The sequence below is a fragment of the Theropithecus gelada genome, chromosome 7a (genome assembly GCF_003255815.1).
Source record: "Theropithecus gelada isolate Dixy chromosome 7a, Tgel_1.0, whole genome shotgun sequence".
Lineage (NCBI taxonomy): Eukaryota > Metazoa > Chordata > Mammalia > Primates > Cercopithecidae > Theropithecus > Theropithecus gelada.
Window position 1 is genome coordinate 41,341,215 of NC_037674.1, and position 71,061 is coordinate 41,412,275.

The window sequence follows — 71,061 nt, forward strand, 5'->3', positions numbered from 1 at the left end:
AATTGTGTCATCTCGGCTCACCGCAACCTCTGCCTCCTGGGTTCAAACAATTCTGCCTCAGCCTCCTGAGTAGCTGGGATTACAGGCATGCGCCACCACGCTCAGCTAATTTTGTATTTTTAGAAAAGATGGGGTTTCTCCATGTTGGTCAGGCTGGTCTCGAACTCCCGCCTCAGGTGATCCATCTGCCTCGGCCTCCCAAAGTGCTGGGATTACAGGAGTGAGCTACCATGCCTGGCGGTAAAAGCCTCTTAAAGACATTATATTGAGTGAAATAAGTCAGACATCAAAGTATAAGTACTGTATGATTCCCCTTATGGTATTTTTTTTTTTTATTACCATAGGGTAATCAAACTCATAGAGACAGAAAGTAGAATAGTGGCTGCCAGGGCATTGTATAATGGGTACAGAGTTTCAGTTTTGCAAAATGAAGAGAGTTCTGGGGCCAAGCAAGGTGGCTTATGCCTGTAATCCCAGCACTTTGGGAGGCTGAGGCAGGAGGATCACTTGAGGTCAGTAGTTCGAGACCAGTCTAGGCAACATGGTAAAACCCCAACTCTACTAAAAATACAAAAATTAACTGGGGGTGGGGGCAGGTGCCCGTAGTCCCAGCTACTCGGGGTGCTGAGGCAGGAGAATCACTGGAACCAGGGAGGTGGAGGTTGCAGTGAGCTGAGATTGTGCCACTGCACTCCAGCCTGGGCAACAGAGCAAGACTGTCTCAAACAAAAAAAAAAGAAAAGAAATAAAAGAGTTCTGGGTATATTTATTGCACAACAATGTGAACGTAAACTGTACAGTGTAAAAATTGTTTAGATGGTACATTTTATGTGTATTTTATCATAATTTTTAAGAAAATAACATTGCATAAGAAGGTATAATAAAAGCCTCATCCTAAGGCTAGCTCCCCCTGGTGGTGGGAGAGTTGCAGCACATTGAGGCGAGGCTACAGGTGTCACTAAGGTGCTGGGTGTCTCCCTTCACCCATCATGCAGCTGAAACACGCTTCTCTCTGGTTGGACCATAACAGGATGTTTCTGGATCACGCACCCTGCTGGCATCACATTCTAGGGCTCTCTCTGGAAATTTGGGGAGAACCTTTTTTTTTTTTTTTTTTAGACAGTTTCACTCTTGTCACCCACGCTGGAGTGCAATGGAGTCATCTCGGCTTGATGCAACCTCCGCCTCAGCCTCCCAAGTAGCTGGGATGACAGGCATACCCTACCACACCTGGCTAATTTTTGCATTTTTAGCAGAGACGGGGTTTCACCATGTTGGCCAAGCTAGTCTCGAACTCCTGACCTCCAGCGATCCACCCGCCTCAGCCTCCCAAAGTGCTGGAATTATAGGCGTGAGCACCACGCCTGGCCTTGGGGAGAAATTTCGGCTGTCACAATAATTGGTCATTTAGAGGATGTGGGCCAGGGGTATTAAATTTCTAATAATGTATGGGTAAATACATTACAGAATTTTCCTACATTCTGCAGAACGTTTAATGCCCTGCTCAACATTAATGTAGATTTTTAAAAACTTGTGTGTAATAATTTTAACCTAGTCTCTCATTCCATTTTATATATAAACTATTTTTGCATGGTTTTAATATAAATGGAATATCCAGATATGAGGCTAATGGGTAAATTGACAGAAAATAGTACTTAGCTACATTTGGAACTTTACCAAAAGTTGTTCACTGTTTCAGAAAATCATGTTTTCAACAACCAACACTTGTGGTATTTGAGTCACTGATTTAGCCCTGCATATTGCAATTCACACTGCATAATACAATTCACACTGCATATTTTAACATCTCTGAAATCAGGATGTATCCTACAATCAATGACGTCTATGAAATACACTAGTGAATATTAGTCTGCATTTGAAGCTGTTGCATTGATTTCTTGCTTGGATTCTTATACCAACCTCCCAACTGGTCTCCCTGCTTCCACCCTTCTCCTCCTCCTACAATGTTTTCAACAGATTTTTCCTTTTAAAATGTAGGTCAGATCATGTCACTCCTCGGCTCAAAACCTTCTCATGTTTCACCAATTTACTCAGAATACAAGCCTTACAATGGCCCGTGAGGCCCTTCAAGATCTGGCTTCTTTACTTCTCTGACCCATCTCCTACTTCTGCTTTTATTTATAGTACCTGCTCTAATCCACCTCCCTGGTCCACTTACAGACCATGCACTTGCTAGACAAGCTTCTGCCTTAGGGTCTTTACATTAGCTATTCCACCTGCCTACATACTTTTCCCTTAGATAATCTGTGTGATTCATTCCCTCACCTCCTTTAAATTTTTGCTCAAATGTACCTTCTAGTGAGGCCTGCCTTGACTTCTCTATTTTGAACTGCAAGTCACTACCCACCTCCCTACTGCTCTGAACTCTTATTTCCTTTTACCCTGTTCTACTTTTAAAAATTCATAACAGGGCCAGGCACGGTGGCTCAGGTCTGTAATCCCAGCACTTTGGGAGGCTGAGGTGGGTGGATCACCTGAGGTCAGGAGTTCAAGACCAGCCTGGCCAACATGGTGAAACCCTGTCTCTACAAAAACACAAAAATTAGCCGGGCATGATGGCATGCACCTGTAATCCCAGCTACATGGGAGGCTGAGGTGGGAGAATCGCTTGAACCGGGGAGGCAGAGGTTCCATTGAGCCGAGATCACACCACTGCACATTGTACTCCAGCCTGGGTGACAGAGCAAGACTCCATTTCAAAAAAAAAAAAAAAAGATCATAACAGTTGTCATCTTCTAATGTAATATATAACTTACTTATGTACTATGTTGATTGTTTGTGGTCTATCCCACACCGCCCTGCTAGAATGTTTGCTCCATGAGGCAAGGATTTCTTTTTCCTTCCTTCCTTCCTTCTTTGATTTCTTTCCTTCCTTCCTTCTTTCCTTCCCTGATTTCTTTCCTTCCTTCCTTTTTTTTTCTCTTTCTTTCCTTCTGTCTCTCTCTCTCTACCCGCCCCCCCTGCTTTCTTTTTGTTTTTTTAATTTTTTTATTTTTTGACATGGTCTCACTCTGTGGCATAGCTGGAGTGCAGTGGTGTGATCTTACTCATTGCAACCTTTGCCCTCCAGGCTCAAGCGATCCTCCCACCTCAGCCACCTGAGTAGCTGGGGCCATGGAGATGCACCACCATGCCCGGCTTTTTTTTTGTATTTCTAGTAGGGACATAGTCTCGCCATGTTGCCCAGGCTGGTCTCGAACTCCTGAGCTCAAGCAATCTACCCACCTTGGCCTCCCAAAGTGCTGAGATTACAGGCATGAGCCACTGTGCCCAGCCTAAGGCAAGAATTTCTGTCTGTATCCCTAGTAAACAGTGCCCAGCACATAGCAGGCACTCAATAAACTCTGTTACATAAATGGTGATTCTGTTAGGTGCAAGTATCTAATTACTTCATTATGTCTTCTATTATACTTGTGCTCAAGTATTTACTTTTTTTTTTGTAGCGACAAGGTCTTACTACCATAGCCCAGGCTGGGCTCAAGTGATCCTCCTGCCTCAGCCTCCCAAAGTGCTAGGATTACAGGTGTGAGCCACCATGCCCGCCATCAAGCACTTACTTATTGAAACACATATCATTTTATAATGCATTATTTTATTTATCCTTTATACTAACAGCATTATATTGATTTTTAAAGTGTGTGCACTCACCTATGCAGCACTCAAAAGGTTCTCTAAAATGATGGTTGACATCTTTCTTCAGCTCTGGTGTTTTCCTATGTAACTTTTTCTAAGTGTAATACGTACTCAACAGCTAAAATAGGATGTATGATATGCACATGCCTGCATGGGCATACAAAGATACACATACACATATATAAAATAAAGAAAACACTAAAATATCAGCAAGCTTGACTCCCAACTTAAAATTATGTGTGCTGGAAGGTATAAGATCTATTGATAAGTCAGGATGGTAAAGACAGTGTTATGAAACATTTGTTACAATATCCGGGTTTGGATGTTAGGATTGAGACCCTCAGGGTTAGAAAATTCCAGAAGCCACTCCTGGAGCTGTGGGTAGGGATAATCCCACCCAAACTGCCTGGCTGTTTTCTGGATGGAAGGGGTGGGGTGGTGCTGGGGAGGAAACCACAATGTTGGCAGCCAGGAGGAAACAAACTTCACTTTCCAAGTTTACTGTATTTCCACATTGTTTGTGTTATTTGAATATTTTACAATGACTGTTCATTCCTTTTGTAACAAGCAAGACCAGTACAGCTTTTTAAAAATTTTAAAATCTCCTATAAAATATAGAAAACAGATAAACAAAATAATAAAAATCATCCGTAATCCTATTCTGCAGAAATAACCACTGCTAACATTTGATTTTTATAACCTTTTGTTTTCAGGCATGTGTGGACTAACATAGATATTTCAATGATGGCTCTGAATAACAGGAGTCATGCAGTTGGAAGGTGTCATTTGTTAAGATTATTCTGGCAGTCACCAGCATGTTGGATTGAAGTGGGAGAAAATTGAGGGTAGGGTTAGGTTGTAAACAAACAGCGGAGAAGAAAATCAGACCAGAGTGGTGGCTATGGGAATGGAAAAAAACATACCAAGAGATATTGTAAAGAAAGGAACCATGGGCCGGGCACGGTGGCTCACGTCTGTAATCCCAGCACTTTGGGAAGCCAAGGCAGGTGGATCACGAGGTCAGGAGATCGAGACCATCCTGGCTAACACAGTGAAACCCCATCTGTACTAAAAATACAAAAAATTAGCCGGGCGGTGTGGCACGTGCCTGTAATCCCAGCTACTTGGGAGGCTGAGGCAGGAGAATTGCTTGAACCTGGGAGGCGGAGGTTGCTGTGAACCGAGATCGTGCCATTGCACTCCAGCCTGGGTGACAGAACAAGACTCTGTCTCAAAAAAAAAAAAGGAAAGGAATCATGTAGGTGACTTAGTGGTTAGTGTGAGAGTAGTGATAATGATTTTTGGCATCTGAGTATTCCAACCTTGCATTCAAGAATATCAAAGATGAGGGAGGACTTTCTGTTTTTGTGCTCTCCTTTTTCTTTCTTGATCTTGCTCTCTTTCCAGAAAACAATACAGCGCACCTGTTTAAAATGTGAAATTTGACAAGTTTTGCGATATGTATACACCTGTGAAACCATTAGCACAATAAAGATAATGAACATATCCATTATCCCTAGAAGTGTCAGCTGGGCTCAGTGGCTCACACCTGTAATCCCAGCACAGGGAGGCTGAGGCGGGCAGATCGCTTGAGCCCAGGAGTTTGAGACAAGCGTCAGCAATATGAGGAGACCCCCGTCTCTACAAACATTACAAATAATTATCTGCGTGGGGTGGCATGCGCCTGTAGTCCCAGATACTTAGGAGGCTGGAGTAGGGGAGGATCACTTGAGACTGAGAGGTCAAGGCTGCAATGAACCGTGATCTTGCCGCTGACTCCAGCCTGGGCAACAAACCCAGACCCTGTCTCCAAAAAGTCTTCATACCTTGTAATCCTTCCTGTCTTTTTCTACTCTGTCCCCAGACAACTACCTATCTGCTTTCCGCTTTCTGTCACCGTAAGTCAGTTTGCATTCTGTAGACTTTATATAAATGAAATAATCCAATATGTACTCTTTTTTCCCCTCTGGCTTCTTTCATTCAGCATGATTATTTTCAGATTCATTCACATTGTTATGTTTAAGAGTAGTTGATTAGTTTTTGTTGATGAATAATAGTCCATTGTGTGGATTTACCAAAATTTGCTTCCCCATTCACCTGTTCATGGACATTTGGGCTACTTCCAGCTTTTTCTATTGCAAATAAGACTGCTATCCGAGAATCGCTTGAACACAGGAGGCAGAGGCTTCAGTGAGCTGAGATTGTACCACTGCACTCCAGCCTGGGTGACAGAATGATACTGTCTCAAAAAGAAACAAAATTTTTCTTAAAGGGTGCTATGAACATTTGTGTACAACTTTTTGCGTGGATATATACTTTCATTTCTTTTGGGTAAATACCTAGGGGTGGATCGATGAGGTTGCACAGTAATTATTCCTCTGTTCAAGCCTTGGCTCCACATCTAGAAGTGTCATCTTTTTTTTTTTTTTTTTTTTTTTTTTTTGAGGAGTCTCACTCTGTTGCCAAGGCTGGAGTAAGCACTGGCGCAATCTTGGCTCACTGCAACCTCCACTGCTCGGGTTCAAGCAATTCTTCTGCCTCAGCCTCCCGAGTAGCTAGGATTACAGGCGGCCACCACTATACCTGCTAATTGTTGTATTTTTAGTAGAGATGGGGTTTACCCATGTTGACCAGGCTGGTCTTGAACTCCTGACCTCAGGTGATCCTCCTGCCTTGGCCTCCCAAAGTGTTGGGATTACAGGTGTGAGCCACCACACCGGGCCTAAGAAGTATCATCTTTATCTTCTTTATACTCACCTGACAATTTAGTATTGTGGTATTTTTGTTTTTACATTACCAAAAGGTCTAGTATTTTCTAAATAAATGATTGAGAAACAAAAATGAGACTCTACTAGTTTTTTTCTCCTCCTTTGAGTGAGCATGGTTCTTATCCACATGGGAGAGTGCAGGAACCTGATGGAGTCCCACAGAGCCAAGGCCAGTTCACTCCTCTGGGAGGCAGTAGTAAACACACAGCCATATACAGAGGCACATGGTGGGGGTGTGGGGAAAGGGGAAGAGGTGGCAGTCAGTACACAGCTAAAGAAATGACTCTCTAGTGGTGGGATTTCAGAGGCCAATGGAGGTGTCTTTTCTGGGCTGGGTGTGGCCAAGGGTGAACAAGCTGATTTTGGTCTTGAAAGCCAGCCAGTCCACAGGAATTCTGGGAGACTGTTAGGAAAGAAGCAAATAGCCCCAGAGAGACAGGGATCTTGTGAAGACTAAGGACCTCAAAGGAGCCCGTCCCAGTCTTGCACCACTATCAGCCCCTTCATCCTAACCTTCTGTTTTTTGTCTTTATTATGACAAAATCTGAGATTTATGTTCCTTTTAGTTTTATTTTCTTTGTGGTAAAATATACATAATAAAATTTACCATTTTAGCCATTTAAGTGTATAACTCAGTGACATTAGGTAATTTGCAATGCTGTGCAACCATCACCACTACCTCTTTTCTTTTTTTGAGATGGTCTCGCTCTGTCACCCAGGCTGGAGTGCAGTGGCGTGATATTGTACTGCAACCTCTGCCTCCCGTGTTCAAGCACTTCTCCTGCCTCAGCCACCTGACTAGCTGGGATCACAGGCATGCGCCACCACACCAGCTAATTTTTGTATTTTTAGTAGGGATGGGGGTTTGCCATGTTGGCCAGGGGTCTCGAACCCCTGGCCTCAAGCGATCCTCTTGCTTTGGCCTCCTAATGTGCTGGGATTGCAGGCTTAAGCCACCACACTGGCCTAATACATATCTTTATTTGTAAACATATATATTTATCACTTTTTTCTTTAAGGCTAGCTGATACTTTAGTTACTATAAACAAATAATCAGGCCAGGAGCGGTGGCTCATGCCTGTAATCCCAGTACTTTGGGAGGCCGAGGTGGGTGGATCACCTGAGGTCAGGAGTTCGAGACCAGCCTGGTCAACACGGCGAAACCCCGTCTCTACTGCTGGGCGTGGTGACATGTGCCTGTAATTCCAGTTACACGGGAGGCTGAGGCAGGAGAATCACTTGAACATGGGAGGCGGAGGTTGCAGTGAGCCAAGATTGTGCCACTGCACTCCAGCCTGGGCGACAGAGCAGGACTGTCTTAAACAAACAAAAACCCAGCTAATCAAAGATGAGAATTTTCCTGATCATATGTACAATTTGTCACCTCATAATATACTATATACTGTATATAACACAATATATGTTCTAATATATAATATAGTATATACTCTAATATATAATACAGTATAATATAATATAGTATATATATTCTAATATATAATAGAGTATTACATAAATTCTAATATATGTATATAGTATACATGTATATCTTCCTTGATCTTGCTGTCTTTCCAGAAAACAATACAGCATACCTGTTTAAAATGTGAAATTTGACGAGTTTTGAGATATGTATACACCTGTGAAACCATTAGCACAATAAAGATAATGAACATATCCATTATCCCTGAAAGTGTCAGCTGGGCTCAGTTACTGGGCCCAGTTACTGGGCTCAGTTAGTGGGATTACTATATACATGTATAGTGTACATATATATAGTATACATCTTATATAGATATAGTATAATATATATTCGAATATATTCTATATAATAGAAAAGATAAACAATACAAAAGACAAATTTCACCTCTTTTTAAATTTTTTACTTATTTTTATTTTATTGGAGACAGGGTCTCGCTCTGTTGCCCAGGTTGGAGTGCAGTCATGCAATCACAGCTTACTGCAGCCTCGAATTCCCTGGGCTCAGGCTATTCTCCTATCTCAGCCTCCCAAGTAGCTGAGACTACAGGTGAATGCCACCATACCTGACTATTTTTTCTTATTTTTAGTAGAGGTGGGATTTTGCCATGTTGCCCAGGCTGGTCTCAAACTCCTGAGCTTAGGCAATCTGCCTGCCTTGGCCTCCCAAACTGTTAGGATTACAGATAGGAGCCACCATGCTGGGCCAAATTTCACTTCATAAAGTCCATCAACTTTTCTCTCTCAAAAACATTTTTGTTTTTTTTAGAGACAGGGTCTTGCTCTGTTGCCCAGGTTGGAGTGTAGTGGTATAATCATGGCTCACTGTAACCTTGAACTCCTCGGCTCAAGTGATTCTCCCACCTCAGCCTCCTGAGTAGCTGGGACTACAGGTACATAGGTGCCATCATTCTGGCTAATTTCTCCATTTTTTGTAGAGATGGGGGGGTGTCTCGCTAGGTTGCCCAGGCTGGTCTTGAACTCCTGGCCTCAAGCGATACTCCTACCTTGGCCTCCCAGGCACAAGCTACGATGCCCCATCTGAAAACTGTATTGTGAGGTAAACCTAATATTATTACAAAAGCGCATAAAACTGGTATATAGAGTTTAACACAGTTATAAAGGGAACAACCCTGTAAAAATCCTTTAAGAAATAGAACACTGAGGCTGGGCGTGGTGGCTCACGCCTGTAATCCCAGCACTTTGGGAGGCTGAGGCAGGTGGATCACTTGAGGTTAGGAGTTTGAGATCGGCCTGGCCAACATGGTGAAACCCTGTCTCTACAAAAATACAAAAATTATCCGGGTGTGGTGGTGCATGCCTGTAATGCCAGCAACTCAGGAGGCTGAGGCAGGAGAATCAGTTGAACTTGGGAGGCAGAGGTTGCAGTGAGCCGAGATCGCACCATTGCACTCCAGCCTGTTGATAAAGAGAGACTCCATCTCCAAAAAAAGAAAAAAAAAAGAAAGAAAGAAAGAAAGAAAGAAATATAACAATGACATGTTTATTTAACAAATGGAAACCACTACGGAAGCTTTTTGGGTCAGGCCAGTGGCCCCCAGGCTCTGCTTTATGGGATACGGAAGGGAGGAACGTCTGTCCCTGGGGATTCTTCCTGAGACCTAGGGAATGAGGTTCACTTTCTTCAAATGAGCTAGGACAGGGAGGTGAGGATCATGGCATCCTGCCCCTTTCCCATCATAGGCTCTGGCCTGGCATCTGGCTATTTCTTACAATAATAACTCATGGTTCTCAACTTTGGTAACTACTGACATTTTGGGCCAGATAATTCTTTTTGTTGGGAGTGCTATCCTGTGTGTGGTAGAACATTTAGCAGCATCCCTGGTCCCTACTAGATACCAGTAGCACCCCCAAGTAGTGACACTAAAAATGTCTCCAGATGTTATCAAATGTCTCTGGGCACAAGATTGACCCCTGTTGAAAATCACTGCATTTGGCCAGGCACAGTGGCTCTTTCCTGTAATCTCAGCACTTTTGGAGGCTGAGATGGGAGCGTCGCTTGGGCTCAAGAGTTCAAGACCAGCCTGGGCAAAGATGGCGAAACCCCCTCTCTACAAATAATACAAAAATTAGCCAGGTGCGATGGTGCACACCTGTAGTCCCAGCTGCTTGGGAGGTGGAGGTGGGAGAATTGCTTGAGCCCAGGATACGGAGGTTGCCGTGAGCCGACATCGCACTACTGCACTCCAACCTGGATGACGCGGCAAGACCCTGACTCAAAAAAAAAAAAAAAGGAAAAAGAAAAAAGTCAATGCATTCATAAATATTTATTATGTTCCATGCACGCTGTTAACAGCTATACATATGTTACTTAATTCCTTCTTCCTGTTTGTCCCCATTTTGCAGATAAGAAACTGGGATTCAGCAGGATTAGATAAATTATTGAAATTGACACAGCTTTAGTGAATGACTGAGCTGAAGTTTAAACACAGCCTTATCAGTCCTCACTTTGTTTTTGACAAACTTGTAAGGTTACCTCCCCAGATGTGGAGGGTGAGATATATTTCAGGTCTTGCTTCTCCCACATAGTCTAAGGCTAGGCATTTCTAAATTTATAATTCCAGGCTTTTTACTAGAGAGTTCCTTTTTATTTTCTTACCAACTGTATTAGTCCAGGTTCTCTAGAGGAACAGAATGAATAGGATAGACATATATATATATAAATGGGAGTTTATTAAGTAGTATTAACTCGCACGATCACAAGGTCCCACAATAGGCCTTCTGCAAGCTGAGAGGCAAGGAAGCCAGTTTGAGTCTCAAAGATGAAAAACTTGTAGTCCAACATTCGAGGGCAGGAAACGTCCAGCACGGGAGAAAGATGTAGGCTGGGAGGCTAAGCCAGTCTAGCCTTTTCATATTTTTCTGTCTGCTTTATATTCGCTGGCAGCTGATTAGATGGTGCCCACCCAGGTTAAGGGTGGGCCTGCCTTTCCCAGCCCATTGACTCAGCTGTTAATCAGCTCACTGCGACCTCTGCTTCCCGGGTTCAAACGATTCTCGTGCCTAAGCCTCCAGAGTAGCTGGGACTACAGGCGCCCACCACCACGCCCGGCTAACTTTTTGTATTTTTAGTAGCGACGGGGTTTCACCTTGTTGGCCAGGCTGGTCTTGAACTGTTGACCTCAGGTGATCCACCCACCTCGGCCTCCCAAAGTGCTGGGATTAAGGCGTGAGCCACCGTGCCCAGCCCTTTTTCCACTTTTAAGTACTCTTACGACAACACTGGGGTCACCCAAATAATCCAGGATAATATCCCTAATTTAATGTCAGCTGATTAGCAACCTTAATTTCATCTGTAACCTCAATTCCCCTTTGCCATGTAACCTAACCTATTCAGTCTCTGGGAATTGGGAAGTGGACATCATTGGCAGGTGGTATTCTTCTGCTTGTTCTAGGCACACTTGCCCACAAGTCTAAATCGAGAGTTTGCATATAGGAGGTAGGAGGTGTGACAATAATTGGATAAAGGCTTTTCTGGAATTACAAAATTCTCTTCAAATACAGGGAGGCCCTGCGGCATGATATCTGGCAAATCACTTGAGTCTTAGTATCCAAATTTCCGCTAAAATGGAAATTGCCATCCTTTGCTCAGCATATTAAATGAAATACTTATGTAAACGGACTTAGATTAGAGGCCTACAAATAGGACTCAAGTTCTTGATGAATCTTGATGAGGAGGGTGGGCGAAGTACTCTAAATGAAAACGAGATAGACTGAGAGATTTCCGGAGAGGAGTGAGTGACAAGCGCCTACCCGTGCATGAAGCTGGAGGTAGAAAATTCCAGCAAAAGGAATTTTCAAGTTTCACTGAAGCTTCTGAATTAAAGTTTGAGGGGCCAGGGTTAAAAAAAAAAAAGGTAGTGAAGAGGCTCATTAAGACAACCCCCGCCAGGTAGCAGATAGTACCTCAAATGCAGTGGGAAATTTGTGAGGTCTTCATAGGCAAGGATTAAATTTTACATCTCCATGTTAATATATGTCATAGTTGTTCAATTACTTAGTGAACAAAAAAGTTGTTAAGGAAAAAAAACCACCAATGCAGGTTCCACCGAGATTTGAACTCGGATCGCTGGATTCAGAGTCCAGAGTGCTAACCATTACACCATGGAACCGCCACGCGTATGTAGTTGCCTTCGGCTCTCTGATCCTTAGACAACCCCGCCCCCATCCACAAACCCACCACTCACAGGCGGTCCCGCCCGGTTCCAGCGAGTCGCTTCCGGGCACGGTAGCTCGAGAAATGAGCAAGGGGCCACAAAGACCATGGTAGCTAGGAATTCCAGGACTCAGTTTCCCCTTTGAGCCTCCTTTAGCGATGAAAGTTTGAAGCCCCACGCATCGCGACTCTCGTGCACACCGCCCTTCTTGGGTTCAGGGACGGGGAGCCGCCCCCGGAAGTACTTCCCCTTAAAGGCTGGGGCCTGCCGGAAGTGGCGCAGCGGCAAGGAGGGGCTCTTCACCCAGTCCGGCAGTTGAAGCTCGGCGTTCGGGTTACCCCTGCAGCGACGCCCCCTGGTCCCACAGATACCACTGCTGCTCCCGCCCTTTCGCTCCTCGGCCGCGCAATGGGCACCCGCGACGACGAGTACGACTACCTCTTTAAAGGTGAGGCCATGGGCTCTTGCACTCTACACAGTCCCCGTTCGGGGACCCGGGACACTCTCGGCGGACGTGCCGGCCACCCGTGCACGGATAGAGGCCTGCCTCAGCCCTTCCTTTTTGTGCGGTTCCGTCTCCTACCCAGCTCAGCTTCTCCCCTCCTCAGACAGGGGTCCCCATCACATGCCGGTCTCTGAGCGACCTCTCCGTGGGCCTTGGCTGGCCTCACAGCCCCTCCCTGCGTGTCCTTCCCCTGGCGGACTGCCTTCTCGCATATCGTCGAATTCCTTTCCCCGGGTTCTGCGGCCCCGCCGCCCCTCCCACCATCTCTCTTTTCGGGTGTAGCGCCCCCTCCCCCTCAGCGTACACCTTTCCCGGCTGGCGTCCTCTCCCGAAGCCCCTCTGACGGGTTCTTCGCTTCCCTCTTGGCCTTGCCTTCGGTGCAGACTCCCACTACAGGTCTTTTCTTATCTGCCCCCTTTCCCCCTCTAGCGAGCCTCTCTTCTGCATCTCTCCTCCCCTCGTTCGGCCCCCCTCTAAGCTTCTTGCATCCCGGGTCCAGGACCCGGTAAAATCTGAGCGGGCCAGGGGTCCCCACCCCCACCCTCCGCCCCGCGGTTCTCGCGGTCCTTAACCTTCTCTGACCGCTCCCTCCCCCACTCCCCATTTGGCAACTCTCTCTACCTTCCCTCCCCAGATCGTGTTTAGAGCTCCCTTGTCTCCGTTGCGACCCGGGTGGTGGGAGGGTAAGAGGGATCGACCATCACCCAGTCGCGCACTTGTCGCAGTGACCCGGCAGGCTGACATTACTTCCCACCTAGCCTTTTATTTTCTTGCTCTCCCTACTCAGTGGCACACAACCCGGGATAACTCTTTACTCGGTTCGCGAGAAGAGGTTGCGGATGGGTGGTGGCTGTTATCCTTGCCAGACCTGAAGGCCCGGTTCCTGAGCAGGAAAGGTTGTGCGCTGCACAAATACTAGCTTGCTTTATCTCTATGGACTGGTTGCTTCCTGCTGCAACACTGGGAGGATCCAACAGGAAGGGAAGAGCCCTAGTTGGCCACATACCTTTCCCAAAAGGTTGGGGGTAGGAAGGAAGTTGTGTGCTCTTTTGGTCACATTAAATATTTATTATAAGGTACGGAAACATGTAGTGCCCTTGAATAGAACATATCGGAGGGTCAGGGTTGGTTAGAAAGAATTGCTTATTGGTTGAGTCCGGAAGGAATCCAATTTTTTTTTTTAGTCAACGAAGATAAAGGGTACATTTTTCAATGAGAAGAGAGTACAGTAGATGCTTTTATTGTTCAGTGAATGTACTCTCACTCTGATGCTCTTTCTCTGCTCCTGAATTGGGAAGGTAGCCATCAGTAGTGTGCCGAACAAAGATCATTACCACTGAGGAAGAAGCCATTGCTATTAAAGCTTTACTGTGGAGGGTGGAGTTTAAAGAGTGTTAAGCATGGTGACTGTTTCTGTCTTTGCCATTGGGTGCTAAGAATGATTGACTAAACCAAGCAGGAAAGATTTGTTTGCTTTCCCAATACTTTGCAAATCTTGTTATACTAGCCTGCTGTTGTACTCTTGTCGTCTCTTACGCCTCTGACCCAGAATATTCTATTGTATAGGGTGAATACTTTTGGTATCCCCCCTCCACCCTATGCTGGAAAGTACTTTCAGGGTACTTAGTTCATTTTACAAATACAAAACTCAGACCTGGATTACAGAAAGTATACTATAGCATACGTTTTGCCGAAGGTATCTGAGATGATGTGAAATTATTTGAATCTCTTGAGACTTTGGGGTTAAAGGGAGGTTTGTGTTTTAAAATATGGTATAATGGTAGTGTGCCTTTATAAAGGCTGTCTTTGAAGTAATTAATTCAGAACAAGATAGACCGTCAGGGTATTTCTCCTATTTGGTTTGAACTGGAATGTTGGTTATACAAGGTCCTTTTATTTTTTAACAAAGAATATTAAATATTCTGAATTGGCCTAAAGTATTTCAGCTTTTTGATTAGACCATCCTTCTAGCAACGATTGAGAGCACCGAGCTTTGGAATTAACGTAGATTTCGGTTTAGATCCTGACTCAGGTCTTATATTTACTGTATGACCTTGGAAAAGTTAACTTTTCTGAGTCTCAGTTCTCTCATTTATGTAAAGGAAAATACCTGTCTCTTAAGATTGTTGTGAGAGTTAAATGAGACTATTTGTAAAATTTTAACCATGAGGACTCAATAAATGGTAATAATGTGAAAGAAGTTACTGTGGTTTTGTCAGTTTTTTTTTTTTTTTTGAGACAGGGTCTCGCTCTGTCCCCCAGGCTGGAGTGCAGTGGCACAATCAAGGCTCACTGCAGTCTCAGCCTCCTCAGGCTCAGGTGACCCTCCCACCTCAGCCTCCCTAGCTACTCTCTAGCTCCTAAGAGTAGCTGAGACTACAGGAGTGCAGCACCACGTCCAGCTAATTTTTTTTTTTTTTTTTTGTAAAGACAGGGTTTTGCCATGTTGCCCAGGCTGGTCTCGCACTCCTGGACTTAAGCAATCCACCTGCCTCAGCACCCCCCCAAGTGCTGGGATTATAGGCGTGAGCCAGTGTGCCTGGCCTTTGTCGGTTTTTTGAACCTTAAATGTAGGTTCAACTACTACAGCGTTTAAATATTATTAAAAAAACATAAAACTGGAAACTTCTAATGCATTTTATTTTTCCATGGGTTATGGTTTCATTTTGTTGTGCATTTTGCTGTTTAAGATAGGGTGTTAAAACTTCTGCTGAGGAGGATTTCTACTTTTTTGTTTTTGAGATGAAATTTTGCTTTTGTTGCCCAGGCTGGAGCGCAATGATGCGATCTTGGCTCACTGCAACCTCTGCCTCCTGGGTTCAAGCGATTCTCCTGCCTCAGTCTCCTGAGTAGCTGGGATTACAGGCATGCACCACCACGCCCAGCTAATTTTGTATTTTTAGTAGAGACGGGGTTTCTCCATGTTGGTCAGGCTGGTTTCGAACTCCTGATCTCAGGTGATCCACCTGCCTGGGCCTCCCAAAGTGCTGGGAGTACCGGCATGAGCCACCGTGCCTGGCCAGATTTCTAATTTTTTAAAGCTCTTACAGGATATGAGTCACTTTTTTCTTTTTTTTTTTTTTAACTTCAATACTGATTATTTAGCCAATTTCTTATTTATACAAGTATCCTGCTTTAAAGTGAAGAATGATTTTATTTTAAAATAACTTTATTGTACAGAGATTTATTCACTGAGATGGACTGCAGCTGTTTGTACTTAGATTTAACCTAGCAAATGCAATAGTTGAGGAAATTGGAGTTAGTTTGTAACTAACAAGTTGAAAATAAAGGGATATTTTAATTAATAGGGGATGGAGTGGTCTAAATAGGAATGTAATGTGGGACGAGCAGTACAATTATTCTAAATTATGACCTTTATTTAAGCCCAGTAGTGAGACTTTTGGTGGGAGGGAATTAGTTTTATTTTATTTAAACTTTTTATTTTTAAAACTTTAATTTTGTATTTACAAACAACGTGGTTAAGGCCCTGTGGGACGTAAGTAAGCATCAGTCATAATTTCTGTTTACAAATATTGTGTGGTAGGCACCAATCCAAAGTTACATTTTCTGAAAATACCTGGATACATAGTCTATTGCTTAAGACATTTTCTTTTCAATCACATTGGAAGTCAGTAGTAATTAACCGTCAGCTGATTGTCAGTAGAAATTATCATGGAAACTTTGCTGTCTTGCATCTTGTTAGTAGTTTTTCTTTCACAAGTTTTGGTTGAGCAGCTCAGATTCTGCTGAATCTGGAAAAACTTGTCTAGACTTGAGCTTTATTGTTTGCATTATATATATAATTCTTCCTCTCTCTCTCTCTCTCTCTCTCTATATATATATATATATATTTTTTTTTAGGCAGGGTCTCCCTCTGTTGCCCAGGCTGGAGTGCCATGGCACAGTCATAGCCCACTGCAGCCTCAAATTCCTGTGCTCAAGAAATCCTCCTGCCTCAGCCTCCCAAGTAGCTGGAACTACAAATGTACTCCACCATGCCTGGCTTCTTTTTTTTTTTTTTTTTTTTAAGACTATCCTACTTACAGAAATAAAAATTTCTTTTTTGTGGAGATAGGGTCTCCCTACATTGCCCAGGCTGGTCTCAAACTCCTGGGCTCAAGGGATCCTCCCACCTTGGCCTCCCAGAGTGCTGAGATTACAAGCATGAGCCACTGTGTCCCACCTTGAATGCATTGTATATTAAAAACTTTTGAGGAGGTTGGACTATATGAATATAGTTGAAAGAATAGAAATGTCTCGAAATTTATGAAAACCAGAATGAAAATTACCAGTTATTCTTTCAGGTGGTAACTTTTAGGGTTGAGGTACTGTCTTTGATGAATTATATTTTGGTCCAGTAAATTAGTTTGCAAGAGAAAGTATAAAACTAAATGTAGTTGAAGAAGCAGAAATTTTAAATTAAACAATGGATAATTAATACGTATGTTCTGCTTTTATGCATTTAGCAGCTTGATATTTAGTATTAGGTATTTGCGATGATACTCAAATACGGCAGATGTCTAGCTGATAACTTTTTTTTGTTTTTTGAGACGGAGTTTCACTCTTGTTGCCCAGGCTGGAGTGCCTGTGATTTCGGCTCACTGCAAAACCTCCGCCTCCAGGTTCAAGTGATTCTCCTGCCTCAGCATCCTGAGTAGCTGGGACTACAGGCATGCGCCACCACACCTGGCTAATTTTGTGTTTTTAGTAGAGATGAGGTTTCTCCATGTTGGTCAGGCTGGTCTCGAACTCCCAACCTCAGGTGATCCACCCTCCTTGGCCTCCCAAAGTGCTGGGATTACAGGCATGAGCCACTGTGCCTGGCCTAGTTGAGATAACTTTTTAAAACATTCATGAATTTTGAGTTATTTTCAGATTAGAGTGCTTTTTTAATAGTGTTAACGTTAATTGGTTACATTAAGAAAAAAGTTCCCTTACTATCTTTATGACGGCATAAGGAGTTGAGATTGGTGAGATAATGAACATAATCATTAAAAGTGGAGGTCAAAAGGGAGGAAACCTAAACTTGAAAGTGCTGGAGTTGGCCAGGCATGGTGGCTTATGCCTGTAATCCCAGTACTTTGGGAGGCCAAGGCAAGTGGATCTTTTGAGTCCAGGAGTTTGAGACCCAGCCTGGGCAACATGGCAAAACCCCGTCTCTACAGAAAATACAAAAAATTAGCTGAGTGTGTTGGCATGTGCCTGTAGTTCCAGCTACTAGGGAGGCTGAGGTGGGAGGATCCTCTGAGCCTGGGAAGTCTAGGCTGCAGTGGGCCCTGTTTGTGCCGCTGCACTCCAGTCTGGGCGACAGTGAGACCCTGTCTCAAAAAAAGAAAGAAAGTACTGGAAGATTTTTTTTTTTTTGAGACAAGTTCTGGCTCTATTGCCCTAGCTAGAGTATAGTGGCTCACAATCCAGGCTCACTGCAACGTCTGCTTCCCAGGCTCAAGCCATTCTCCCACCTCAGCCTCCTGAGTAGTTGGGACTACAGGCATACATCACCATGCCTAATTTTTTTTGTTTGTATTTAGTCATGTATTTTTTTGTATTTACTTTTTTTTCGTATGAGTGATTCAAAGGCCATTTCCTTAGCAAACATCCAGCCTTTTGTACTAAGAAGCAACAGTAAATGTATCCTATTGATAGTAGACTATTAACCGAAACTGAAATTTGACTTCATATCCAGAATGGTGGACCTTGGAAACTAATACATCAAATAACCATCCTATGAAATTGAAAGTGCATTGCTTTTGTACATCACTTTAATAACTTTGACATTTTCTTCTGATAGCAAATAAAAGCATGTATATGTTTGCCATAGCACCTTTGACACCCTGTAGTTGACTTTTTAGTTAGAAATAACCACTCTTTGTGCTGCGTTGGATTCACTGTCTTCTGAATGATTTCTTGCTGAATCAGCTGACTGAGGAAGCCAGAAAGATACACATTTGATAATGTACTCTGTCCAAGGCTGTCCAGAGGCCAGCTTATATCCGCTCCTGTGGCAAGGAGGGAGTGTGTAATGGACTGTCTTTGCCCTCCTACCAGAGTGCAGTGAGCTTTTAGTTTTTACCGTTCTTTCCACTCGTACCACCAAATCCCAGTCTCTTTAGTAAGGAATGGTCTTATTCCTTGGCCTTATTTTTGTATGTTTGATTTTCTAGTCCTGATGTCTAAATCAATTAACTAGTTTAGATAGATAAGAAGAAGTCTTAGTAGTCAAAAGTAGGAACGAATATAATGTTTCCTGAAATGCTGATACCAATTTTACAAAGGAAAAAATGTCTAGCTCAGATTCTATAAACCTGTGAACTCATTTTGAACTTTAAATTCAGATAGAAAATACCTTAAAACAACTTAACTGCCTGTTTCTCCATTGTTTTTGAAATTCTTAAGTGTAATACCACTTCGGGTGAAAAAGAATCTCCATGTATCTACTTAGTAAGTAAACTGCTGCCTATAGAAATCACAGGAAGCAAATTCATCTAATCAAGACCTATTTTCCAAAAAATCATGGAGTCATAAGTGAAAGTGTATGCCCTCCTTGCTTTGTTTTATTTTTATTTTATTTTATTTTTGAGACAGGGTCTCGATGTGTCGCCCAGGCTGGAGTGCAGTGGCACACTCTCAGCCCTCTGCAACCTCTGTTTCCTGGGTTCAAGCTATTCTCATGCCTCAGGCCCACAAGTAGTTGGGATTACAGGCACCCACCACCATGCCTGGCTAATTTTTGTATTTTTATAGAGATGGGGTTTTCACCATGTTAGCCAGACTGGTCTCGAACTCTTGGCCTCCCAAAATGCTGAGATTACAGGCGTGAGCTACCACGCCTGGCACTTGGTTTGGTTTTGACTCACAGTATGTCAGAATTATTAGTTTCCTAGTACCCCTGTTTATCTTTAGTGGGGTGGGTTTTTTGGTAGAGGGGTCTTTAACTTTGAACCAATCTGATGAATACAACTACTAAAGGTCATTTTAGTTTCTGTGTTCTGTATGGTAAAGTTTATAAACCCTGTGCCTCGTATGTTAAATGTTTTTCATATTGTCTAGGTCTGAGTCCTGAGGTCACACCCAGTCTTTGACGAAACGAAGTGTATTCATTTTGTCCTTCCCTACCCACTAACAGCCTTTGTTGTTTTCATGTCTGATATATTACATTTTAATATCATAAATTGTTCATTTAGTTTAGGATTTATCTTTGAAGTTATTTTCTAAAGTAGTAAGATTGGCATAGCATTGATGGTAATTAATGCCTGTCATCAGTGCCAAGTGCATCTGTGATTAAAACTGCATGTTTAAGACAGGATACTGTATCTGTGCTAAGCAGATGATGTGTGGAAGTCATACAGGTAGAAACACGCTGAAAAGAATAAATCGATTTTATTGATTGGTAACTGGTCGAGAACATGGGGTTCAACCCCCTGCCCCCATTCCTTTTAAAAAATCATATACCTTATTTTTCTTGCTTTATTTACTCTGAAGCCAAACTTCTTTGTGTTGAAAGCATAGTGGTATTCTGAATGTGTTTGCCTTGTTCATCTGACATTAAGTTCTTTGTCTTTCCAGTTGTCCTTATTGGAGATTCTGGCGTTGGAAAGAGTAATCTCCTGTCTCGATTTACTCGAAATGAGTTTAATCTGGAAAGCAAGAGCACCATTGGAGTAGAGTTTGCAACAAGAAGCATCCAGGTTGATGGAAAAACAATAAAGGCACAGATATGGGACACAGCAGGGCAAGAGCGATACCGAGCTATAACATCAGCGTAAGTCTCACAGTTTTTAAGTTCTGTGAAATGGGTTGCCAATGAGTGAATTAGCTGACTTTTTGTATTGGAAAAAGAACTCTTTTTTCCTTTTAAGAATTCTAGTATTAGGAATCCTTAGAAATTTCTTTATAAGTATGTTTTTAAAACTCATAATTCATATTTTGAGTTCTTCCTGGTGTTTGCTTCTATCTTGTGGTTGTTTTCTGATATTAAATATGTTTCTGTTTTCAGATATTATCGTGGAGCTGTAGGTGCCTTACTGGTTTATGACATTGCTAAACATCTCACATATGAAAATGTAGAGCGATGGCTGAAAGAACTGAGAGATCATGCTGATAGTAACATTGTTATCATGCTCGTGGGCAATAAGAGTGATCTGCGTCATCTCAGGGCAGTTCCTACAGATGAAGCAAGAGCTTTTGCAGGTTAGTGATAGGAATTCCATGATATTTCTTACCATTGTGTCTTGTGGTTTTGATACCTTTCCCGTGAGAGTAATAGGTTATAATAGTTTCCAAAAGGTAAACATGAATGCTTAGCAAGAATTGTTTTGAAAGTTTGTGATGACTGTATAGCTTTTTTGCTTTGAGTCATTAAAACAGGAATATTTTTCCACCAAAAAATGAATATAAACATTGTGTATCCTGTCTCTTTTTCTGTTATGTTTCTGTGTTTACAAAGGCTGCTGTACATGAGCTCTATGTGAGTGAAAGGTAGAGGCTCAGAGTGTCAGGGACCAATAGGGATGCAGCTGCTTAGAAGCTGTAACTTTTTGGCTTCATAAAGAATTCACATGTCTCTTGCCCCTGTTCTGGTAGGGACAGCAAGCCAGAATACAACATTGTGCATTTGTGGCTAGTGAAAGTCTTGCCTTTGCTCTAATGCTGATGCTGTGGATAACTTTCTGTAACAGTTTTTTTTGATTTCCCATGCAAGAATAGCTTTATTGTAAATAATATAGCTACAACATTCTGACTGGATATTATAGCCAATGTGGTTGATGGAGAGGATAGCAAGAGATGGAAATAGCTGGCCACTGGATACATTTTTACCACATTTTAAGTGGTGTCATTCATTACTAGTGAGTAGTATTTAGATGTAATAAGTATTTATTTTAATTAAGGAGCCAATTGACATTTTCTCACTTTTTTTTTTTTGTTTTTTGTTTTTGTTTTTGTTTTTTTTTGAGAGCCAGGATCTCACTCTGTCACCCATTCTGGAGTGGAGTGGCACAATCAAGGCTCACTGCAGCCTTGACCTCCTGGGCTCAAGCGATCTTCCACCTCAGCCTCCTAAGTAGCTGGGACTACGGGTGTGTGCCACCACACTCAGCTAATTTTTTGTATTTTTTGTAGAGACAGGGTTTTGCCATTTTGCCCAGGCTGGTCTTGAACTCCTACGCTCAAGCAATCCGCCTGCCTTGGCCTGCCAGAGTCCTGGGATTACAGGAGTGAGCCACCATGCCCAGCCCTCTCACTATTATTTTTAATCTATTATTGTGTAAATATTAATGTGTAAGTAGGGTTGGGCATGGTGGCTCATGCCTGTAATCTCAGCATTTTGGGAGACTGAGGCAGGAGAAGTGCTTGAGGCCAGAAGTTCGAGACCAGGCTGGGCAACGTAGTGAGATCTGCATCTCTACTTAAAGAAATAATAAAGTAAGTAAGTAAATAAAGTGTAAATAGAGTGGTTCCCTTAATGTCTCATAAGTTGAGGAGGTCTTAAGTTTTAAAAAGTTCTGTTATTTTTCCTTTCGAGGGCTTGAATATACCCTATTCCTTGTTTTAAAACTTGACAATACTGACATTTTTGTGTCTCCTCACAGAAAAGAATGGTTTGTCGTTCATTGAGACTTCTGCTCTAGACTCTACAAATGTAGAAGCTGCTTTTCAGACCATTTTAACAGGTAAGACTTGCATTTTCAGATTATACCAGTAGGAACTAGAAGTTTTAGGAAGGTAATTTATTTATTTATTTATTTTTTTGAGATGGAGTCTCGCTGTGTGGCCCGGGCTGGAGTGCAGTGGCGTGATCTCAGCTCACTGCAAGTTCCGCCTCCCGGGTTCACGCCATTCTCCTGCCTCAGCCTCCCGAGTAGCTGGGACTACAGGCGCCGCCACCTCGCCCGGCTAGTTTTTTGTTTTTAGTAGAGACGGGGTTTCACCGTGTTAGCCAGGATGGTCTCGATCTCCTGACCTCGTGATCCGCCCGTCTCGGCCTCCCAAAGTGCTGGGATTACAGGCTTGAGCCACCGCGCCCGGCCTTAGGAAGGTAATTTAAACAAACTAATCAGCAACTAAACTATGTATCAGCCAAGAATGACTATCATTTGAGAGCTACTCTAGCAAAAGCTGTTTAGAGTCCAAAATTGACTACAACCCTTGCTCACTGAGCTTCAGTTGTCCTAATTCATCTGATTTATAGTGGGAAAAATACTTGGAAAATAATTCATTCACTTCCATGATTACTTCAGTTCAGGTATTACATTCTTCATGGTCACAAACACAAAGTAATGTTTAAATGTACTTTTATAAGGTAAATATTGAGATCCCAGCTATAGAAAGATATAAATGCCCTTTTGAAATTTAGTAAAGAAAAAGCTAGGGAAAAAACACATTTTTAAAAATTATAGTGACAAAATAAAATTCTTCTATGATACAGAAGAAAGGTATCACTTGCGTATTCTGTATTGTGCCATGGGAGATAATTGGTGGATAAAATCAGCCAATGATTGCATATAGAAAAGTTTTAAAAAGTAGTGGGAAAGAGATGGAGTTCATGCTGATTTGGAATGTGAATGACCAGGTCAGCCTCTGAGGTAAGAAGTGTTCACTCATATTTATCGTGAAGCTATTAAAATAACCAGATTATTAGTGAGATAGTCTTAATCTTCTAATGAGTACTTTGATGGGTTGTTTTTAAATACTTTTAAATTGTATATTACTTTTAAGAACTCATGATTTAAAATATCTTAATATATAGTACAGTTTTACGTGGCGTTGTTCTAAAAACTCTATACAGGGGTGTGATTAAATGGGTTTCCAATTACAATATAACAAGTTTTGATTTATTGTTCGTATGCAGCCCCTGTATTAGAGATTAACAGATTTTAACTTTAACATATTCTTTTACTGTAAAAATGTAAGTGTAAAGTCAAAGAGGTAAGATTTGGAAGCCTGACTTGGGTTCTAGTCCTGGCTCCTCCACTTACTATTAGTTCTACAATCTTAGGCAAGTTACCTCACCCTTCTAGGCCTTAATTTCTCCATCTATAAAATTCATACATATTTTGAGGAGTTTTGTTATTTCCTTTTTGAGAGAAGTCTTATATTTATAAAATCTTCTGATAGGATTTGACTTGACTTTTGTGACCTAAAGGTTTTTTTCTCGGTAACCCTTAGCAAAGAATGGTTTGTCACTGCCCTAGACTTAAAAAATGAGTACCTGTAAAGTACTTATCTATCCCTGGTATATATAGAACAGTTGGTAAATTAGTAGCTAAATAGCAATTAAGGCATGAGAAAATTGGTGATTTATGTACCTATTTTATTATAATTGTTTTCTATCAGAATAGTGCTGGGGTTGGATAAACAGTCTTTGGAACACAGTAGCTTTCCTTTAGAACGTTCTCTGTCAAAGTTTCACTGATTGTTTTAAGCAAGTAAGAGTTGATTAAATATGCAGTATGTCTGCAAGTCTTTGTTTTCTTTATATCCATTTGTGTGGATTTTATTAAGTCAACATGTAGAGTGCTAGATTGAGACCCAGGAGTTCTAGGGCATTACATCTTTATCACTTTGCTTCTACTCCCTGTTTAAAGTCATTGAACCTCCCTGCTCCTCAGAGTCATAGTCTTAAAACATGTGAATTAAATTACCTTAAAGATGTGTGAGCATTTTAAGGCCTCAGAAAATCTCATCTGAAAAAACTTTTTAGACAGTCCTCATTGTTGGAATATTTTTTATGTTATATCAAATCTCCTCTGCTATAATTCTGGCCCATTTATTCTGATATTAAGTGAAGATGAGCTCAAGTCTTCCATCTGCAGTTAAGTATTTTATGCATCATTTTGTAACATTGAACTTCTGATCTGCTCAAACGTGAACTAGTCAGTACTTAAAATTGAGCCCTTTTGTCTTTAAAGATGAGAGCCAGGCATGTTGATGCACGCCTGTAATCCCAGCATTTTGGGAGGCTGAGGCAGGCGGATCGCTTGAGCTCAAACATCCTAACACCTGTAGAACAACACAGATGTCTGTTGCCACATGCAGTGATCTCAAAAGTTCAAAACCAGCCTGGGCAACATGGTGAAACCCTATCTCTAAAAAAAAAAAGAAATATTATCTGGGCATGGTGGTGTGCGCACCTGTAGTCCCAGCTGAGGTGGGAGGATTGCTTCCACCTGGGAGGTTTAGGCTGCAGTGAGCTGAGATCATGCCACTACACTCCAGCCTTCGGGGCAGAGTGAGATCCTGTCTCAAAAAGAAAAAAAGATGAATGTATGGTTACTTTTCTTAAAATTCACTCTAGATTGAACTTTTGTTACAGCTTAATTGTTGCTTGAAAGCAAAGAAGACTTTAGTTTCACTTGCTACCACTTTTCCTTTCTATATTCACTATTTCCTCAGCTTCCTGCATAAATCTCACTGTTGGTTTGTAGGATCAGAGATGTGCAGCAGACATCTGTGTTGTTCTGCAGGTGTTAGGATGTTTGTTCTAAACATTCTTCCTCCTGTATGCCAGTGGAAGTGTGAATGCATAGAGAAAACAGTAAAGAGAATAGTAACTATTGCACTTGATTCTGCCTTAAATGTTAACAGTCTTAAGGGAGTATTTACGTTGTATTTTGATATTGCTGAAAGAAAAAAAAGCTTTAAAATTTTTAAAAATTGAGATGGGGCCCAGTCTGATCTTGAATTCCTGAGCTCAAGCCATCTGCTTGCCTTGGCCTCCCAAAGTGCTGGGATTATAGGCATGAGCCACCATGCCCAGCCAAAAATTTAAGTTGTGAAATTATATATCAGAAAATTTACATGTTACTTCAGAGTTAATTGTGTTGTTGGTTTCAGAATAGACCCATGGCATTCTTGACACCCATGAATTTGAAAGTGACTCCATGAGATGATTTTGCTTGATGGTATTTTTTAGAGGTAGTTTACTAGTATGAGAGTGAGACTGGTAGATTGCTCTGCCTTTGAATTTCAGTGCAGCTTTGTCTTTTCTCAGGTTCACTAAAGGATGTTTTTAATGCATACCTTTTACTTTTTGCTTTTAACTTTGCATTTTCACAATTTCAAATTTAAAGAGATTAAAATAATAGTAAAAAGAATTTGCAAATATCCTTCACCCATATTCTACAGATGTTAATATTTTACCACATCTGCTTTATCCTTTCTCTTCTCTCTAAATATATACATATTTTTTTCGGCACCATGTGAGATTAAGTGGCAGACATGATGACCCTCATCCTTGAGTGTTTTTCAGTGTATATTTTGTAAAAACAAGGATATTCTCTTTTATAGCTACAGTATAATTATCAAAATCAGAGAGATAATAGTGCCACATCAATGTTTAATTACAGACCTTATTCAGATTTTCCCACTTGTTCCAATAATACCCTTATTAGTCAAAGTCCAAGATAAGGTCATGCATTTCATTTAGCAGTCATATCTCTTTAGTCTCCTCTAATCTCGAACAGTTCCTCAATCTTTTGTTTATTGACCTTGACATTTTTGAAGGGTACAATCCAGTTACTTTGTTGTGTACCTCATTTTGGGTTTTTCTGATTTTTTTCCTCACAATTAAACTCAGGTTATACACTTTTGGCAGGAACACCACAGAAGTGTTCTCAGTGCACCATGTCAGCAGGTTTGTGATAATTGGATGTCTTATTAATTACCAGTGATGTTAACTTTTACCACTTGGTTAAGGTGATGTCTGCTAGATTTCTCCATGTAATTAATATGTTCAGGATGTCTTTTTAGTATAAAGGCTATATTCTTTTTTTTTTTCCCCTGAGTCTTGCTGTGTCAGGCAAGAAGACTACTTCCTAGGTTCAAGCAATTCTCGTGTCTCAGCCTCCTGGGTAGCTGGGATCATAGGCCTGAGCCACCATGTGCTTCTAGTTTTGTATTTTAAGTACAGATGAGTTTTTACCATGTTGCAGGCTGGTCTCTAACTCCTGGCCTCATGTGATCCGCCTGCCTTGGCCTCCTAAAGTGCTGAGATTACAGGTGTGAGCCACTGCCCTGCCTTACTCTACTTTTGGTATATCAGAAAATTTCCATTAAAAAATGTTAAAGAAAGAGAGATGCATTAACTGAATTACTACATTTTTCAAAATTAAGAACTAATTTCTCAGAAGTTGAAAAACAGTAAGATGTAGTCAACTGAATATGTAAAGTAACAAAAACAGACAGCAAGAGTATCTTTTCTTAGATTCTTTTGTGGGGAAAGGGGAGTGGCTAAAATTTATGTCTGAGAAGGTTGACGGTTCAAATGTGAACAGGCATTAAGGAAAGACAACTAGGATACAATAAAGACAGGCTACTAAAATTAAAATTTAAAAAAAGGATATGTAATCTTTATAGATTTTGTTTCAATGAAAAAGGATGGGATGGGAGTGTGCCAAGGCTAAAGAGAAGGATTTACCTTCGGTCATTCAGTCAGATGAGTGGCTAAGGAATAAAGAATTAACTTCATCTTTAAGCTTTCCCTCTGATCTCAAACTGGGAGGCTCTTCTTTTTTCAAGTGTAAATTGTGTGTGTAAATTAAGATGAAATATGTGACCCACTGTAAGTTTTAACTTCTTTATAAATTGTTTTAAAGATTAAATTAGGCTGGGCGCAGTGGCTCAAACCTGTAATCCCAGCACTTTGGGAGGCCGAGACGGGCGGATCACGAGGTCAGGAGATGGAGACCATCCTGGCTAACATGGTGAAACCCCGTCTCTACTAAAAAAAAATACAAAAAACTAGCTGGGCGAGGTGGCGGGCACCTGTAGTCCGATTCACTCGGGAGGCTGAGGCAGGAGAATGGCGTGAACCCGGGAGGCGGAGCTTGCAGTGAGCTGAGATCCGGCCACTGCACTCCAGCCTGGGCGACAGAGCGAGACTCCGTCTCAAAAAGAAAAAAAAAAAAAAAGATTAAATTAGGGGAACCAAAACAAAAAAAAGTTCTTACATAAAAAAACAAATATATGTAAAACTGGAAGAGAGGGAAAGGCAGACTTCTCAAAGAACATAGAGAAGTAAATAATTAAAGAGATCTCATTACAAAGCAAGAAATTTGAGCAGTGTTGGTGTCTGCAAGCATACTGTTTTTTAGAAATGGATTACTGCTGCATTTACTCCAGTTACCAAAAAGGATGTCTGCTAATAAAAATGCCACCAAAGCAATAAAGAGTGATTGGCTTTAAGAGGTTCCACAAGTAATTCACATACTTAAGTCTCTTGTGGCTGGGTGTGTCATTAAAAAAAAAAACAACAACAAAAACCTGATAAGAAAGTAGGAAGCAGGTAACTTCTAGCTTTCTGATTAGAGGAGGTTATTTCATTGTGAGTTTTGTGGGGGTGGGGGGTAGGAACTTGCTACACTAGATCTATTTCCCTCTTTCAAAGGCATGTTCTCCTTTAAAACCAAATGAATATACCAATTCCTATGCAGTACCCCCCCCACCGTTTTTTTGTTTTTGTTTCCTCTTTGGAGACGGGGTCTCACTCTGTCCCCAGGCTGGAGTGCTGTGGTGCAGTCTCAACCTCACTGCTTACTGAGACTCTGTCTCAAAAAAAAAAAAAGGCATTCTCCTACATAATCACAATACCATATGTTGTATCCAAGAAATTTAACATTTATACAGTTTTTTTTGCTTTGTTTTGTTTTTTTTGTTTTTTTTGTTTTTTTTTTTTTTGAGACGGAGTCTCGCTCTGTCGCCCGGGCTGGAGTGCAGTGGCCGGATCTCAGCTCACTGCAAGCTCCGCCTCCCGGGTTCACACCATTCTCCTGCCTCAGCCTCCTGAGTAGCTGGGACTACAGGCGCCCGCCACCTCGCCCGGCTAGTTTTTTGTATTTTTTAGTAGAGATGGGGTTTCACCGTGTTAGCCAGGATGGTCTCGATCTGCTGACCTGGTGATCCGCCCATCTCGGCCTCCCAAAGTGCTGGGATTACAGGCTTGAGCCACCACGCCTGGCCTGTTTTGTTTTTTTGAGACAGAGTCTGCTCAAAAAACTGGTGGTGCTATCTCACTGCAACCTCCCCTCCTGGGACAAGCGATTCTCCTGCCTCAGCCTCCCAAGTAGCTGAGACTATAGGTGGGTGCCACCACACCTGGCTAATTTTTTTTTTTTTTTTGTATTTTTAGTAGAGACGGGGTTTCACCATGTTTGCCAGGGTGGTCTTGATCTCCTGACCTCGTGATCCGCCCACCTCGGCCTCCTAAAGTGCTGGAATTACAGGCATGAGCCACCTTGCCTGGCCCATTTATACAGTTTTTAATGTGCAATCCATATTCATATTTATTCAATATACTAATAATGTCCTTTATAGATTTGTTTTTTAATTAAAAATTCAATATCCATTTAAAGATCACATGTATAGGAGCCAAGGGAAATGTCCCTATTGCCCTCCGAAGGTTTGCTGAAAGCTCTCTGATACAGCTTTGCACCTTCCTTTTTTTTTTTTTTTTTTTTGAGACGGAGTCTCTCTCTGTCGCCCAGGCTGGAGTGCAGTGGCTCACTGCAAGCTCCGCTGCCTCCCGGGTTCACGCCATTCTCCTGCCTCAGCCTCCTGAGAAGCTGGGACTACGGGCGCCCGCCACCACGCCCGGCTAATTTTTTTTTTTATTTTTGGTAGAGACGGGGTTTCACCGTGTTCACCAGGATGGTCTCGATTTCGTGACCTCGTGATCTGCCCGCCTTGGCCTCCCAAAGTGCTGGGATTACAGGCGTGAGCCACCACACCTGGCTGTGCTTTGGACCTTTCACAAGGTCCAAACGATAGGTAGAGGTTAGGAAGAAAAAGAATTCTGCTGTATCATTTTTATATCATTTACATTTCTTTTGTGGGAGAACTAAATAGAAACCTCTGAAAGTTTGCTGGAAAATCAACTCACAAAAGGCAGATTAATTGGAAAAAAGGCATACAAAATTTATTAACATGTACACGGGGAGAACCAGAGAGATGACCCACCTCCTGATGGCATTCAGAAGCTTATGCCATTCTGGCAAAACAGGTTATGAGAAGGAGGAGAAAAGGAATTCTGTTGAGGGGATTACTGGGGAGGATGAATGGATCAGTGGACAGAAATTAATTGGTACATTGTCTCGTGAAAGAGCCTGTTTAAGTGTGGTTACATTCTTGGTCTTACAGGGAGGGGAAGAAAAAATAATTGTTCCTTTTGGTGGGTCTGGATCTCAGGCAGGTGAAGGAACTTCAGCTTCATCCTGTGCTGGGGAGAGAGGATGAGGAGGGGCAGAAGGTCAGAGAGACCTTGAGACTTCTTTAGTTCAGCATATCAAAGTGCCATTTTGGAGTATGGGTTTCTGAGCCTCAACAGATGGATTTGTTTTGTATCTGGGATGTTGAATAGAGTAGCCACAGGTTACTATTGAGTGCTTGAAATATGGCTAGTTGGACGAAGAATTGGATTTTTTTTTTTTTTTGAGATGGAGTCTGGCTCTGTCGCCCAGGCTGGAGTGCAGTGGCCGGATCTCGGCTCACTGCAAGCTCTGCCTCCCGGGTTTGCGCCATTCTCCTGCCTCAGCCTCCCGAGTAGCTGGGACTACAGGCGCCCGCCACCTAGCCCGGCTAGTTTTTTGTATTTTTTTTTTAGTAGAGACGGGGTTTCACCGTGTTAGCCAGGATGGTCTCGATCTCCTGACCTCGTGATCCGCCCGTCTCGGCCTCCCAAAGTGCTAGGATTAACAGGCTTGAGCCACCGCGCCCGGCCAGAATTGGATTTTAAATTTTATTTAATTAAAATAGGTGGCTACTCCGTTGGATAGCACAAATTTAGAACATTTATCCCCATCTCAGTCTGGATTTATCTCATTATTTCCTCATGATTAAATTAGTTTTAAATATTTTTGGCAGGAATACATGGTGTCCTTCATAGGAATACATTGTGTCTTTCGTAGTACATCATATTAGGAGGCTAATTGTGTTAATTTGACACATTTTTAGAATTATCTTGCTTTTTGAGAGTAGTTTTTTTGGAGGGACAACTGGGAGAGTAAACAAAAATAAGGTACATTTTCTGTTCTTAAGGACTTTATAATCTAGTCAGAGGGAACAACTTTTAGGCAGTGTGGTATAAGACCAAATGTGTTACATACAGATACTTATTGTGGAGGAATTTAGTGACATTCATGTAGTTATTTATCACAACACATATTATATGTTGCAGTACAGCAGTAAGGCAGACACAGTTTTGATCCTTACAGAGTTTAACATTTAGTGAAAAAGGCAGACACTAAATTATTTTTGTTAAGTGTCATGAAAGAAAAATAGAGTTTACATATAACATCTTAAGTTGCCTGTTTTGTATCATTCTTTAATTACAATTTAAGTTTTGTTCAGGAGGTCACTGATAAACACATTATCTTCTTTTCCCTTCCAAGAATCCATTGGGATTTTAGCATGTTTATTAAGTTGTACTCTACCGAATGCATCTGATAGTGCAAATTTATTTATTTATTTATTTATTTATTTATTTATTTTTGTTTTTTGAGATGGAGTCTTGCTCTGTCGCCCAGGCTGGGGTGCAGTGGCCGGATCTCAGCTCACTGCAAGCTCTGCCTCCCGGGTTTACGCCATTCTCCTGCCTCAGCCTCCTGAGTAGCTGGGACTACAGGCGCCCGCCACCTCGCCCGGCTAGTTTTTTGTATTTTTTAGTAGAGACAGAGTTTCACTGTGTTAGCCAGGATGGTCTCGATCTCCTGACCTCGTGATCCGCCCGTCTCGGCCTCCCAAAGTGCTGGGTATTTATTTTTTTGTGTGGTACAATGTCATTGTGTGTAGGCAGTTTTTTTTTTGTTTTGTTTTTTGGGGTAAAGGTAGACTGAAAATACTCTTATGGTTTACTTCAAATCCGTAAGTCCATAAACTATGTAATGCTATTGGTTTACCTCTTTTATTTATTTATTTATTTTTTTGAGACAGAGTCTTGCTCTGTTTCCCAGGCTGGAGTGCAGTAGTGCGATCTCGGCTCACCACAACCTCTGCCTCCCGGGTTCAAGTGATTCTTCTGCCTCAGCCTCCTGAGTAGCTGGGATTACAGGCACCCGCCATCATGCCTGACTAATTTTTGTATTTTTAAAGAGACAAGGTTTCACCATGTTGGTCAGGCTGGTCTTGAAGTACTGACCTCAGGTGATGTGCCTGGCCTGGTTGACCTTTTTAAGGTCTCTTTAAACAGAGATTTATTTGACTGGTGAACCTTTCCCTCTGAAATGGAAAAACCTTTGTTTCTTTTCTTACCCCAAGGGCAATTGTTAAAGGGTTGAATCTAATCAGTGACTGTTTGAAAATAAAACTTTAAATTTATGTATTCTCTGTTCAGTTTCCTTATGGTCTTTGATGCAAATATATCTCCTACCTCTATGTATCTTTTATCCTAACTATGATAGGTTATTCACGCTAAGTATTGTGATTTCTTTTTTCCTTCAGAGATTTACCGCATTGTTTCTCAGAAGCAAATGTCAGACAGACGCGAAAATGACATGTCTCCAAGCAACAATGTGGTTCCTATTCATGTTCCACCAACCACTGAAAACAAGCCAAAGGTGCAGTGCTGTCAGAACATCTAAGGCATTTCTCTTCTCCCCTAGAAGGCTGTGTATAGTCCATTTCCCAGGTCTGAGATTTAAATATATTTGTAATTCTTGTGTCACTTTTGTGTTTTATTACTTCATACTTATGAATTTTTCCATGTCCTAAGTCTTTTGATTTTAGCTTTATAAAATCATCTACTTGTCCCGAATGACTGCAGCTTTTTTTCATGCTATGGCTTCACTAGCCTTAGTTTAATAAACTGAATGTTTGGATTCCTCAATTATTGTTTACTTTTTATCATGGAAGCCTGTCACTGTACGTAGGACATAATAGAACTTGATCACTTGAAGCTCAGGCCTATTGGTCTTGATCAAATCAAACTAAGAAGACCTTAGAAATAAGCTACCATTTTGCCACAGAGCAGCTTATCGGTAATACACTCTTCTCTCAATGCAGTGTATATTTCCACAAATATAAGAATTGCCCTATAAACATAGCAGGATTTTGAGAGCTTGAAAATTTTCCATTATCTGGACATGAATTTCTAAAATGCCTTAATAGGTTTATGTAGTTGAGTAAATTTTGTTTTTTAATTTTTGTAAGCATCAAAGTTGATTAGAGAGGGGGGCACTTTTTCTGGAGAATTCTCTTAGTAAACACAAGAGATTGTTACGGTTTCATTAGTAGTATGGTTATGGGGCCGTAAGTTAAACAGTGCTGCCTGGCAGGCTGGGAACTGGAGGGACTTGTGGAATTCCATCTCAGGTGCCTCTGTTGCAATGATCAGGCAGCCCAAAAGATTTAAATGATCTATAATAATTTCCAAGCAGTAGATGATGTGGCCTTTTATTGCTCAGGCAATAACTGGTTTAATGCTGGTAGTGTCAAATTTTGAAGTGTTAATTTTGTCTTAAAATCTTCAGTAAGTGAAATGCAACCTAGTTTTATCACCATATCCACCAGCAGGCATGGATAATTATTTTAACAATGCTAATATTTGAGTTTTGCAGTATATTATGGAATATAGTCCAGTTAAATCTTTGGTTTCAGTATGTCTGAAGAATACAGTGAGAGGTTAATTTTTGCTCAAGTGGTACCACTTAAAGGCATGTATTCTTTTAGTATGTAAAATGAAATAGTACCTTGAGTTTAAATAGAATGCATTTTAGGCATTGTAGAGACCTGAAATAGTTTTCTTTCACTACATTGTTGAAATCAATGAAGCAATTAGTTTCTCATTCAGAAATGTGCACACTAATATTTAGTTTTGCTTTCTCGTGGATAATATTAAGCACTTTGCAGTTTCCTGGAAGTGGTGTGTCAACTGCAGTGATACTATTCAGGATGGTGGGAAATCCCCCGAAATATGTATGTGTGGGCTTGCTTAGATTACTATATTTCATAGTTAATCTTTTGTCTCTTGCAGTGCTCATGATGTGTGGGGCACACGGAAGGCATTGCTGTAGTCAGTCATTTTGGTTTTCTTCTATAGCCATTTTATTATTTTAGTGTATTGGTTATGAAGATAATATTATCTATTTGTAAATTGCTACTTTGTATTTTATGCATGCTCTGTAATTTGATTTTTTTTTTTTTTTTTTTAGTTATTGATTTGGAATATATTCACATTCTAATAAACAGTTATAGGGGGATTATTTCTTATGTTGTCAGATTACATTTTTCCTTTGAGTGCTTTGGATGCAGCCGTGGAATCCTGATGTAAAAGCATAGGTTCTTGCATTACTGAGTAAACATTGAATTGGGAGCATCAGTATGTGAATTCAGCTTTGATTTTAGACCTGCAGTTCAATTATGTTTTTCTTGGAAAAAGTATGTCCAAAAACATTAGGAAAGTAGTGTGTACTTTCATATATAACAGAGTCACCAGACCCAGGAAAAGAATCCATCTCTATTTTATTGAAAGTTGGTGGTAAATTTTTTACAAAGTAAGGAGAAAGGAGAAAAACTAAATAGTGAATTGAAAATGAATAAAGTAACTTAGAATTTTTACCCAAGTGTAGACCTAAATGCTGCTTTGGGTATGGTTGGATCTTGGGAGAATTCCAGGAAATATTAGATATTAGAAAATGACTTCAATTGCATTTCAACAGGTGTCTTTGTTCTGAGTAGTATCTAAGGAGACAAACTGTCTCAAGCAAGAAACAATACATTTTTAAATATTTTGACAATTCAGGGCTTACGGCAGTTTAGAAGTATTTTGCTACTTGACCTTGATTTTCAGTTATTTTAACTTTGAATTTTTAAAAAATTTTTATTTATTTATTTTTTTTGAGATGGAGTCTTGCTCTGTCGCCCAGGCTGGAGTGCAGTGGCGCGATCTCCGCTCACTGCAAGCTTCACCTCCCCTCCTGGGTTCATCCCATTCTGCGTCAGCCTCCTGAGTAGCTGGGACTACAGGCGCCCGCCATCACGCCCGGCTAATTTTTTGTATTTTTAGTAGAGATGGGGTTTCACCATGTTAGCCAGGATGGTCTCAATCTCCTGACCTCGTGATCTGCCCGCCTCGGCCTCCCAAATTGCTGGGATTAAAGGCGTGAGCCACCGTGCCCAGCCTTGAATTATTTTTTTTTAACCTGTTATATAGTCTCCTGAATAGTTAGTTAGCCGTGGTGCCTTGATTTAATCTTACGTCATTGTTCTCAAATGCCATGATTTCTTTTTAATAGTAGTTGTCATTATGTAAGGGTAAGTTATTGCCCATTGCATTGACTATGTTAAATTGTAATTATAAGAAGAGGTGCCAGCTAGTGACCTTACATCAGTGATCTTTTAAGTTCTGAAGGGTTCTGCAGAAAAGTTAGACTTCTTGAGTTTGGGTTGCCCATCAGAGCTGGTCACATTTCTTTGATCGTTGAGAAAATGAATATCTTAATTTTTGTCTTTGCTGACTTGTATTTATAAAATACAAATGCTTTTAGTGGGCTTGAGCTATTGTTATAATCTCTTCCATCTACCTTAGAGAAGAAGCTGTACTACTTAGTTTTGGCCCACACTGGAAGCAAAATAATTCAAAGGCTGGGTGGATAATTAAGAACTTATTCTAACCTGTTAGGTTTCAGTTTAGGGGGCTTGCTTTGTTTGTTTTAACAGAGGAAAAAAATATAAATTGATTTTCTGATGTATCACAAATATCACAAACCTGGAAAACAAAACAAAAAATGAATTTTGTAAAAGGTTATGTATGACTTCCATTTGTTCTATAAAAAAAGTGAACAAACATTGTGAAAGGATCCTCTTCCACCACATCATTTAATAGGTTAGCAGAACAGATAGGGAGCTATGACACTAGCGCCAAAGAGAGATTTTTCTTCTGGTTGAGTGGTGCTGGTGCCACGCCCCTTTCTGGGATTTGACAGGTCTTTCCTACTCACCTATACAATGTGCCAAGTAAACTGGAGTTGTCATTCTAATGTTTTAAAGAATGATTGGTTCCTCCCAAACTGTAGGAGGTTGATGGTAACAATAAAGTGATACAAAATGTTAATGTCATTATAACTTACGTAAGGGAGACCATTAGGCTGAGAATCAGTATGATTGAGGTTATCTATTCTCCTGAAAAGTGAATTGGAGAATAAAGAAAGAATATTTGAAAGGATGTTGTGTACTAGGCAATATACTAGCATATATTAGAAAATATGGTAAACTGTGGGTTAAAAGAGTGAAAGTAGCTGGTATGATAGAGCACTGTACTGAGTAACGAAGAGTTTGTAGTCATGGCTCTTGTGGTCATTTCATTTTTGAGCCTCACATTCTTCCAATTAATGAGAGTACCAGATTAGATAAATTCTGGGGATTCATCCCAACTCTAACTCTGTAATTCTCTGAATGAACTCTCTCTTTTATTAAAGCCAAATTATTAACATTCTAACTCAAATTTAAATTTAATAGAGAAGTCAAAATGAGGTATACACTTTGTGGAATGTTTTTGGTCTTATCACAATAACCTGATTAAAATGGTACCTTTATTTCCATGTTTACTCCTTTAAATAGGATGAAAGCTTTCAGAACATTTATTTGCAAAATAACTGTCAATATCAATAATATGCATCAAAGTACCATATATGCTAAGGGGGAGGAGCACTTGATGGGCTGCTATATTAATTGTAAATTGAGAACTGCTTGTTTTATGGTTTTTGCTGTTAAAAAAAAAAACTGCTGGCTTTTAATATATACTTTAAAATATACTCATGTCTGGGAGAGAACTTTTAAAAACATTTTGTGTTTAATTTTTTAAAAATTATTTCTTTAATGGGAATCTACAAGAAGGTAGATCAATCTACAGGCTAGCTATCCAGTAGAACCAGTGATTAAATCCAGGTGTACAGGTTTATGTGTGCATGTACATGACATACATGGTATTTTGGGGTTGTTGATATGGTGATCTAATTAATAGTCAAAACATTATTTGAATTCAAGTCTTTGACATTTATTAATTATAGGATAGTTTCTGACACAGGTGTGAGCACAAAATGTTATGTATATTGGCTAACTGCTATGTTACCAGTACCAGTGATGGTCGTGAGAATTAGCAGCCAACAGGATTCCTTTACTGTGTTTGAGTCAGTGGAACTTAACCTTGCTCCAAACCACAAAATCTCAGATCTTTTTAACTCTCATCCCAATGAATAATGTACTGTTTTTAGCGCCTGTCCCCCTGTTGACAACCTCTAATCTCTCAGCATACCGTTTTCTAAGGTATCTCTAGGGAAGAGGGTACCGTTCCTTGTCATATCTTTTAAGAAGTTGCTGACCATTGTACTAGCCTCTGTGCCAAAGTGTTTCATCATATGGGCCGAAGAATACTGTAGAAGATCATGCCTGAGATGGGACAGTCTGGGAAGCCCCAAGAAGCAACTTTCCATAGGCTGTCTTTGATGTGAAACCAATTCTGGAGGAGGCAGTTGGGGTCCTCATTTACTAGTTTTGATTTACATTAGAGTGGATGCCTAAATAACAGTACCGTACTTTGTACAGTCCCCATGCTTTCAGACCCAAGGATCTGGAAGGCCATCTGCTAGACTGGACAGTGGCTTGGGAAGCAGAAGGTGGAATGAGGAGGGAATCTGACAACTGAAGCTAAAGAGCAGAGCTTCCACTTTCTGTGGGTTTGGATTGGAGCATTGTTTATTCTTTCTAGCTCTGCAAGCCCAGGGAAGAAAATACATAATCAGCACCCTACTGATCACCAGGGCTCTCCATTTATCTCTCCCCTTTGGTAGTCACTACATTGTAAGAGCCACAAGGGCAGGGAACATGCTTTTTTCATACAGGTTGAGCATCCCTAATCCAAAAATTCAAAATGCTTTAAAATTGAAAACGTGAGCACTCATATGATGTCACAGTTGGAAAATTTCACACCTGACCTTATGACAGGTCACAGTCAAAACGCAGGCACGCCACACACAGTTTATTCAGTGTTCCCGCATAGGTGTACAGTAACCTTTCAATCAAAACAGCATCGTAGGTGGAGACTGAAAGCCAGCTGGTGGTGGTGGTGGTTTAACTGCTGGTACAGATACTCTGGTGATGCTACTGTGCTGCTTAGTTACCCTGAACACATTCTTTTTCCCTGTATTAATGATTGATGATCATATTTTGTAAATACTAGTGTGAATGTGTGAATAAGTGTAAGAAAATGAATTACTTATTGGTAGCATAGAAATTCACAGTCAGGAATGATGGTGTTGCAAACCACCACAGATTGTCCACATGGGTGGCTGAGACAGTGACACCTTTGCTTTCTGATGGTTCAATACACACAAACTTTATTTTATGCACAAAATTATTAAAAATATTGTATAAAATTACCTTTAGGCTATGTGTACAAGGTGAATATGAAGTGTAAAATGAATTGCATGTTTAAACTTGGGTCCCATCCCAAAGATAGCTCATTATGTATATGCAGATATTCCAAAATTTGAAAAAATCCCAAATTTGAAACACTTCTGGTCCCAAGCATTTTGGATAGGGGATACTCAACCTGTATTTACATTCATAGTATCTATCTCCCCCTCCCCTTGACAATTCCATGTCAGGACAATTAGGGCCATCTAAAAGAGTGAGAGGGCTAATCTTAGGGTTCATTCTGGTGTAGCTTGGGGAGCTGAGAATTACTATTCAAATTTTAAAGTTTTTATTAAAATTATACAGAATTATATATTACAATTATATAAATATATACTTATATATAATTATACGAAAGTATAAAAGTACAATGAACCCCCCATGTATTCATCCCTTCATAGAAAGATTTTCCATTTCCTGTTGCTGCATATTGATTAAATGGGCCTCTTCTTTCTTCCCTCTGGTTAAATGAATGGCTAATGTGTCATTCCTGGGTGCACAACTTGCAGCAATTGGCCATTAGTTATCATTCGTAGTACTGAGTAATATTCTGAGACTTGTGGTGCATAATCTTATACTACTGTCAGTAAATATCTTTTTTAGTCTTAAAACTCTTGATTATATTTTGTCTTTAACTGAGATGTCAACTCATAGCTCTTGAGAATTACCTATTAGTAATCTCTTCTGAATGGGTCTTCAGAATATGAGGGTTATATACATATGAGGATTATATGCAAACCTTTGGAACTATGAAGGAGGAATTTTAAACTTATTTGAATGAACTCAGTAAGCTATATTTTAGCATCTGTATTTTATTAAAAAGTAACCCTGTTGCTGCTTTACCAGTTTGATCACAAGTTTATGTCTTTAAAGTTTGTAAAACAGATATACCCGTAGTAACTCTACTGGATGATAACTTCTACTCGTGGAAAGCTGTTCATTGCATTTATAGAAATTAAGTGGCCCTTACACTGGCCCTTATTCATTCCATATAAGTACCTTTGTGCCTCTGGGGCTGAGCACAAACTGTAATAGTTGTCTTTGAGTCCAAATATTTGTGAAAGCTGAGAAACCCTCTAATTTTAGTATACTAAATGTATATGAGATTTTTAAATAACTTTTGAACATGAATAAAAATATGGTGCTCACATTTATTCTTTTAAAGAAAGAGACTTCTCTGTCAAAAATTCCATACAAGTTTTTCACTTATTTTCAAGCATCTACTAGAATAATTTTCGTTCTTCCGGCTGTTTAAAGTGCCCAAGCAGGATGTAGGTTAGTTCTACCCTTAAACTTAAGGTGTAGATTATAAACATGTTTTCCATTTGCAACACAACAGTATGCATTCTTGTTAAATTAGTTTGAGAAATTTGTTTTATTTTGTACAAGGTACAATCCCTCTGCACAGTGAACATATATATTACAAATCTGTGATTTAAAAAAGTATTGCCATTTCACAGTCTCATTAATACTACTGTACAATAATGGTTTTTCTTTCATTCATTTTAATTGTACACATATTTGAAAATTTAGTTTCTGAAAAATAATTGAGATCTTTCAAAGTCACCCATAAAATGCACAGTGCACTTGTTTAGGCTGACCATGAACCTATTTGTGATGGTGTTAGAAGTTTCTAACAGTTGCTTTGTAAGATTGAAATGTCTTTTACTGATAACTCGTCGATAGGTGAAGGCAGCTATTGTCACCATAATCACACCTTCTGCCTTTCCCTTCTCTGTATTGCCTGGTTTGACTTGTATTATATTTCCTTAAAAAGTCATGGAATGCTAGAGCTGAAGGGTTATTAGAGCTGTCTTCCCACTCTCTGCTTCTCCCCTTTTTTATGCATAGAAAAAAAAGGAGCCCAGAGAGGGCAACTAACTTGACCAGAGTAACACTGAAATCTCTTGATTCAGTGCCTAGCCTTTCCACCTCTTGCTGAATACCTTTGCCCAGAGGATAGTTGACAAAAGAGGCGAAACTTGAAACTTGAGTGATGCTGCTTGTTTGTAGTTTGCCAGGCAGCAGTTACTATACATGCAGGATAAGGGAAGAAGAGAAAACCTGGGATTGAGTTGAAGTTTCTCCTTGCTGATCTGACATCTTCATGCTTCTTCATCTTTGCTTCACAAACACTTGCTGCCCTGAAATACTGAGGTAAGCCGCTTACTTATATTTCTTTCTACATATGTATGAGAAATATTTACTTGGGTCTACAAAGTAGTTTTCTAATATTTATATTTTAATAAGGCTTTTTTGGAAAGTAAATTTACTATTGCTAATCAGTTGTTCCCATGCACACATGCAGCATTCATGTAAGTATTATATATTTTCCTCTAACAGTAAAATTTGCTTATGCCTTGAGTGACGTAGGAAGGGGAGATGTACTCATTTATTTATTTTTTTGCTTTTTCTGATTATTGCCCAAAGTATTGTGTTCCATGGCAGGCTTCCAATTTCTATCAAGGGTTTCAGAACTCTCATACTTGCTGTAGCAGTATTCCAGCTTTGTAATCATTTAGTTCCTCTTCTGTATATCTTTATGGAAGTGTTTTTTACTGGCTGGACTGTACTAGTGAATAGAGTGGTACAGGAGTAGCCATTAGCTTCCTAGGTTTGCCCTTTTTGTTTTTAATTCTTGTGAGAAGGTTCTCTTTAGGGCTTGGGATTTGACTTCATTTGGACTCATCTGAGCCTCAGTTTATCTATGTTCATAGTGGAAGGTACAGACACATCTGAATACTGGGATCTGGAGCATTAGCTCATTGTAATGCATATTGGGCTAGCTCAGTAAGTAGTAGTTTTAAGATAGAAGGTGGAAGGACTTCATATCCCCTGCTGTTTACAGTAACTTTTTACATCACGTTACAGCAACTGGTTACAGTTCATTCTTTTTTTGATCATTTCATTTAGTTCCATCAAAAAGCGTAATGTACTTTAAGCAATGTAAATTTCCTATATCCACATTTGTCCAATTTCCTGTATACTTTTAGGTTTCATACTACATCAATCCCAAGATTTATGAAGAACTACTTGGAAGCAAGTATTCTTTTGAGTCAAGGGATGCTGACCAAATAAAATGAGGAGGCCAACTAGCCGTCTTTAGGGATACTTAATCCCAACCAGTCTGTGACTGCTTACTTAAAGGATCATCTTAGAGCTCTGTTTTACATGGAATGATTCAGGTGTTGAATGGACTAAGTAGGTATGACATAGCCAGCACTGACTTGTAATGTCCTTAAACTTTGAATTGGCAAAATTTGATAAAGCTGCCCTAGGAATCTTGTTGCAGACTTGTTGCTGCACTTTGGATACGTGTGTGTGTGTGTGTATGTGTGTCTATGTGTCTGTGTGTCTGTGTGTATGTGTGTGTATTTAAACCTATTGGGGCAGAAGAAAGTAAAGTCTTGTTTTTTTAAAATGGAAGTTGTCAGCATAAGACTATATACTAGATTCTGTAATCTTGGCTGTTGTAATTTGATGGACCAGACATATATGTACAGATATTTTAAGACTGTTCTATTTAAGAACAGTTCATGTCTATGTACTAATTGTCTTCAGTAATGAAACAGATGTTGATGATAACAGCAACCAAAAGTACATATACGTTTTAGGTGCTTTAAAGTAATCCTCTTCCCTCCCCAGTCTCCTTTTTGTCCTAGGAAGGTTTGTTAAACCTACATGTTTTTAAAATATCACGTTTCAGATAAATATATATGTATCAGCTATATTTAGCTGATGATGAGTTGTTATATCTTAAAATGTTTTAAAAATCATATCCAGGGCATTTGGGGCTGAGTGGGTGATAGGATTTGCCTTTGAGAACACAATTCCTTGAACGATTATCCCAGTCCCACCTGGACGCTCTTCTTTAGTTCCAGGTGAACGTAATAACTAACATGCAGCTGGAGCCAGTCTGTACCATTACTTCAAGTCAAGGGATTGTCTTCTTTCAGAGAGTCAGAATATTCAGTAGAGCACGCTGCAAGAGAGAAGCTTATCCCTCTTAAGATTGCTTGTCCTGGGACGGCCCATTGGCAGGGCTCTGTCTTACTGGGAGGAGGTCATAATGACCAGGAATATGGCTGTTCCTAGGTAGGTCGTATGGATTCTGGATATAGCTGGAGTTATGACCGCGACCTTCTTGGACCACACTGACTGTGGGCTCTAAGAAATATAGTGAAAAATGAGTTCAGAGAACAGATTAGCTTTGGTTGCCTTGTTGGAGAGGAAGAGAGTGCTGCTTAACTTGGGGAAAGGAGCTAGGGATTTATAAATCTATGACAAATACATGAGGCTTAGGATTCAGGCTTGCTCAGGAGATGGAAAACTAAGTGAATGTTCTGTCAAAATCCAAGCCTCTCGTCAACACAAAAGGATTTAAAATATCCTAGAGGTAGGAGTCTTATCAGTGAGCCCAGGGACATAAACTGGGAGAAGGCAGAAGGTGATTTAGAAACTTGTCAATGTCTCTGATTGCTTTCTTTTTTAAAATGAGATTTGTATCAACAATCAGTTGAAGTATGTGTGTGTGTGTGTGCGCGCGCGCACCCACTTTCCACCCCTGGTATTTGTTTCATATTAGTCCTGGTGTTTTTTAAAGCAGAGTTGGTACAATAATCTGTACCAACTAATAATTTTGTTGGTATATAATAATTTGTACCAACTTAATAATTCCTGCATTAGCGAGGGAGGGCAGTCCTAGGAAAGACAGTTCACCTTAGAGATGCCTTAAAAAACAACAAAAGAAGGATGTGTGGTCAAGATGGGGTGAGTGAAGAGGGCTTGCTTTTACTTCAAATGCTGCATTATTGCCCTGATTTCACTAAGTTACTTATTTGAGACACCTACCAACTTCATATATATTTTTATTAGATGTCGACAAGGATGGCACATCTGTGTACGGAGACCCCATGTGCACAGGCGACTTCATTTCTACATAGCTGCTTTCTGGAAGCTTGCAGGTGAGGATGGGTGGGTCCTTAATTGTGGCGTAAGGGTTTTCACTGCTATTCAAGGAACAAGTACTAGAACTGCACACGGATTCTTTCATGTAATCTGCAAGGCAAGAGAGAGTTCTTAGGACAAACAAGAATACAAGTCTTCATGTTAATACCAGAAGCAGACTGTAGTTGAGTTTATGTGCCTTCAGGATCCTAGGGCTGGAAAAGCCAGGATAATCCAAGATTGATTTACTTATTAAATTTGTTGAGAAGTGCTCTCCCAGGTAGGCAGAGTTCTTTTTCCAAAGAAACTTATGTTTTTGGAGGACAGGAACATTTTTATTTTTAGTAGTCAGGTATGAATTCAAGATATGCATAATATGCTTTGACATGTATTATTTAATTTTTGTAAATTCTTGCAAGGATTGCTGATAGTTGCATTTTATGAGATGAAGGCTCAGAGATATGAAGTGACTTAGCTAAAGTCACACAGCTAGTAAATGTCAGTGCCAAGACTTGAATCCATGCCTTTGGACTCCTTGGCCTGTGCATTCTGTGATGATATTCTTGTGAATTCTTCTTTTTTGAGATGTTGCCTAGGCTGGTCTCAAACTCCTGCGCTTAAGTGATTCTTCCGCCTCAGCCTCCTGAGTAGCTGGTATTATCATTACGTGCCACCACACCTGGCTTGAATTGTTTTCGATGACTGAGAAGCTTAGGTTCAGAAGAAGCAGGCGTGCATGTTTTAGCACAGATGTCAGCAATTTGACAGCCTATAAGTGGCAGACTCTTAGCAGTATCCCTGCCCTCCAGGAGCTCATGATCAGAATAGGGTAGACTGAAGTGTAATTGAGGTGTAAAAAGCACGTCAGTCTTAAGCTAGCCTTTGGAAAGTTCCTGTTTTCTAGCAAGCCTATAACGTGTTCTTGGGTTGCTTATCCTGTTCTTGTCAATGCTAACTGAAACCCATTTCAGCAGCATCTTTCTGATACTAGAGCTCATGCTTCCTCTCCTGCCACCTCTCAGTTGTATAGTTGTACCATCCCCAAGACTTCAGAGTACAAAAGGATGCAGGCTGGTTTCCAAATATGAAATGAGGTACTGTAGCTTCACTGGAGGAAGAAAGGTTCTTTAGTGACTAGGAGCCACGGAAGGAAAGGGGATTCCCTCTTTCAGCCTCTATACCATTCTCCTGCACATAGTCCCAAGCAAGGCAGGATTTGCCTGGAAAGAGCAGTAAACTCTAATATAGCAGCTCTGACCTTCATCTGTGAGGCTGTGCTAGACAAGGGAACTAGACACAAGCACTGGGTTGCTTGAGTTGATAGAAGTGATCTAAAAGGCATCTCAGCACTAAATTTCTGTGAAAGGTAGCAGATGGTGAAATTCTTGGATGATCTGTCACTAGAACTACCACAGTTTACATTTTGGGTTGCTATTTATTTATGCTGTCTGTCTCCAACTTGTGAGAGTAATGAAAATGGTAAAAAGTGAAAGTGATAATGTAACTCAGTGGATGACTTAGATGTACCTTGGGACCCTGAAAGCCAGAACACTCCATATGTACAAAGTAGCTAGATGTATGCCACCACAAGTAGTCTTATTTCCCATAGAAGGCAACTGGTTGGAAGAGGATTTACTTTTCTGTTAAAGTAGATGTCCATTCTGTTGATGTTTGTTTCAGCAGGTAGTATTTCCTCAATCTTGTACAAAAATATGTTCACCCATTAGTTCCTTTAAGTGTTTACAACACTCTGTGGTATAGGTAGAGCAATAATTATCTCTCTCCTCCTCCTCTTATTGCTTATGAGGAAGTCATTGCTTATGAGATTTAGAGTGGGAATTGACTTCCTCAGGATCACACTACTTATCAGTAGCAGAGCAAACTCTGTGGAACTAGGCTCAGAGCACTTTCCATCACAATTTAGCCCAGAAGTTGAGAGGGATGTTGGCTTTAGTCATGTCTTAAGATTGTGGCCTCTTTAGCATATGACTCTAGAGAGAAGGAGAAAATATCCTTGCAAGACACTGATGGATCTCAGCCAGCACCAGCATGGCCTAAAGGGAGGCTAGATAGGCCTAGATGCTGGTTGAGGCTCACATGGGGAAAAGGGGCTGTGGGCCCTTGACTGTGACCTGCCCAAGCCACATAAATTTGCCTTTTAGTGGGTGTTTAGTTTTTTAGTACAAGGAAGTGGTGGTAAGTCCAAGAACCCCAGCGTGGCCCATCTGTCCCACTTTGGGTTCTCTGAACTCACCAGCTAAGGAGTAAGGCAATAGGGCACAGAGCTTCTGGTTTGGAAGCTGATGACTAGTAGTATTTAAAGAAGGGCTATTGCAGCTGCCTCAACTGCATATTTTCTAACACACAAGGAATAACCACTTTACGTAGCACTTATAGTCTTCATTCCAGTTAAGTCATTTGAAACTTGTTACAACGTGAATAGGGCTGGGCAGAAAGGACTGTTACAAATTTAGAATGAGGAACGTGAAGCTCAGAAAATTTGCTAATGTAATTCCTAATGTTAGTAAGTAGTTTAGTCAGGACTCAACACCATCTTCTCTTGATACCAATCAAGATGTTTTCCTTCACTACATGTCTTGTTATCCAGTGCTCCTGTCCATATCTCTAAAGGCAAACTGTATCTGCAGTAGCTCCACCTTACCCTTAACAAGGAATGTCTTTGATCTATGGGGCCAAGCCCAGCTGAGAGAAAAAGGCTAAGCTCTTAAGCTTTTTGGGGATATCCCATGACTGACTGAGTTAGGGCAGTAGGAGAGCCTTTGAAGCTCAATGCCTAAAAGAACCTCAGCCAGTTGATAGTGCCTCTTCTCATTTTCACCAGAAAAGTGAGGGCTACTTTAAAGTTTTGGGGAATAAATTGTTGGCTTTGGAGCAGGGGATGATCCTATATGGATAAAAGAGAAGTTGATGTTTGCGTGGGGGAGGGGCTAAGCTCAGGGAGAAGTATCTTCCATACAGGGGCAGAGGATGGAGCAATGCAAGTGTGTGTTGGCTGGGTGGTGAGAAAAGGGTGTTGAATTATGGACTCATCCGTACCCCATCTCTACTGGGACTGGAGAATGGGGAAGGGCTGGGCAAGCTGGAAACTCCACCTCAGGAAGCCACTTTGTTCTCCAGCTGAGTCATCTACCTGCCTGTGAGAGGGGAGGGCAGGGTGAGTGGAAGAATAACCAGCTGCTCTTAGATACTTCCTCATCCTTTTATAGCCCCACCCCTGTCCCCAGTCCCAACCCTTCAGAGCATTTTGCAAAGAAAGAGGAAGCATCAACCCAGGCTACCTAAGCTCTGGGAGTCACTCCTCCAAGGCTTGTCGTTCGCATCAGGATTGGTGGCTTGGTCCTGTAATGCCCTGGCATTTGCTCTCATCTGGTTCCTACCTCCCCACATAGTCATACACTATCAGAGACAGAGGGGGCTTATGAGATGAACTATATGTTTTCATTTTATAAAGGGAGCATCAAATCCAGAGAGAGGCAGTAACTTTCCAGGGCCACCTTGTGTGTGGGATCTGAGCCCACCTTGGCTTAAGGGGCATGCTAACCTCCACCAAGGCTCAACTTAACTGTTAGGGAAAAACCCAGGCATTGAATATCCATCTCTTGCTTCTTGGCTTGCTACTATTAATAGAAGGCCACACTGCTTCTTCTCTTCCTGGGCCATAAATTAGCATCTTTCTCTTGATAGAGAGATAGGAGGGAGGAGGTCTTTGGGTCAGAACACTGGCTTTAAAAATAATCTTCTGGATGTCATTGGGCTCCTAATTACCTAAGCCCCAAGTTTATGCAAAGAGAAACTTGGAAGTTAGATGGCAAGGAGCACACGGGGGGGGGGGGGGGGGGGGGGGGGGAAGTGGCAGCAACAGTGGGCTCAAGGATTGCAACATCATAAAGGCGATGGAGAATAGCTGGGAGGATTTCTTCTTTAGCAGTTTGAAATGGCTGACAATTGAACACCAGGCAGTTTGTTGCAGAATCATTGTGCTGGGGGGAGAAGGGGAAATAGAAGGGTGTTGAGCAGTGTAAGTGGTCTCACTGAACCTCCAGGATGACAGTGAGTGGAGTTCTTCAGTAAGTAACAAGGGAAAGGGCAGGCATTGACTAAGGCTTTTATTTTATTTTATTTATTTTATTTATTTTTTGAGACGGAGTCTCAGTCTCGCTCTGTTGCCCAGGCTGGAGTGCAGTGGCTCAATCTGCTCACTGCAAGCTCTGCCTCCTGGGTTCACGCCACTCTCCTGCCTCAGCCTCCTGAGTAGCTGAGACTACAGGCGCCTGCCACCACGCCCGGCTAATTTTTTGTATTTTTAGTAGAGACGGGGTTTCACTATGTTAACCAGGATGGTCTCGATCTCCTGACCTCGTGATCCTTCCACCTCGGCCTCCCAAAGTGCTGGGATTACAGGCGTGAGCCACTGTGTCCGGCTACCTAAGACTTCTAGAATGTCAGAGATTGAAAGGGCCTTAGAGATGCTGCTAGTACAACCCCATTGTTTTATAGTGGAAGAAACCAAGACCCAGAAAACAGTGCTGTGACCTAGTCAGCACCACACAGCAAGAACTAGGACTACAACCCATATTCCTTAACTCCTAGGCTAGGGCTTTTTCCCCCACTGAGTTCAGAGAACACTGAGGCTCTTAATTCTTAGTAGTTCTGATTTGGTTTGCCCCAGTAGTTTCAGGAACTAGTTTCATTTGTGCTACAGACTAGCTTATTAAATGTTTATTTGGGGGGCGTTAGCCAATTAGTGGGATTTATTCCATGTTTTGGTAAGTATTGCTGTAAAGTTCTGAACTGTGACATTGTATTTTCCTTTTTTTCAGTTCTTATTCTGATGTGTTGGTCCCCAACACCTGCTGGTACATTTGCTTACATAGCTCTCTTTTCTCTTTAAAGGATGATTGTAGCCAGAGTGGTAAAATAAAATCTGGCTGGCTGCCTGCTGAGCCCTCCCCTGCACTCAGAGGTCAGATATGTGATTCTACGAAATAGGAATGAAATGTATGCTGAGGCAGAGACACTGCTTTCCTGAGCTTTGTTTTACATGTGTCTTTTTTTACATGTTAAGCTTTGAGCTTTGTTGTATATGCGAATTTGAAAGTAACCACCCTAATCACAATGTACAGGACAACACAGTGCATAGGAAAGTTGTGTGTTCAGTTATTGGAGTTTCTGGGCCTGAGTTTATTCACGCTTGATTCATGCGTGGTCTTGAGCTAGAAAGGCCCTTAGAGATCTTTCTGCCCAATCCCCATACCTTTTAGAGAAAGAAACTGAGGTGCCAGGTCATAGTCATGAAATAGTAGAACTGTTCTTTGTTTTCGGCCTTACCTACTGTTCTTCATTTGGATGATTTAAGTCAAAACACACAGAAAATTGCCAAAATAATGCTTCCAAGGGAATGTCTGTTGGCTGGCTGGGAGACTGGGGATGACCTTTTGTCCTCAGACAGTTCTCTTGGGCTGTGCATATCCTAACAAAGGCTGATAGTGACTCAGCCTCTTGTTCAGAACGCAGTACTCACCACCACCCCCTACCCTGAGCTCACCCCACATCTAATAACCATTTCCCCAAAAGGACTATAGACGACTAGCTGTTCTTGGTTAGGGAATGGTTGTGTCTTGGTGTATGTAAAGCTAGGTCCGAAAGACTAGAACAGTAATCAGGGACATCTGGGTCAGTCTAGACCAGTGTTTGGGGAATAAGCTGCATAAGGATACCCTGAGGGTGCTCTTCATACATGCAGATTCCAGGGCCCCACTCTAGATCTGCATCAGTTTTTTGAGGAGATGGGGCGTGAACATCTGTATTTTTAACAAGCTTTCCAGGTGATTCTGGTACACTGTTAGATTTAGGATATGCATTGGGACCTTTGCTGTCGTATCTCAGTTTGGCTTAAGCTCTTTTTTTTTTTTTTGAGACAGAGTCTTGCTCTGTCGCCTAGGCTGGAGTGCAGTGGCGTGATCTTGGTTCACTGCAACCTTTGCCTCCCGGGTTCAAGCAATTCTTGTGCCTCAGCCTCCCAAGTAGCTGGGATTACAGGTGTATGCTACCATGCCCAACTAATTTTTGTATGTTTAGTAGAGACAGGGTTTTGCCATGTTAGCCAGGCTGGTCTTGAACTTCTGACCTCAAGTGATCTGCCCACCTCAACCTCTCAAAGTGCTGAGATCACAGGTGTGAGCCACTGTGCCTGGCCTTAAGCTGTTTTAAATAGACCTCCGAGACAAAAGAATAGCCCCATTACATTAGTACCACCTTTACAGTATGCAAAAACACTTCCCATCTGTGATTTTATTGGTTACTCATGATAACCTTGTTAGACAATGGGACAGGCATTAGACAATAGGACAGGCAAAATTATCCCAACTTTGCAGATGAGGAAACAGCCTTGGAGAGCTCACAGTCTAAGGTCACAGTTAATAAGCAACAGAGTGTCAAGTAACAGAGTTCCAAAGCCCCCTATTTCACACATTCTGGCATTTAAACCTAGGGCAGGACCTGACCTTTCATCTTTGGCTTCACCTGTAGACTTCCTAGAGGGATGATCCAATTTGCAGTTCCCATGTGTTAGGGATTTGTCTTGGCTTCTCTGCTCTTGGAGGCAGAGATCTCTTGAGGTTGGAGTGCCATACAATATTAACACTGCATATCATTTTCATTCCTTGTGCCCCCAGAAAGCCAGCAGGTGCAGGGTGGCATTCCTTGCTAGTGCAACGACAGGAGGCCTCTGGGGCAGGTAGATCAACTTTATTTCAGATTTTATAATCAATTTAACTCGTACTAATTGGTTGGATAATGACGCTTTACATTTCCGAAGACATTTAGTTGGCATCTATAAAAAACCCACAAGCATTTGCTAAGCAGGTGCAACTGAAATCGAAAGATGAATTCCATTATTATTATGATTGCTCCTCCTGGGCACAGCTACCCAGCAGCCCCAGGCCCTGTGGTCTTTTGACCTTTTGTGGGGGCAGACACACGCAGTTTCTCTCAATTGGAATTCCTGGCCATTTCAGATCTGCACTCTTTATCTTGCTAAGCCCTCTGTAATAAGACATCGGGATTGGATACTCTACCTTTGAAGCCTTTGTCCATAATGTATGTGTTCTGACGTCTATCCATTCCACAAGCACCTGTGTAAAAATAACGTAAGGCAAGAAAATATGGGGGTGAGGTTTACTTAGACTGCTTGTGTTTGTTCTTTTTTCTTGCTTTTCCCCACTTTCTCCCCTACCCAGAAAATAGTTGTTTATTGCTAGAAAATGATTCTGGGTTTAATCTACCTGAAATTATTTTGATAAATGATTCTGGGTTTAATCCACCTGAAATTGTTTTGATTATAGGAATTCTTAAAAGGCTCATAAGCATTAAGGTGAACTACAGCGACCCCTGGCATATTCAGCACTCCTTCCCTTTAACCTTCACCCTAGGGGAATGTCTTTCAGAAAGTAATAAAAGGCCGTTCTGATGCCACGTGCATTCCCTGCAGGTGAAACTCCAGGCTCCAAGGGTATAGGATAAGGAATGAAGCAGAACCAGTTCTTAGCTTGAGGGAAAGTTGTAAGACATTACAAATCACAGTTCTGTTGGAATTTGGCTTGGGTTTGAAGATAATATTTATCACCTCTCAGCTCTGGTCCTGTCTGTCCTCTCCTGGATCCAAGGCTTATCTGAGGGGAGCCAGAGAGAAAGAGGGAGACAGGTGGCTGAGGTTCTTGATTAGTCGTCTTTGTAGGATGTGCAGACATTCCCTCCCATAGCCAGTTCTCTTAGTTACTCATTTTTTGGGGTGGACCATTTGCACATAATGTAGAGTTGTTTTTGGAAAGTATTACCAGTGTTTTCAGCTCCAAGGATTCCTTTCTACCTTTTGGCTGTCAGTTTTTTTTTCTAAGCTCCAACAACGCATGATGGCCCTGAGCCTCAGCCAGAGGCTTCAGGGACTAAGCTTGGGTTCTTTGCTACTGGTGATCCCAGAAAAGAAATTGTTTGGCATTTCTAGGTTAGGACAGTAATGACTGGCTCAAAGAGCAATTTTTTCTTCCAGCTTTGAACCGAGGACACAGTACCAAGCGAGGCCTGCAGCAAGTACTTACTAAAACACAGTTTGACATTCCATGACTCTTCCCAGTTTCTCACACTGAAGACCATCCTGTTGCTATTTAGATGCCTCCCTATAGCTCCTCTACATAGAGTTCCCGTGTTGAATTTGAAAGAGTCTACTCCCATCTGCCTACCTTCCACACATTACTGAGGGATACAGCAGAACCAGGCCTAAGTTTTTCTTTCAAGTTTGCTATTTTTCTTTTCTGAGACGGGGTCTCGCTCTGTCACCCAGGCTGGAGTACAGTGGCGCAATCTCCGCTCACTGCAACCTCCACCTTCCAGGTTCAGTGGATTCTCCTGTCTCAGCCTCCCGAGTAGCTGGGACTACAGGCATGTGCCACCACTCCCAGCTAATTTTTTTGTATTTTTAACAGATGGGGTTTCACCATGTTGGCCAGGCTGGTCTTGAACTTCTGACCTCACGTGATCTGCCTACCTCAGCCTCCCAAAGTGCTGGGATTACAGGTGTGAGCCACCTCACCCGGCCTCAAATTTTTTCTGAAAGTTGTATAGGTACCTGTGTCCTTCAGAATCATGACTGCAACTGCCTATATGCTGGCATTAGTTCAGCACTTTATACTTTATACAAAGGACTTCCTTTGCCCTCCCTGAGGGAAGGTGGCTAGGGCATTAACTTTTCCTTTTTACAAAACAGGGAACAGGCCCAAAGAGCAGCAGTGACTTGTCCAAAACCACACTGGCAAGTGAGAAGCTGAGTTACAGTTACAGCCCACATCTCTCCAAGTATTCTCTCGCATTGGACACCAGCCTGCCTGGGTGTAAGACAAATGCCAGCGCATGGTGCTCTGGTTACACTAGTTGAAGAGTGAGATCTGTAAAGCAGGGAGAAATCTGGCCTGGCTCAGAGGATGCTCCCTTGTGGAAAGAGATACAGGGTGGTGGTGGTGGGGCTGTGTGGGTGTATATGTTGGGGGAGTGGGAGAGATTATAGTTAGTGGGGTTATTAAATGCCCTGGATACTATCCAGGGGACCCACAGCTAAGAATACAGCCTCCTGAGTATAGGCCCAGGGTCCATGCATCCCATGCCTGCTCAGTGGGCAGATGAATTCAGAACTTTCACCCTTCCTCGTGTTACTGGACCCAGGGACCTGCAGGGGTTGGTAGAGCAGCTCAGTTTCCTTAGAGTTCTAGAAGCCACCTAGAGCCTGAGGTCAGGCCTAGAGTTGTCTAGTGTGCCAAGGCCCTGCCCCAGTGTGCCCCAGAGGAGCCACTTTGTAGGGAGGCCACATTCTCTGTTCATTCATTGCGCTTATTCCTATGATACCTTATGTAACTCCTACCCACATGTTCCCATCTCAGAGCTAACTTTCCAAGTCTCTTGTGTGTGTCTCTCCCAAGCCACCAGGTTTCAGCCCAGGCTGTACTCAGTACATGAGTACAGATGATGTTGGTTGATACATCCTGCCCCAGCCTCTGCAGATCCCTGTTTGACAACCCTACCCTGTGATCTGAGAAAGCTTGGCTTGGGCCACTGGGGTTTCTGGAGTCTGGGAAACATTGGACTTTATTAGCCAGAGAGCTAACTCCCTGTTATCCACTCCAACAGGGCCCAAAGAACCCCAAAGATGTCACCATCCCCAAGTCATTTTTGAATGATGTTGGGTTGTATTTTGTGGCCTGTAGGGAGGGCAGTTTTGTTGTATCTTCTCCACCCTAAGTAGCCCGTTTGTCCACATCCACCATTCACTGTGGGAACAGAATGGGTGATGGGGAAGATCCAGACAGGTTTCCATCTTTAGATAGGGGATTGAGCTGGTAGACATGTTAGGAGGGAAGAGGGCTTAAAAGGGAGAGTTCTGGGACCATGGGGTGGAGGTCAAGGTGCAGGGATGGGGATTAGGGCAGGTGCTGGGTCTGGTCTGGCATGAGGGGGTGGAGGGTAGGGCTGGGGTCTGACCTGGTGAGTGTGGCTCAGCGGGGTGGCTGAGGTGTCTAAGTTCAATGTAGAAGTCCTCGGGCGGATACCTGGCCTCCAGGGCACTGATCTGGAAATGGGAGTCTAGTGAGAGGAATGACAGGGAGGAGCCATTATTCCCAGGGCCCTGGTATGGCAGGGAAGAGGGTAGAAAGTACACAAATGGGCCAGGGTCAGGGTGAGGCAGGCTGGGAGGACTTGGGGGCCTCTGTGTATAGCATCCAGAGGGGCTGGGGCCAGGGGCTCTGTTAGAGCCAAGATCATCTGCCTTGTTTCCCCTCTCCCTCCCTCCCTCCGTTCCTTCCTCCCTCCCTCTGCAGGAATTAGTGCTCCTCCACCAGGGAGGAGGCAGGGGAAAGAAGCCCTTGAAAGGAGTGCCTTGGTAGGGCCTGGGTCAGGCAGAGGTTCCTATCCAGATGGTGAGTGTCTTTTGCTTCCATCTAGATTCCCTACATCCTGGCCCTGGTTTTCTCCCTTGTGAAAAACCTGGCCCTGGTTTTCTCCCTGGTCCCTGGGTCATAGCAGGGACTTAGCCCTAATATAGTAATGGAAAGGGATTCTAGGGCTTCATCTGCTTGTGAGAGCCAGAATTTCTCCCTGGGGGAAACCATGTTCAGGACTCATAACCCTTTCCCTTCAAGCTGGGTCCCTCTCAATATGGAAGAAGAATAGGGTGGGACATGATGGTGGGGACCAGACTCAAACCACTACTGACCTAACACGTTCACATAGCTGTAGGGGGTCCAGCCTGCTGTGTCTCTGTCAAGGGACTTGTTACTGAGCTGTTTGGAGAGTAGGAGAGCCAGTTAATATATAGTGCCCCAGGTACCCCTCCCCAGTCTTCACTTTGCGTAGCTTCAGTGCACGTACCCTGTGATAATCCTGACCCACCTGGGTCCTAGGCCATTGAAAGAAAGGGTGAGCTAGGTGTTCCATGACAGGCCACCATGGTGTGGTTGATGCCAGTGGGAACAGAACATACCCCACCCCAGGTGTTGGGCTGAAGTTGTAGGGTTCCCAGCCCTCCTGGGGTAGCTTGAGCCAAGCTGGCCCTGATAGAGGAAGCAGATTAGCTGGGGGGTGGGGCTTAGCTTTAGGAGAGGGGCCTCTGGTGATGTCTCAGCTGCAACATGAGGCCATCTCCAGCACAGAGGGAAGTCTTGAGGTTGCCTGCAATGTCACTGTTACCTCTGCCACCTGATCTTGATTAGGGCTGAATGTGAGATTTTCCTTTTCCTGTGACCAAAGGAAAGCTTCAGAATAGAGTATCTTGAGGTTTATGTTGTCGTCTTTCCTTTCTCTGCATTTTCACAGCTGCCCTTCATATGAGGCAAGGATGGTTATCCTCATTTTACAGATGGCAACCTGAGTCCTGACTTGTGTGCTTTGCTTGTGAACACACAAGGAGTCAGTGACAAAGCTGTGTCTGGAACTCAGGTCTCAGCTCCCAGTGCCATGTCCTTTCCATGTCATCACAGCTGCCTGCCTCTGCTGCAGATGCCCTATCTGTTAGACTGAGGGGTCCTTAACCACATAGAGCCACTCTGGGCCCCTGGGTTGAGGTGACCCAGAGGGTCACCAAGTTGGCTACTCTGCAGTAATTCCAGCCCCTTACCAAAAGAGGGTGGAGGCTGAGAGTGGTCTTGGGGTGTTGGCTTGATAGTGGTTGCCCTTGAGGCTGTATATCTGTGTTACTGTTGCTGGACCAGGTCTGTAGGCCGATGGTCATTCTCCACGGGACAGGGAAGAAAGGACTCGTAGATCTCTAGGGCATAGCCCTGGACAGTGAAAGCCATGCTTTTGTGCCTGAATGGGTATTATGGGAAGCTAGGAATCCTGAAATTCCCACTCCCACCATGGCCCTGCTCCCCACTGTTCTGTGTCTGTGGGCATGGGCACAGGTGGGTATCCAGAGGTATGCAGCATGAGCCTCTCAGACCTGTCCTCGGGGACTGTTCATCCTCACTTCTTGTTTCCCGCTCTGCCTGGTGTGAGTCTGGGCACATTAAGGGAGCTCTCATATGTATTATCTACACATAGGTGCGGAGACATCCTTGCCCAAGGGCCTGTGAGTATAAGAGGACATCTTGCCAACAGCCAGGGTTATGCTGGAAGCTGTCAGGGAAGGTCCTGTCCAGAAGGGTGCACACCTGCCATGAAGACCTACAGAACTCACTGTCCACAGAACACTGGCTGTGGCTGAAGTTTGGGTTCCACATCCCTTGTGTTGATTGAGATTGCAACAAATGGTTATGAGTGGGTACTGATGACATGGTTATGTTTCAGATAACCTATTGTTAGGTAGTTATCTGAATAACAGTAGTTACTCTATAATATGTCAGTTGCACACATTGTGTTGGTAGCATACTGCAGTGATTTGTGATAGGTGGTCTAGTTTTTTTCTTTTTTTTTTTTTTTTGAGATGGAGTCTTGCTCTGTCGTCAGGCTGGAGTGCAATGGCACGATCTCAGCTCACAGCAGCCTCCACCTCCTGGGTTCAAGCAATCCTCCTGCCTCAGCCTCCCAAGTAGCTGGGAATACAGGCGTGAGCCACCACGCCTGGCCTACAAGGTGGTCTGGTGTTTTGATTACATGCTGACATGTGGCAAAAGTGTCTACATGATTATAGGTGATAAAGCTAATACGTAATTACATGACTTGGTACCAGTTGGTTACAGGGTGCAGGGGTACATGTTATAGTGAGTGATGCTGTGGGTTGGTTACACAGCACTTGGCTCCACATAACATGCTGGCTCCATTACATGCTTCACAGAGTGTTTACATGTACCATGGATCACAGGGTTGCTTTTAATGTATTGGTGGTCAGTTCTACATGGACCCTCCATGTGGGGGATGCAGTTCCTTCCTGGGCAGAGGTGAGGGTTAAATGAGAGGGCAGTGAGTGGGGGCTGGGGAATCAGGGGCCCGGTACCTTGGTGGGGCTGTTCCTGTCCAGAGTGCTGGCCTGGCTGGTGGCAGGCCCCCCACATGCCAGTGCGTGGTAGCTGGAATTGGAAAAGCAGTGGGCATGTCTGCTACTTTGAGACAAATCTGGGAAGAGAACAAGGTGCCACATACCATCATACCCCTGCCCCTGGTATGAGATACCCCCAGTACTAATGCTTGGGCTGGGAGCCTTGAGAGAGCCCTGCAAAGACAAACAGCCAAGTACCCCATCCCCCAAGCTTCCTGGCATCCACTACCCCTACCGAAATCTGGAGAGCCTGATTTGCTTCTTCCCTTATGCTGGTCCTCCCTGCAGCATGGCAGAATGCAGGATAGGCTCGCCAGTGCCAGGGCGGGGCACCATCAACTGGAGCCTGGATGGGGCATGTTGGCTTTGATAGCTTTACATGTTTCTGAGTCCCTATTTAGGGCTGGACTCCTGCTTCCTTCTAGGGTCACATCCTGGCAATGAGATCATAAAGAGAACCTCACTCCTCTTGACTCCGTTCTTCCCTCCTAAGGATTCCAGAACCTCTCCATAGGGCCGGGGAATACCAGAGGAATGGCATAGGAAACCCTAGCCAACCTTCTCAGTATAGTCATAGAAGAAAATCCCCAAATCTCCCGTGTGGGGGATGTCTGCTTTGGCTGTAGTGTGGCATGTAGACCAGGAGCTCCTTGAAGGCATGGTGTGCACTGGCCTGCCTCTGTCTACCCTGCAGTGCCTAGCATGAAGCTGGACATACAGAAGGCAATACTTAGCAGGAATGGGCTGAAGTGATTTGGGTTTTCTAAGCACAAGGTCCAGGAGGCTGCAGATGAGCCATGAGCCATGCGCCATGGAGCCACCTGGAGAGAGCTGTCACCTTGTGCCCACCCAGACGGGCCCAGCCTCGCATGGTCCATGACTATAGGGCAATTTCAGAGCATTTTGGCCTCTACTTTTTAGCCAAATATGAAGCAGAAAACCTTTCTTATTTCCAAGGCAGCAGTCCAGGGTTCAGGGGAAAGGAAGGATATCGCCCAGCAGCCCCACCTTGACCCCACTCAGACTCCCAAATAAAATGCCTATTGGAGCTGTTAACCACATTCGTGGATGCACTGGGCTCTGGCACACTTGCCAGAGGGACATTGTTCAAACTTTCAGACCTCCCCCAAGTCAGGTAGTGTCCCCTTCCACTGTACTAATAGGGCCCTCTCTAACTGGGAACTGGGAAGGAGGGTTGTCCTGAGGCCTTCACCAGGGAAACAAATGGACAAGCTCTGGGCACTGGGCTCCAAGGTCTAGTCACCTGAGGTGGTACAGGCATCAGGTTGGGGAGACGGTCCCCTGGAGAGCTTAGGAAAGTGACTGGTTAGTGTGGGTGACCCTGAGGCCGAAAGCTGGTGGGAAGGATAGGGAAGCTCTGGGAAAATGGGAGGAGGCTCCCAACCATAGCTGCTCAGAGCTAGGGACTCAGGAAACAATTTCCTCTTGGAACCCCAGATACCTTTTCTAGGTAGGCTCCTGCTCCCCATCCCCACTGTCACTCTAGGGGAGACTGAGCTTCTACATCCAGCCACAGCAGTCAACCCTACAGGTACAACCATTCCTGGGGTGTGTGTGTGGAGAGGAAGAGGAGGAAGGACAGGAGCATGGCCCTTACCTGAGAGGGAGTAGTCGGTGCTGGTCATCCTCATGGCAGGTGTGTAGGAGACGCGGGGAGCCAGGTCTCGGCCCTTCTCTTTCTGCCGCCGCCGATGCCAGGCAAATAGGCCCAGCAGCACCACAATGAGGAATAACAGGAGCATGATGCCTGTGACAGCACCCACTGAGTGCCGCTCTGCACCCAGTGCTGGGCTGATCTTGGTGTAGGGATTCAGCTCCTCCATCATGAGGGCAGCTGCGGGCAGAGGGAGGGCCTGAGCCTGGGGCTGGCCTGCTTGCACTTCAGGTCTCCTGGGCCCGGGCTCAGATGCCCGTAACCCCTCTAATGTTAGGAGACCTGGTTCTGGCCTTGGCCTGATTTCCTCAGTCTCTACGTGACTACCCCCAGCCCTCACTGTGCCTTCGTCCCTAAAGGGGTGGGAGTCCCAGGGTCATGACAAGGAGCAGTTGTGACTGTGGATGTGAAACAATAACAAATATTTATTATTTTACTGTGTTCCAAAAATGAGTTAACAGATACTAATTCATTTACTCTTCAGCAGCCCTATGGAGGGATTAGTATTTTCCTTTCACAGATGAAAAAACCAGTTTTACCAAAGGTTAGGTAATGTGCCCAAGATTACATAACCTGTAATTGGTGGAGTCAGGAGAAATTGAACACAGCTCCTCTCCCTGCTTCCTAATTGTGTGGCTCAGAGTCCCTGGTTTGCTCGTTTGTAACACGGGGACAATAGCCCCACCCTCCCCAGTCATTGTGAGCACCAAGTGATAGACTGGCAAGGAAAGCTCTAAGTACTGTGCTATTATTTCCAGGTTTACTACCCGCAGGACCCCTCTTGGTGATGTATGTGAGGGCTGCCCCTGCCTTCCATGCTGATGCTTAGTCTAGGGGGCTGTCCTGCCAGGCCCGCAGTGTCTGGACTTCTTGACTGTTGGCTGCTGGCTGAACTGAGCTGGCCAACATCACTAGGGAGGTAAATGTGCTGCATTATCGTTCTCAGTGATTTATCCTCAGAATGCAACGGAAATCTGTCTTTTGGCTCCTTCTCTGTAATGTGGATAATTGAGAGTCCATTTTCATCCCCCATGTAGAACCAACATGTTTGTAGCACATTATATAACAAAGCCAGCATTTATTGGAGTGTTCACTTATGGGCCAGGCACCATGCTGAGTCCTTTACTCATACTGTCTCAACTTGATTCTCACAGCCTGACCTTGGGACTCCATCCCCTTTAGGCCCTATGAGGTGTTGTCCGACTGTAGGGCTAGAGCCCAGGTTGAGCCCCTTTGGGCTCCTCAGCCTTCAGAGTAACCTTGTGTTATGGGGGAAGACGATTAATCTACTCTTCCCACTTTGCACGTGGAGTAACAGGCCTAGCAAAATCAAATAACCTACCCAAGGACACCTAGCAGGTAAGGCAGAACTAGAACTTGGCAGATATTCTAACTTGGTCTGGTGACCTTTCCATAGTACTAGCTTGTGGCTACCCTTGCTTGGCTCATGGGAAACTTGCCAAGGGCAAGCCTGGGGAGGCTGTGACTGAGAGACTGCCTGCTCCCTATGCCTCTCCAGCTCTTGGAGCCTCGGCAGCCCACCCTATTCCTGCTGTCCTCACAAATGTGAATAAAGGCAGGTGTCATCAAATCCAGCTGTTCCAGTTGGAATCTCCCTAGAGCCTCCATGGGGCCCTTTCCACAGAGCCCAGGGGCTCTGCCACCTGTGTATTACCTTGGTCACACCTGATTCCTTTGAAGCCAGGGCTGCAGTAACAGGTGCCGGTGACATGGTCACAGGTGGAGTTGTTCATGCACTCACATAGCTGCTGACACCCATAGCCAAAGGTTCCTGGAGCACATCCTGTGTGGCACAAAGAGTTAGGGTAGAGGACCCACTCACTCTCCACCCCTCCCATTCCATGTGTAGACAGCTATGGCAATAAGCCTGTTCTGCCTCCCACCGAGTGAAGCCTATTCCCTTAGCTCCTGTTGTGCTTTGGCTAGATACTTGGGGGTGGACAGAGCATTTATAGCACTGAGTGGGGGACACAGGGACAGAGGAGGAGAGAGCAGGGCCCACTCACCCCTACTTCCTCCTCATGCAACACATTTCAGCAGTATCTTCCACCTGCCAGGCCCTAATCTGAGTGCCATAGGGACTTTAAAGAACAATAAAAAAAGATCTGCCTCCCACTATTCTCTCATTACCTGCTATGACCTCTGCCCTGCCCTAAATGCCCCCCATCTCCTCCCAACTGACGGGAGAAATTCTTCAAACAATAATGTAGGCATGACATTCCTCAGTTTTCCTTGGAAGTTGCCCCCAAAGTCAAGGGACCAAGGGGTACAGAGCCCTGAGTGAGTGGACCTTGAAGCGGGAGGCATCCTCTGCAGGAGGCTGGAGCCCAGCAGCATCACCCAGGATCAGGGGTCAGGACAGCTTACTCTGCTCACAGTGTTGCCCGGTGAAGCCTGTGCGGCAGGTGCACTTGCCACTGATGTGGTCACAGCTGGCGCCATTCTGACACTGGCATACACGCCCACAGTCCTTCCCAAAAAATGCTGCTGGGCAGCCTAGAGAAACAGGATTTCCAGTCATGAGAGTTCCTGCTGGGTGAGGATAAGGGGTGCAGCGGGAACCAGACCTGTCTTCTGTCTCTTTTTTTGCTGAGCATGGGATGAAGACTAGTGAGGCCCTGCACCACAGCTGTCTCCCTGCTCAGGATCTTCATGCTGAAGGGGCAGGGGCTAGGTGATCTTTGCCTTTTCAAGACAGAGGGGATGTGGAACCACAGGCCAGGCTAGGGTCTCCTTCCTGTGTGGCCACAGGCTGCTCCTCCCCACTCTGGGCCCCACTGTCCAAGGAGGGTCTGGTCTTGGTGATTGCTGGGGTACCTTGCAGCCCCGACCTTCCAGGACTTTGGGCTTGTCAGTCCCCTGAATCCAGTCAGGTCTGGAGCTGCCCCTGCAGAGCTCCTCAGTTCTCATGGGGGCAGGAGTCAGGTACTAATCCTGGGGCCGCCTTCCTTCTTCCCTCCCTGCTGGTCTGGACAATGCCGACACTGGCCAGTAGGCCGCAGCATGGGATTCTAAGTGGCTGGGAGGCCAGGAGGTGGGGCTTACGCTGTGTGCAGAAGAGTCCAGTCCAGCCAGGGGTGCAGTGGCAGGCCCCGTCCTCGGCGCTGCAGCTCGCCCCGTTGTGGCAGCTGCATGTGTGGAAGCAGGCAGGGCCCCAGAACCCGGGTGGGCAAGCTGGGACGTGGGTGAAATGCAGAGGGTGAGGGGAAGGCGGAGAGGGGCAGACGGAGAGGGAGAAGAAGGGGGAGTACACGTCAGAGCCAAGATGCCAGGATGGACCTGGCTGACATTTCCTGGCTTTCAGTGGCTTCACACATTGTTCCCAGAATTCCTGCACTTACCTCTTGGCTTAGTTACCCAAGATTCCCATTAAGCCCAGATTCTCTACCACTCTCCAAGTGTTTGATGCTGACTCAGCAGGGCTCTGAGGGCCCCTGAGCCTCCCCTCTCAGGGGACTGATTTGGAGCATGCGGGTAAACACTGTGGTTTGCCATGTATGTACTGTGTGTGCTTCCCCACGAGAATGGGGACTTTCCTAGGGCAGGAGCTCTCTCCTCTCAGTTGGTGAGCTCCTGACAGCGGAGCCTATGTCTCCTCATCAGAATGGAAATTCCCTCAGCCATCTAACTAGGACCTCCCGGAGGGTACTGGCTAGGTCTCACCCATCAGACAAGGAGCTCCACAGGGTCTCTGTCCTTAGTTTGGGGGCTTCTGGAGAGAGGCTGTTCCCTTCACATCAGATTGGTGCACTTTACATGAACAGCCTCTAGGACATCATTCACATGGGCCACCCAGAGGGCACCGTACTCTCCTGAAGTGGCTGCCCTGGCCTCATCTCACTTCGCTACTCCCAAACTCAAGCATGCCGTTGCCCCTCCTCTTCCCCATCCAAACTCAGGGGCTACTCCTTGCCCAGGTGCTAATGGAGCATTGAGCCTCAGAATTCATAGCATTAATGGTACTATCAACAATATCAATACCTTTGATACCAGTAGTTAATACCAATGATCAATCCTAATAATCCATCATGTTAGCTATAGAGCTAAATGGGGCTCGTTCCTACATGCAGAAGGAGATTTCATCCCTCGAAGTGAAGGCACCAGGACAGAGAGGTTTTGGGCAAGAAAGGGAGAATTTTTGGGCCTGACTCCAGGTAAAGGCATTCCCAGGTAGTAGCAACTTACCCTGTGAGCAGTCCTTGCCAATCCATCCAGGAAAGCACTGACAGGAGCCATCGATAGGGCTGCAGGTCCCATTGTTGGCACAGGAGCAAAGCTGGGCACAGTCTTGCCCAAAGTGTCCTCCAGCACACACTGTGGGCACAGGGCAGCCTGGCACCCATCCTCCCACCTGTGTTCCTCTGACCTCCACCCACAGCCTCATCCCTAGAACTTCCCAAGCCACAGCCACGATCACCCAGGGGTCATGGATCTGGATGGAAACCGTGCCCACCTTGGTACCCTCGTCACCCTTCTCCATTTGCACATAAATGAGTTGCCCCTCTCATGCCTACAGCTGCATTCTTCAGAAGGCTCTATTATGATTGCCTTTAAGAACAGCCTGAGGCCCATGGAGGTAGAATCACCTGACTTAGGCCTCACAGATGAGAAGTGGGAGGCTGAGCACTATACTTCTGGACTCACAGTCCAGTGCTCCCTGTGCTGTTCCACAGCCTTCTGCTTCCATTACTACTTTCACCAACATCACAGATTCCACAACCACAAGGGTAGAGAATGTGTACAGCTGGACAGAGAGGGATAAATGTTGTGTGGCAGGCCTGCCTGCGGTTTGACTGTTAAAGGACCAGCCCTGAGTGTCTGTCCCTGCCCGCCTCTTTCCTCTGACCTGTTGCTCAAGCCTCTAAGCTCAGCATCCTCCTCAGAAAAGCCCTCCTGAGTTCACAAGGCCCTCTCCACCACTGGTATTTCCAATTTGAGTCACTTGGAGGATTTTTGGTCACAGACCTTCCTGGAGGAGTCACTCCTTTGTCCCTGGAGGAAGAGCTGGTTTCCTCAGTCAGGCTGCAAAGCTCTTTTAGGACTAGGCTTGAGTATTCGTTGAGCACTTAACCTTTTATTTCCCCTTGCAATTCATCCCCCACCTGCTTCCTACAGCTTGAGCTCTCTAAAGCACAGCTTTCTTCATGGCACTCCTATGTCCTGCTCAGAGAGCCTCAGTGGGTTCCCATTGCCACAAAATAAAGTCGATCCTGGAGAGCAGCACAGAGGATGATGGGAATGTGTTGATTCTTGAAGATACATGACTTCCTCAGGGCCCAGGTCTCTCACATCTTGGGCTGAAACCCTCTGCTTTACACCACACTGCCTCATATTGGTAGTTCTTCCCCAGCCAGACTGTGGGCCACTAGTGGCTAGGATCTGCATCTACTCAGTGCCTCTCCTGGACATGATGTGGTAGTTGAGACAAATAATAAAGGCAGTACGGTGGACCAGACTCTCCAGTCCAAAGCCTTGGATTTAGGTCCAAGTTTTCTTTATGTATTCAACAAACATATACATGACACTTAAATGCACCAGACACTGTTCAATGTGCTTCACAAATACAGGCATACCTCAGAGATGTGGGTTTGGTTCTAGATCACTGCAAGTGAATATTGTAATAAAGCAAGTCACAAATGTTTTGGTTTCCCAGAGCATACAAAAGTTATGTTTACATTGTACTGTACTCTATTAAGTGTGCAATAGCTTTATGTCTAAAAAATAATGTACATGCCTTGATTAAAAAACACTTTATTGCAAAAAAAAAATGCTGACACAGACACAAAGTGTACACATGGTGTTGGAAATATGGCACAGGCAGGGTTGCCACAAACCTTTGGTTTTTTGTTTCAAGACAGAGTCTCACTATGTTGCCCAGGCTGGAGTGCAGTGGTGCAATCTTGGCTCACTGCAACCTCTTCCTCCCAGGTTCAAGCGATTCTCCTACCTCAGCCTCCCCAGTAGCTGGGATTATGGGCGTGCGCCACCACGTCCGGCTAATTTTTGTATTTTTAGTAGAGACACGGTTTCACCATGTTGGCCAGGCTGGTCTCGAACTCCTGACCTCAAGGAGTCCACCCACCTTGGCCTCCCAAAGTGCTGGGATTACAGATGTGAACCACTGCACCCGGCCAAACCTTTAATTTGTAAAAAACAAGAAGATGCAGTTTCTGTGAAGCACAATAAAACAAGGTATGCCTGTATTTAGTTCACTTAATCTTGGAAGACTCTTATTATGTAGTCTCATTATGCCCTATCATTAACTCTGCTTTATAGATGAGAAACTGAGGCAGGTTAAGTAACTTGCCCAAGGTCACACAACTAGGAAGTTGTACCGCTTGCTGGCTAAGTGCCTTTGAGCAAACCACAACACCTGTCCTAGTCTCTGTTTCCTCATCTTTGAGGTGGGAATGGGAGCCCTCACCGACTGTCCTAGGGCCATGGTTAGTAGCTGTGGCAGGCTGGCTGATTTGGGGCCCTGTGCTTCCCCTGGCAGAAACCTTAGTTCCCTTCCAGGAAGTTCTGTTGCCAAGAGGGTGACATGCATCTCACCTGTTTGCAGCTCAAGCTCCAGCTTTTTGAAAAGCAGGCTGCCCAGCCTCTTCTTTCCTACCTCTGGGAGGTACTTGATTTGGGGAACCCAACCCCAAGTCCTGGCCCTCTGTGGGGAGTAGGGTGCCAGTGCTGCTCCCCCTACCCTACCTGCAAAACGAACTCTGAGCTTCTCTAACAAGGCAGTCTTATCTTTGAAGTCTTTCTCACATATATGAGGCCAAGAAATTTACCCACAGAACTGCTAATACGATCAATCTAATCCATTAATTGGTCGACTTCTTAGCTGAATCAAGAGTAAGGCAAAGAGAGGGGCAGTGGACAGAAGGGGGGCTGGTGAAAAGAAAACATCTGGTTATATTTAATCTATGTTTAATGATTCTGCATAAGCAGTGTCTATAATTTGTAACTCGCTGGAAAGCCAGTCATTAGAAAGTGTCAGTTCAATTTTTTACAAGGTTTGAGACTTAACCAGGGCAGTTGCCATTAATAGCAAACTCTATTAGATCTATATGTGGGAAATACTCATTAGGCCAGTGGGCGATAAATCAGACAACGCAGCATCTGAGAGTTACTCCTCGGGCTGCATGGGTCCTAATTTAGACCTAGACTATCTGTATTGATGGCCGAGTCTCCTATGTTTAATAAGTAAACTTCGACATGTCAGGTTATGATTAAACCATCCTAGGAGGGCTGCAAGTAAATGAAACTGTCACATATGTTTCCCTGGGGCTCAAACTTCTCAGGACCTCAAAGCATCATGTAGTAAACTTTCTACTCAAACATATTAACAGCCCACACACTTGCAAAAAATAGCCCAGCTCAGTAGTGATTATTCATCAAAAGAATGGGTTCCCCTGGGAGGTAGTGAGCGTTCAGTCAACAGAAGTATTTAAGCAGAGTCCAGATGAGATTTCTTGCATAGATGACCTTGAAGTTGCTTTTAGCCCTAAGTTTAACAGAGTGCAAGTTCTGTAACCTTGTGTTCAAACCTGTTCTGAAGGCCTCAGCCTACCTTCTAACCCCCATTGCCCACCCCCAGCTACCATATCCATCAGCTGTTCCCTGTAGCATGCCCATGTCTCTATGCTTTGCCTAAGCTGCTTCCTCTACACAGAATGCTTTTCTTCCTTTTCCACCTTTCAAGCTAAGGCCCAGCTGAAGTCCTGCATGGTCCATGGAGCCTTCCCCCAAATCTATACTGTCTTGTCCTAAGAAAGCCAGGGATGGCAATAGGCAATGATGTGTGGAGGCAGCTCCTACCTTCTCACTGGTTGTTCAATATTTGGGAATTTTGTGAATGATGTTAAATCATTGGTACCTTGAAATCAGCCATGGTAGGAATATTTATATTTTTAAAATCTGCAGATGTTACAGATCAGGGTTTTTCCCCCACACAGAACTGATAGGGCAGAACACCAATGCAAATAAGCTTTATATCGCTTTTCAACTCCTGCTGAGTGGTAGCAGTTCTTGGAGTTAGTATTGTGAAGGATTCTGAGGTCAAATCAGGAAAGCATGTGGGGAGGGATTAGGGATGGTGGCCTGAATATGACAGGGAGAAGGGCTTGGAAGTTGCCATCTCCAGCCCAAGCCAGAACCAACTCCTCTACACTCCCACAGCATTCTCTGCCCTTTACCTTTGGCACTCGGCACAGACCACATGGTGCCACTTCTGATGTAGATCTCCTCTATGCTTATTTCACTTTTCATCCCTTTAGCATGCGTGTTGGAATCAGAATTTGTTTCTGCCACTTGCTAGCTACGAAATCACAGATAAAGCATTTCACCTCTGAGCCTGTTAACTGCGTTAGGGCCTTTGTCTCATGCCATGTGGGGCAGTTCTCATAAAGGCAGCCCAAGTCCTGAAGAGGGAAGGAGCTACCTTTACAGAGTATGATGAAAATCCCTAAGCCCTTCCTTCCCTGCCACTTTCCTTCCAGAACCTCTCACCTCCCTGCCCTGTACCATCCTACTGGAGACAGTACCTTGGTTGCAGAGAGCTCCAGAGAATCCTGGGAGGCACTCACAGATGCCGCTGACATGGTGGCAGGGCCCGCTGCTGTGCACGCAGAGGGGGCATGGCTGGGCGCAGCTGTGGCCGTAGAACCCAGGGGCACAGACTGAGGGTAAAGGGAAGATGGTGGTCAGCAGCCCAATAGTCCCCAGCCAGCCTAGCTACCCTTCCTGTTCCACACTTCTCAAAAACATAGGGAGACCTGCATCCTTCCCACATCTTGGAGGGTGCATCCCTTTCTGCAGAGAAGAGCTGTGGTGTGTCCCTGTTTCCACTGAGTAGCTGGGCTGGGCCCCAAACCTGGGGACAGAGCAGCCAGTGCAGAGAGAGAGGAGACTAGAGGGAAGGAAGAGATGGGGGCTGATTTAAGAGCCCAGCCTCTGTCAGGCCAGGGCTAGTTCTAGTTGGGAGGGCTAGGGAGGATGAGCCCTCTGAATTTTTCGGGGTCAGGGGATCAGCCTTACTTCTCTGGCATAAGGGTCCTCGGAAGCCAGGGGCACACTCGCAGCTCCCATCCTCTGGGGAGCAGGAGCCTCCATTCTCACAGCTGCAGGAGACAGAGCAGTTGGGGCCCCAGCGGCCAGATGGACACGTGCTGTCACAGCGGATGCCTGTGGGCCAGAGGCAGACTCAGGTCAGTGGTAAGAGAGGTGAGGGCAGAGGGAAAAATGGAGGGAAGGGGGACAGTGCAGTATGAAGAGGTGGAGGCAGCATAGTGCATCCAGGAATGTAGAGGAGAAACTCAGCTGAGGCTTGGCTGGTCATGGAGGATTTTCAGGAAGAAGTGATGTCCAGAGTTTAAAAGTCAAGGAGGAATTGACCAAGCAAATGAAATTGTATGTACAAAGAGCAGGAGGCAGGAGAAAGAATCATGTCTTGAAAGAAATTGCAAATAGTGAGTGTGGTTGAACCACAAAGTGCAAAATGGGGTACGGCAAGAGATGAGATTGTGGGAGTAAGAAGGGACCAGATCACAAGGGCCTCTTTTGTATGGCATTCAAGAACAGGACCAGGAGAAACCAACTATGGGCAAGTAAGTGCCAGCTGGGAGTGAGCCATATGCCCACGCACATTAGCCCAGGAGCTACTGGTGCTGCTGGGTCCCTGCCAGCCCACCCAGGGAGGGGCTCAGAGAGTAGGTGGGGTCTCTGCAGATTCTTCTGACCAGACTCCTCAGCACAGTATGTGTATCATTCATGCACACATACAATAGAAACCAGTGCTTTGCAAAAATTACATTTACTGTCACTATGTATGATGGACTCTGATGTTTTCTCTGTACTATGATGTATTCTATTTCAGTTTTTAAAATGCCAGTTGTAACCCAACAATTTGATTTAGTGAACCTCAGTTTGACAGTGGCCTATGGGGGAATGGATGGAATTTCTCAATAAGAAAAAGGAACAAAGTCTATAATAGTTCTTTTGGGCTCAGGTAGAGGAAATGTGTGTTAGGTTCCCTACAGCCTGAAGGCGAAGAAGGAATTTTAAAAGGCCTGAGGCTGGATGCCCCAACTCTGGGGTAGGTTTTCTTCCCAGGCAGAAAGGCTTCCATTCTGACATGCATTAGAGAAATGGAACATATGAGCCCAGGAGATTGGCTTGGCTTCAGAAGGTGAATATCAGAGGCTCAGAGAGGGGCAGAATTAGTTGAAAAATCATGTCTGCCTTGTTATAAGGACAGCGATTGTGGGAAAGAGAAAGAAAGAAAGGAGAAAGACACTTGTGCCCAGTGAACAGAGCCAGCCCTAGCAGCAGCATGAGAGCAGTGGGACCAATTTGGAGGCAGACTGGAATTGTACAAGCCCACCTGGTCTGTCAAGGAGAGGGGAGGGAGGGTGGAACCACTGGAGAGGGGAGAGGGAGGGGCATGCAACAGGCTTTACTCATCCTCCTGTTTCTCAGTCTAGCCCAGCATCTGCGCTCCCTCCCTGTAGTGTCTCAGTTTTGCAGTAGGGTAGAGGCTTCAGATGCCACTCTCTGGGAGATGGTTGCAGGTGGGTAGGTGGGGGGTGGGCGGGGGGGCAAGTGGTTTCCTCCCCAGGGAATGGGATCTGGCAGCCATATTTTACCCATTGACAGGGGTCTCTCCCAGTGGTGTTTCAGGTGCCCAAGAGGTGAACCCTGGACAGGCATCATAGATTGACTAAAGGGAGTTTGGGAAAGTGGAAACCATAAAACTGTTCAAAGTTTTGGATCCATCTTCAAGTTTCTCCTTTTCTTGGGCATAACAAAGCTGTGATCTGCCATAAGGCCTTTTTTTTTTTTTTGAGACAGGGTCTCACTCTATCACCCAGGTGGGAGTGCAGTCACCCAGGTGGGAGTGCAGTGGCATGATCTCAGCTCACAGCAATCTCTGCATCCCAAGTTCAAGCAATTCTCCTGCCTCAGCCTCCCGAGTAGCTGGGATTATAGGTGTGAGCCACCACAGCTGGCTAGCTTTTGTATTTTCAGTAGAGACGGGGTTCCTCCATGTTGGCCAGGCTGGTCTTAAACTCCTGATCTCAAGTGATCTGCCCACCCCAGCCTCCCAAAGTGCCGGGATTACAGTCATGAGCCACTGCACCAGCCTAGGACTTCTTTTGCCTGTGGTTGTTGGAAACCCAGGATTCAGACCACAGGCCTAGGGACAGCTGTTCCTTGCACTGAGGTGGAGCTTTGCTGCCTACAGGGCCTCCAATTCCACTGCACACCAAGCACTCTGCCAGCTGACCAAGGCACATGTGTCACACATAGACACTGCTCTTTCCTGAAACTATAGGTATTACTGTGTTCATAAAACACAGTGTATGTGAAAGCACCACTGAATTCATGGCAGCTGGTTGCTATTGTGTTTATCCTAGCCAATGGCCATTAAAAGTATAGCTACTCTCATTGTGGAATCCTTAGTGTTTTCATGTCACAAGCGGTCCTCGTTTATGGAGATTGAGAACCATGAGTGTACCATGTTTATTCTCAGACTGAAAGTGTCTGCAAAGTCCCACTGGGTTCTAGGACTTGGCAGTTATTATATTCTGGGCCTGTTTCCGTGGGAGTGGGGCTCCTGTTTGTGGTGGTTCTATATTTCCCAAGACCTTCTTGGAGCTTCAGACATGGGATCTAAGTGGAAAGAAGGGTCAAGGATTTCCCCATACGGAGTGCCCAGTTCCAGAAGCGACTTACTGATACGATCAGAGGGGCTGGCCTTGGCCTTGTGGGAGGCTCCCAGCTATAGTTTCTGAAGAAGCAGCTTCAGTTACCTTCCTGGGCCCCAGTTTTCCCCACAGTTGGATAGGGATAGTCTCCCTCAGAGGTCCTTTCCTTTCTTACTCTAGGGAATCCCCTTACTTTATTTTTCAGGAATCTTCCCCACCCCCACATCTATATTGGTGGGTAAACCTAGGCTAGGGATCCATACATGATGATCTCTGGTTCATGCAATGAAGCCAGTAGCCACTCAGCATCCCATATCCTTCAGGGTCCGTTTCAGGTCCTTCAGGGTCCATTCCTTCCCCAGGAAGCTTTCTTGGATGTCTGCCCAGGGAGACAAGCATCTCTTTGATAACCAGCAGCATACAGCTTTGTCTGTACCTGTTACTTGAAAGCTTCATACACGTGAGTCCTGTTTCCCCTGCCAGCAATGTGAAGAGAGGGACCATGGCTTACTGACACTTCTGACTTTGCTTACCTAGGTGCTCCTCATGGACAGGATGCCATCTTGGTCATTTTTGCATCTTTGGTGCCCAGCACAGTGTTTGGCACACAGTAGGTACTCAGAAACTTTTGCTTTTTACCATTTACTGCTGAGTTTGGTAATTGCTTGAGTCAATAAATGCTAGTTGATTGAATAAATGGTTCCCCCTTAAGATACAATCCTGAGTCTCTCATCCTATTGGCCCCAATGTCCTGAGACCCCAGACAACTCCTTTTCCTTATCTGTGGCATGAGAAGGTTGGAGGAGATTATCTTTAAAGTCTCCCCCACTTTAAGGGGAAAAATCAGGAATGGTTATAGGCCAACTTCTTCCAGTTTATTTCAATAAACATTTAATAAGCACATATTATGTGCAGGGCAAGATGAGTAAGACAAAATGCCAGTTATCAGTAAGCCTATTGCTTATGAGGGTAAAGGGAAGACATGAGCACATCTCCTGGCAGCCCCAAACCTGTGCTGAGCCAAGGAATGAGCAATGTGCCAGGGACTGGGAAATTAGGCACAGATTTTTCTTGAGGCAGAGGTGAGTGGGGAGGGCTCAGTGGGAGGCCCATCTCCGTCTCTCATTGGCCCCCTTCTACATGACAAACCTCAGGACATCAATTGCTTCTTTGAAAAGACTTCAGGACCACATTTGGGGAAATTAGGTTTAGAACAGCAGAGGCCTTGCTGAAAGATTGTTCACCAAAGACAGAATTTTTAAGCACTAGATGTCATTAAAATCTTAATCGGCTCACTCAAAATTAAGGCAATGAAAAATTAAAGTTGATTTCCACTTGGCTTCTGCTGAGATTCTAGGGTGCCAGTGACCAGGGTGGAGCCTTATTCTTTACTGAGGGGCAGGAGCCAGCAGGGCAGGGGAACCCTGGCCAGAGATACTGCAGAGGAAGCAATGTCCCTGGCTCTTGGCTGCTTAGAAACTTTCTGGTTATGAACAGAGGCTGTGCAGCAACCTGGTGTTAATTATTAATCTGATAACCTATACTGCCAGAAATGACTATTATTTTTTTCTCTTTGCTGCTCATCACCTTCGGACTGGCTAGTAGGTTCACTCCTGAAATTCTTATTAAGCACTTCCTGTGTTCATGGCCTACTTTTACTGAGCACTTACTATGTGCCAGGCACTATTAGCACTT

The 71,061-nt window shown here is 43.8% G+C and overlaps 2 protein-coding genes and 1 non-coding gene across 8 annotated transcripts in view; 1 reads left to right on the forward strand and 2 right to left on the reverse strand.

Annotated features, from left to right (window-relative positions):
- Positions 1-11,959: 11,959 nt before the first annotated feature.
- Positions 11,960-12,031, reverse strand: TRNAQ-CUG. The gene has a single exon. It is a non-coding gene; the product is annotated as a tRNA-Gln (tRNA).
- Positions 12,032-12,184: 153 nt separating this feature from the next.
- Positions 12,185-33,888, forward strand: RAB11A (RAB11A, member RAS oncogene family). 6 transcript variants are annotated; one of them, XM_025389512.1, is made up of 5 exons: positions 12,185-12,524; positions 20,148-20,343; positions 20,578-20,771; positions 22,172-22,180; positions 32,036-33,888. In XM_025389512.1, exons 1-5 carry the CDS (start codon positions 12,485-12,487, stop codon positions 32,062-32,064), a joined length of 468 nt encoding a protein of 155 aa, XP_025245297.1. In that variant the 5' UTR covers positions 12,185-12,484; the 3' UTR covers positions 32,065-33,888. The 6 variants fall into 6 exon arrangements, with proteins under 6 accessions (XP_025245297.1, XP_025245294.1, XP_025245293.1 ...); XM_025389509.1 differs by lacking the exon at positions 22,172-22,180 and adding an exon at positions 22,226-22,252 and having other exon boundaries at positions 32,013-33,882; XM_025389508.1 differs by having other exon boundaries at positions 22,172-22,252; positions 32,013-33,772.
- Positions 33,889-41,362: 7,474 nt separating this feature from the next.
- The window catches only part of MEGF11 (multiple EGF like domains 11), a 379,169-nt gene continuing 349,470 nt past the window's right edge, over positions 41,363-71,061 (reverse strand). The window contains exons 14-23 of the mRNA XM_025390189.1: positions 66,698-66,844; positions 66,205-66,339; positions 61,850-61,978; positions 60,710-60,838; positions 60,032-60,160; positions 59,319-59,447; positions 57,587-57,823; positions 50,027-50,083; positions 42,834-43,040; positions 41,363-42,149 (exon numbers count right to left, since the gene is read on the reverse strand). Of these exons, the coding sequence (XP_025245974.1) occupies positions 41,989-42,149; positions 42,834-43,040; positions 50,027-50,083; positions 57,587-57,823; positions 59,319-59,447; positions 60,032-60,160; positions 60,710-60,838; positions 61,850-61,978; positions 66,205-66,339; positions 66,698-66,844 (1,460 nt within the window). The 3' untranslated portion in view covers positions 41,363-41,988. The remainder of the gene's footprint in view (positions 42,150-42,833; positions 43,041-50,026; positions 50,084-57,586; positions 57,824-59,318; positions 59,448-60,031; positions 60,161-60,709; positions 60,839-61,849; positions 61,979-66,204; positions 66,340-66,697; positions 66,845-71,061) is intronic.

Excerpts from the sequence above, each read along its gene's own strand:
- RAB11A (XM_025389508.1), top strand. The coding sequence starts at position 12,485 with ATGGGCACCCGCGACGACGAGTACGACTACCTCTTTAAAG. Across the intron at positions 12,525-20,147 it reads GTACGACTACCTCTTTAAAG|TTGTCCTTATTGGAGATTCT; the intron begins GTGAGGCCATGG and ends TTGTCTTTCCAG. Across the intron at positions 20,344-20,577 it reads TACCGAGCTATAACATCAGC|ATATTATCGTGGAGCTGTAG; the intron begins GTAAGTCTCACA and ends TTCTGTTTTCAG.